The 63,205-nt window shown below is 40.3% G+C and overlaps 1 protein-coding gene across 1 annotated transcript; it reads left to right on the top strand.

Annotated features, from left to right (window-relative positions):
* The first annotated feature begins 2,587 nt into the window (after positions 1 to 2,587).
* On the top strand, positions 2,588 to 24,361 carry BLK (BLK proto-oncogene, Src family tyrosine kinase). Its single transcript, XM_053458655.1, has 13 exons — positions 2,588 to 2,827; positions 7,453 to 7,564; positions 8,171 to 8,225; positions 8,869 to 8,962; positions 10,467 to 10,568; positions 11,391 to 11,494; positions 12,427 to 12,576; positions 12,664 to 12,813; positions 14,125 to 14,304; positions 15,968 to 16,044; positions 19,106 to 19,256; positions 23,394 to 23,525; positions 24,159 to 24,361. Exons 2-13 carry the CDS (start codon positions 7,454 to 7,456, stop codon positions 24,359 to 24,361), a joined length of 1,509 nt encoding a protein of 502 aa, XP_053314630.1. The 5' UTR covers positions 2,588 to 2,827; position 7,453.
* The last annotated feature ends 38,844 nt before the right edge of the window (positions 24,362 to 63,205 follow it).

Below are 63,205 nucleotides of genomic sequence, written 5' to 3'. Positions count from 1 at the left end.
ACACACACTAACATACTTACACACAGTAACATACCTATACACACACTAACATACTTACACACACTTACATACCTATACACACACTAACATACCTATACACACACTAACATACCTATACACACACTAACATACCTATACACACAGTAACATACTTACACACACTAACATACCTATACACACACTAACATACCTATACACACAGTAACATACCTATACACACACTAACATACCTATACACACACTAACATACTTACACACACTAACATACCTATACACACACTAACATACCTATACACACAGTAACATACTTACACACAGTAACATACTTACACACACTAACATACCTATACACACACTAACATACTTACACACACTAACATACCTATACACACTAACATACTTACACACACTAACATACCTATACACACTAACATACCTATACACACACTAACATACTTACACACACTAACATACCTATACACACACTAACATACCTATACACACACTAACATACCTATACACACACTAACATACTTACACACACTAACATACCTATACACACAGTAACATACCTATACACACACTAACATACTTACACACAGTAACATACCTATACACATACTAACATACTTACACACACTAACATACCTATACACACACTAACATACCTATACATACTCTAACATACTTACACGCACTAACATACCTATACACACACTAACATACTTACACACACACACTAACATACCTATACACACAGTAACATACCTATACACACACTAACATACTTACACACAGTAACATACCTATACACACACTAACATACCTATACACACACTAACATACCTATACACACAGTAACATACCTATACACACACTAACATACCTATACACACACTAACATACCTATACACACACTAACATACTTACACACACTAACATACCTATACACACACTAACATACCTATACACACACTAACATACTTACACACACTAATATACCTATACACACACTAACATACCTATACACACAGTAACATACCTATACACACACTAACATACCTATACACACAGTAACATACTTACACACAGTAACATACCTATACACACACTAACATGCCTATACACACAGTAATATACCTATACACACACTAACATACCTATACACACACTAACATACCTATACACACAGTAACATACTTACACACACTAACATACCTATACACACAGTAACATACCTATACACACACTAACATACCTATACACACACTAACATACCTATACACACAGTAATATACCTATACACACACTAACATACCTATACACACACTAACATACCTATACACACACTAACATACTTACACACAGTAACATACCTATACACACACTAACATACTTACACACACTTACATACCTATACACACACTAACATACCTATACACACACTAACATACCTATACACACAGTAACATACTTACACACACTAACATACCTATACACACACTAACATACCTATACACACAGTAACATACCTATACACACACTAACATACCTATACACACAGTAACATACTTACACACACTAACATACCTATACACACACTAACATACCTATACACACAGTAACATACCTATACACACACTAACATACCTATACACACAGTAACATACTTACACACACTAACATACCTATACACACACTAACATACCTATACACACACTAACATACCTATACACACACTAACATACCTATACACACAGTAACATACCTATACACACACTAACATACCTATACACACAGTAACATACTTACACACACTAACATACCTATACACACACTAACATACCTATACACACACTAACATACCTATACACACAGTAACATACTTACACACACTAACATACCTATACACACACTAACATACCTATACACACACTAACATACCTATACACACACTAACATACCTATACACACAGTAACATATCAACAAACATGCACACTGATGTAATGTACATACTGAGAGGAACATACTTTAATACATACAACCTTTTTTGGCTCATAAGGGGGTTGTTCTGGGGGTGACAGCTCCACACCGCCTACATCTCAACGCCAGGAAATGAGGGGCCACAGGTGCTGCCGGGGCCGGTGCCATCATATGCATTAACGCGCATACGTCCCTTTAAGCAATGTTCCCATATTGTAATAACTCTACTGAATCAGCTGACACTAACTAAACTGCAGCAATAATAATAATAATAATAAATAAAATAATAATAATAATAATCAATAATAATGATAATATTAATAATAATAAATAATAATAATAAATAATAATAGAATAATAATAATAATAATAATATTAATAATAATAAATAATAATAAATAATAATAAAATAATAATAATAATAAATAATAATATTAATAATAATAATAATAATGTAGAAAAAATCTTAAAATTTGTTTACAAATCTGAATCTATAAAGTCTCTTCTCATGACTTCCTTTTCATGCAACCACATATTTGTAATGACCGTGTCACTTGATTACCAGCACCGGTGTCGTATGGGGAACCGGTAGATGAGCTCCGAACTAACGCCCCGCGTTCTATTTTCGTTGACATCATTATCAGCGTTGAAAACGTCCAAACAGATTTATCGTACAACTACTGGCAGGAAACCACAAGCAGCGCTGAATGCTAACTGACAGGTCAGAGAGAGCGCAGAGCAGTATGGACCCCGGCAGAGGAAGCCCCCCAAAATATTTATCATAAGACATTATTCTATGCACATGGCGGCGTTTCTGGACATGTTTTTAAATTAGAGAACCAGGTAACATTTTTTTTTTTATATTTTTTTTACATTTTTAACTTAATAGATTGAATTTCAAAAATAACCGGATTATTTCTAATGTGTGAATTGACTTTTTTTTTTTTTTTACTGAAAAATGTTACAGCAGATTGTTGGAGTGCTACAAATATTTTATTAATTTTTGTTTTAATTCTTAAAAATTATTTTTGAAGACCATGAGACATTTTTATTGGTTTAACAATAGAATAACCCAGTGGGCAAAAATTGCAATAATCGTCCAATCATGTGATAAATATTTAAACGCTAAAGTGATATTTTTGCATAGTATTTTTTTATTTTTTTTTATGAAGTGTACTATGTTTTTTTTTAATTAATTATTATTTTTATATTATTAATTTAAATTTTTTTAAATAAAATAGCTGAATTTCTTTAACATTTGAAGCACACTTTTATCTACTATTTGTTTTTACTTTTATCCTGAGAATAAGCTTTTTTTTTTGTACTTCAATAAATATATTATGTACATATTATGAAAATGTATTTTAAGTGTTTAAAGAAAACGTAAGGTTTTAGGGACACAAAATGATATTTATGAAAAACTTTTTGACATATATATCTATAGATCCATCAGCCACATGTACTAATAATACTAAATACATTTCATTTTAATCTTTTTGCATAATTTAAAATAAAAATGCATTGATTAACTAATAATCTACTAATTCTGAGAACTTTTTAATGTTATCTTCTGTTGATTTAACCCTTGGTAAACTTGGTGTTTTGGGGGGTTATTTTGTAATTCTAAATCTCTGAAGCATGCTTTAATATATATAATTAATGAAAATATTCTAATAATTACCTTTAATACTGGACCCCAATTTGACTAGTCATAGGTTACTTAAAGCTTTAAAGAGGGGGTGGTAGTTAAGTGGAACAGCCTCCCAGCAGAAGTGGTAGAGGGTAATACAGTGAGGGTATTAAACATGCATGGGATAGACATACGGCTCCTGAATCTAAGACGAGACAAACGACTGATTAAGGTTTGAGTCTTTACAGCAGGTATAAGGGGCCGAATGGGGCCGATCGGCCGGCTAATTTTAGGTTTATGTTGCTTGCTCTAAACCTTATTATATTAAGGGAATAAGTGAATAGGTGACACACAGGGAGACTGTTGGAGGTTAGCTTTACTTCCTAAATTTGCAAGTTTTTAGAGAAAATGAGAAATTTGGGGAAATGGCTTAAACCATGGGATTTTAACCTCGTCGGGGATGGAGATGAAGCCATTCCGAAAGCATAAAGTCACTCATTTCAGAGTATAAAGCATTTGACTGAAATGAGGAATCGGTTTATTTAGGGTTTATTTATGATACTGCGATATATAATGCGTATGGTACATTTGGTATGAGATTATATACGTTCCAATTCTATCGGCTCAGTTTTATAGCTTCTGTGTTTTATTTTTTATGTTGGTAGATTTGGGGAGTTAATGGGATTCATGTAACTCTGTGTTTCAGCAGCCACAATGTATGTTTTTGGTTCCATATTACTAGCTATGGAGTAATTAGCGTGTGTTTGAAGGTAATCCCTCTCATTGTGCCAGCAAATATATATATACTGTATATATGTACTGTATATATGTACTGTATATATGTACTGCATATATATATATATATATATAGTCACATATATTCAGCCGAGATTAAAATGTGTAAATTAGGGTGCATTGATCATTTTCAGACATAAAGCGCTCAAAAAGAAATTGTAGAGTTTACGCATAAAAAGGTATTCTAGAGTAAAGATGGAAAAGCGGTCGTATCACTATAGCAACCGACGGAATGGGAAAATCAAAAGGAAATTTCCATTGGTTGTTACAGAGAAAAGATCTATTTTCCAACTTTTCACTCTTGTTTTTTTCACACACGATTCCCAATGTACTTTGAGAAGCTTTCTCATACCTTAGCGATTTCCGCAGGGGTGTCTGTACGGGCCTAGAGTGGCCATTGGGCGGATAGTCCGATGTTGGCCTAGTACACGCTGTAATTACTTCTTACATTCCATTTTTTATAGCGCCTCGGCCAGGGCCGGCCCTACAATGGAGCCGACTGGGGCAATTGCCCCAGGCGGCACTTTAGAAGGGGCGGCACTTTGCCGCCCCAAGCGGGTTTTTTTTGTTTTTTTTTTGAATCGGAGGAGAGGGAGAGAGGGGCGCCGAGTGGTTTTCGCTTACCCGCTCGGCGCCCCTCTCTCTCTCTCTCCTCTGCAGCGAGTCTCCCTGTTCGGTCCCGGTGCCGGCTTGTAATGCAGAGCGCCGGAAGTGATGTGAATTTCCGGCGCTCAGCATTACAAGCCGGCACCGTGGCAGAGCAGGGAGACTCGCCGCAGGACTGTTTAAAGGTAAGTACCAGGGGGGGGGGGTAGATAATGGTGTCGGCGAAGTTTAAAATGCCGCCCCCCCGGCGTCGGCGGGGGGGGGGCGGCATTTTAAACTTCGCCCCAGGCGGCGTTAAGTCTTCGGCCAGCCCTGGCCTCAGCAGGTTCCAGTACAATAGGGACTAGGCCAGGGACTACCCATCTTTGCCTCTTGCTTTACCCCCCAACACCGGGGTCTCCATTTGAACTCCAGATATCGTGGGAGGCCAAGGCAAGATGTTGATGTGACCTCCATTTGCCTTCAAAACCGCATCAGTTCTTCTAGGTAGACTCGTGCAGGGTCAGGGGTTTTGTAGGCATGTAATTAGGTGTATGAATGAACAATTATACCAAACGGGTGCGAATGATCATCAATTTAATATGCAGGTGGAAACGCAATCATTAACTGATACAGAAACAATAAAACTGGGTGAGCAACCAATCTCACTAACAAGATTTAATGTAAAAAATCATGCAACACGGCAGGACTGAGCACAGCAACAACCCACAGGGTAGCTACACCGCTTTAGCAAGATCTCTCCCAAGCACAAATTTCAAGGCAGTCAGGGGTTTCCAGATGTTCTGTCCAAGTTCTTTAGAAGAAGCTCAAAGAAACAGGCGATGCTGAGGACCTTAGACCCAGAGGAAACTTAGTGCAGCAGATGAAGGACTCATCAAGCTTTCTTTCCTTTGTAAGATGTCCAGCAGCGCCATCAGCTCAGCGTTGGCAGAAAACAGTGGGCCCCAGTACATTCATCTACTGTCCAGAGAAATTTGGCCAGAAGTGGTCTTCATGGAAGGCCTGTAGCCAAAAAGCCAAACCTCCGATGTGGAAACAAAGCCAAGCGACTCAGCTATTCACAAAAACACAGGAACCGAAGGGCAGAAAAACGGCAGCAGGTGCTCTGGGCAGAAGGTTGTTTGTTCCCCGAAGAGCAGGAGAGCGGGGCAGGAACGAGTGTCTGCAGGCAGCAGTGAAGCGTAGCAGAGGTTCCTCGCAAGTTTGTGGCTGCATTTCTGCAAACAGAGTTGTGGATTTGGTCGGAATTAATGGCCTCCTCAATGCTGAGAAGCGCAGGCGGATAATTATCCATCACGCAATACCACGGGCGTCCAAATGTATTCTGCAGCATGACGGCGACCCCAAACATACAGCGAAAGCCACTAAGAGCCATCTTCATTTGTTAAAACTTTTTTCACAATACTGTATACACACACAAACACACACATATATATATATATATATATATGATACCCTACAGCGTATGTAATAGACAGCGAAGAGCACAAATGCTGCTACTCCTATATTAACCCTTAGTGGTCTGCTAATAAAAATGCAGGGAGAGTGTGAATTTTTTTTAAGTGTTGGGTTAATTTCTCTTTTTGGTTGACAGGAAGTTCACTTATTTTTGTGTTTTAGGGAAGGATTTCGATTTCTAACTAAATAAAATAAGCCATGGTTTAATAGGTGAGTGTCATGGAGATATTCTCCCCCCCGTGAGACTATGCGCTCAGCGGTGACGTTGATATTACGGAGTAGTGATGCGTGTATCACGTACATTTCTTAGCGTGTAGATTACGGTAGCGGCGTGACGTGTGGTCAGCTCACGCTATAAATAGCTCGCCGATTTCCTGTTCATATGAAACGCCAAGCAACAATATTTCAGAATAATTAACCAAACGCGTCAAACGATTCGTTTTAATGGTCTGCGGCCACGCGTGTTCATTCATTTATCAGAATTACGGTTTTTAGGGGCCGTTTTATTTTAACCGTTTGCGTGCCAGAAAGCCGTTTCACTTTACTGAGAGGGTAGTGGATAAGTGGAACAGACTCCCAGCAGAAGTGGTAGAGTCTTTGCAGCAAGGAAAATGGGCAGACTGGATGGGTGGAATTTTTTTTTTTATCTGCGGAATAATAATATTAATTTTTGTAACGTGCTTATTTGGTTATTTTCAAGCCTTATTAAAAATGTCTTCGCAATTAATAATGTACATTTCAATTAATTTAAGTACATTAAAAATTGTGGTTTTGTAAAATTAGATTTTTGTGATTTTGCGCTTCGGGGCTAATATTTCATTGGGGGGAAAAAAAATTGGATTTATTTCACTGAAAATGTTTTTTCCAATGTATTTTAAAAATTCCTCACTGTATTAACCTCTACTACCTCTGCCGGGAGGCAGAATTTTACTGAAAACGTTAAAAATGGTAAAATGTATATATATTTATTTCCTGAAAGGATGGGTGCGGCGATCAGTAAAAGGAACCCCTGGAGAAAGGATGAGCGCGTCCGCAGCACATTTCCCCCACCTACGCAGCATCGCCTTCGCGGATCTTCTCACCCGCCGTATGTAAGTGCCAGTGAGACAAACGGCCGCTGTCGGTGTAAAAGCCTAAAATAACCCAAAATTATTTATTTTTTTAGCACAGCAAAAAATCAAATAAATAAATGTTTTAGAAAAGGGGAAATAACTTTTATCAATTCGCTGCCAGAAAGTTCCAGAACCTAGAGCCAAATATAATTCGCACTGTAAATAAATGGTATTATTTCTTTTTTTATTTATTATTTATTGTTATACGAAGGCAAATAAGAGAAAACATTTGTTTTTACTGATTTTTCTTTTCTTGCCGAGCCCAGAGCAGTATTTAGTAGATATGCCTCTTCAAGAGAACAGTCAAACATTTCATATATAAATATATATAAAGAATATTGTACAGCGCTGCGGAATATGATGGCGCAACATAAAATACCTGCCGAATACTCTAATTATAATTCATACATCCCAACAGTCCTTGTTTTCACGTGACAGTCCCAATCTTTAGGTATTATTGCTTGGAGGAGCCAAAGAGCTTTTGGTGTGTATAATCTACATTTAATCATTTTCTTTTTATTTCCATCGTATACTTTTTTTTTTATGCAGAACACCCGTTTATGATGTGTTTATCTTTTACTTTAGATTGCGGCAAACTATCCTCAGTACATGGCCATTCAGAACACGGCATCATGTAAAGGTAAGCGTTATGGGTACATTAAAAAACACGGTGCCAGATCCAGCTCCACCAGTAAATAACGCATATTAAAAATACTTCTTACGCACTTTAATATGCATTCTTCAACCTGTATGTAAAAAAAATACATACAGTACTTATGTTTAGGAGAAGCTGCAGCTGCAGAGGTGCAGAGTAATGACCCCCATGGTGTGCAACTATTGGCCGGTTTAGGCAGCCAATAAGTGTCAGGGAAGAAATAGTTTTTGAGATAAAGGGGACTGCTTTCTGCACATGCGTGCTACTGGAAGTCTCTCTTAAGCCAGTTCCGGAGCTGGATGGGGGAGAGTATAACACGCGTGTTCTTTGGCGTGTGCTGGCGATGACGGGGCTGTCCCGGCTCTTTAAGGCCAGTGGCTTCCTGATGACATAAGTGCAGCTGACGGCTGGATATATATACGCCAGCGGCCCTCCATTGTCTTGGCCTGTTATATTGATTTAGGGGGATGTGATGAGCACCTGTTTAAATGGCCTACTAGAAAATGGGAGGGGCATTGGTGCATATGGGCGGAGCTGCAAATAAGCACCTCCCCAATTGCTTCTTGCCGAACATAGTTGGCCTTACTTATTACTGATGTTGATATTTACCTCGCCTTTCCTCCCACAGACGCGAGGCTTGCCGTTGCGCTGTATGATTATGTCCCGGCCAACAACGGAGATTTGCAGCTGCACAGGGGAGAAAAACTGGAACTCCTGTCTGAGTAAGAAGTCTCTGTTATCAGAGCTGTGTACACGGACCCCCCAACATGCCAAAGGCAGCCATCTTAGTCGGTGGTGCCGAGCAGGGCCTGGGGCAGGACATTCACTTACCACCCCATGACACAATGAGCATACCTGGGAACCATCCTGGCTTTACCTGGAGACTCCGGGTGAAGTTGGCGTGATTAGGATGCCGGCTGAGTGTTAGGAGGAGTGTAAGGTTGTATGTCTGATGGAACGGGGAAGGGAATGCCGGAGAAGGTGGTACAGCACGGGGTAAATCCTGAATATGGGAGTGGGAAGAGGTAATGATGGTAGAAGAGGGACGCCGATCGTTAGAGGAACGAAGAGCGCGGTTCGGGGGATATTTGGACAGGAGGGTAGATTTATAGGGGGTGCGGAATTGTTAAGGGCTCTGTAGGTCAGGGGTTTGAATTTGACTCTGGAGGGTATGGGGAGTCAGTGGGGAGATTGGCAAAGTGGAGCTGCAGATGGCGCGGTGACGGAGACAGTGTGGAGGACGTCGGTGAGAGGCGGGAGACCAGTTGGTAGGGAGTTGCAATAATCCAGACGGGATATAACAACGGAGTGGATTAGTATTTTGGTTGTTTCTTGTGTGAGGATTGGGCGAATTCAGGAGATGTTTTTGACTTGAAGGCGGCAGGATTTGTTGAGGGACTGGATGTGAGGGATAAAGGAGAGAAGAGAGTCAAGAGTGACGTTGAGGCAGAGAACTTGGTCTGTCGGTTGCATAGCGGAGTTGTCAACAGTGATAGAGATGTCAGGAATTGCGGACAGAGCGGATGGCGAGATCACCATAAGATCGTTCCTGGAGATGTTGAGCTTCAGGTATGGAGAGGCCATCCATGATGCAATTCCAGAAAGGCCAGTTAGAAAATATGGTGAAAGGTCGGGAGAGGAGATATAGATTAGGGCGTCATCTGCGTATGAGTGAAATTAGAAGCCAAAGGATGATATGAGATGAGTTCTCCAGATTGATGAGAATCAGGAAAGACCTGTGGTGCCATGGACATGGAGGGTTTGTAGAACTGGGTCTAAGTCTGCAGAGAGGTCCAAGAAAATAAGGAACGAGAAATGGTGTTTTTAGCAGCGAGGAGGTCAGTTTTAGTGAAATGATGTGAACGGAAACTATTAGAGGGAACGCCCGCCGACGTCAGTGCGCAGTCCTGGCCGCGTCCCGCACGGGAAGTAGCCGGAGCCCAGAAGTTCCCAGGTGTGCCTAAAAGCCCCGATAATGGCTATAGAAACAGCAGGAAATGACTGTATGAACTAAAACATGAACATAAAACACATGATTCTACTCCTAGAAGTGATGACGTAAAGAACTATCAAACAAAATCCCATTAAAAGTGTCCAAGCCGCATGTCCTCCCAACTCCTACAGGGCAGCTTCCAAAAGTAACGCTAAAGGGGGCGACAGGGTGGGCCGAGTGACTTTATTACTGATTGGAATATCACCTTCTCCTTTCCTGTATTTCATTTTTAGTTGGAAAGAAGGCTGGTGCATGGCCAAGTCCAGCGTCTCCGGGAAAGAAGGCTACGTCCATAAAGACTACGTCTCATCGCCCGTAAACACGGATGTGGATAAGTAAGAGATTTATCAACAACATAAATCATTTTTTCCTTTAAAATGCCTTTTCATTCCCAGAAAAGATTACATTTTTTTAACATTTTTTATAACATTTTGATTCCTTAATCAGTCGTTGGTCTCGTCTTAGATTCAGGAGCCGTATGCCGATCCCATGCATGTTTAATCCCCTCACTGTACCACCCTCTACCACTTCTGCCGGGAGGCTGTTCCATTTATCTACCACTTTCTCAGTCCTTATTATTATTATAGTGCATTGGAAATATATAAATTAATATAAATAAAATGAATTATCTTTAGACATTTCAATATTAGAATCCCTTTTATTATATTGTTTTGCTGTTTGTATTCTTCGGTGGCTTTTGGCGCTTTTTAGCCACCTATTTTATGTCCCCTACTTCTAAATCTTAAATAGATAAGGCTTTGATGTAATGTAAGGACATTTTACTTTACTGATATGGTTGTAGATGAAAGGAACAGCCTCCCAGAAAAAGTGGTAGAGGCTAATTGCATTTTTTTTTTGTATTTTAATTTTTACTTTACTGAGAGAGTGATTGGTAGGTGGAACAGCCTCCCAGCAGAAGTAGTAGAGGTTGATATAGTGAGGAATTTTAATTTAATGATATTAAAATCCATTCGAAGCATCCTTCATATATACACCAGGTTCTTAGAGTGTGTTTTCTAATTTTTATTATAAATTTTTTTTTTTATTTGTTATTTATATGTTTTATGTTTTTTTTTTAATTTTTTATGTTTAATTTATATGGAATTTTGTTTTATTTATATTTTTAGATATTTGATTTTTTTATATTTTATCACCAGGTTTTTCTTTAAATCTATAAGTCGGAAGGACGCAGAAAGGCAGCTGTTGGCGCCGGGAAACAAACCCGGGACGTTTTTAATTCGTGAAAGTGAAACCAGCCAAGGTATTGCATCCAATTATCATTAATAGAGAATTAATAATAAAAAAAATTTAAAAAAAAATGTAATTAAAGCTAAACGTGGAAAATCTTAAATATGTTTTTTGCCTTTACGTCGAGTTTTTTGTGTAAAGGACTCATTTAAATAGATAATAGAGGAACAATTGGGAACGGGAGGTGCAAGCGGGGAAATAATACTAATTATTAAAGTATTATTCGTATTTTAAGGCCTTCTTATTTAAACGAAGGTAAAAATAATTATTAAATTGATACAAATGGCAGAACATTGCAGAGGACTCAGAGGACAGCCTGGGAACTTGGCCTTCAGGAGCGCTCTCTCATCTGGGGAAGTGACATCATGAAGGGGTGGGTCTGGCTATGCATAGAGGTGGGGCTTGCCTCAGAGAGCATACAGTGGGCGGAGAATGGGAGGGAAGTGGGTGTGGAGTGGGCATGGCTAATCATCACTCCGCTGGTCAGAGAAAGAAGAATCTGACTGGGAGACCCAGGGCAAGCAAGGCTTCACTCGGAGACTCCTAGTTAAACCCAGAAGTCTCTTTTTCAGTTTTCCAGAGGCATCCGATTACTAAACACACAGAGCCTAATGTCGCTACGCTGGTGGGGTCGTGGCATTTGAGGACCGGGTTAAAGGGGGGGGGTCCAGTAGCCCATCTGTGGGAAGTTCCTTTTTTTTTAAGGAATACACTAAATTAAAAAAATCAGACTCCGATTAATAAAGCCAGGTATAAATTATGGAGAAAGTCCTGCTATGGGGGGAAAAACCCACCTTTCCGCTTCCCTGTTGCGGTAGGGAAGCCGTGGCTATTACTTCAGAGTCGAGGTTCCTCGCGGAGGATCATGGGAACTGTAGTTTAAAGACGGTGGGAAATTTGGACTGACTGCGTTTTAACGACGTTAAACGATGCGCTCGATTTTAGGAACATTTTCACTTTCTGTCCGAGACAATGAACCTAACCACGGAGACGTAATCAAACACTATAAGATAAGGACGATGGACAACGGCGGCTTTTATATCTCCCCGGCGCTCACGTTCCCTTCACTAAAAGAGCTTGTGAGACATTACTCACGTGAGTAACCAAACCGTCTTCACTCCAAACTCATTTTCTATAGGATTTTTTCTAATAGAATTCACTTTTTTTCCCCCTAAATTGTAGATAAAGCTGACGGGCTGTGCCATAAACTGGAGCAGCCCTGCAAGCTTCAAGGTCAGAGCCGGTGGCAGGAAGACGAGTGGGAGATCCCCCGAGACTCAGTCAAGCTGGTGAAGAGACTCGGAGCGGGGCAGTTTGGAGAAGTGTGGATGGGTGAGGAACGTTACTTAAAGTCTCATGGGAAATATTATCCTCCTTGAGCATAAACCCCAGCGCTGTATACAGTAATATAACCCCCCAGCGCTGTATACAGTAATATAACCCCCCAGCACTGTATACAGTAATATAACCCCCAGCGCTGTATACAGTAATATAACCTCCCCCAGCGCTGTATACAGTAATATAACCCCCAGCGCTGTATACAGTAATATAACCCCCCAGCGCTGTATACAGTAATAACCCCCCCAGCGCTGTATACAGCAATAACCCCCCCAGCGCTGTATACAGTAATAACCACCCAGCGCTGTATACAGTAATATAACCCCAGCGCTGTATACAGTAATATAACCCCCAGCGCTGTATACAGTAATAACCCCCCCAGCGCTGTATACAGTAATAACCCCCCCAGCGCTGTATACAGTAATAACCCCCCAGCACTGTATACAGTAATATACCCCCCCAGCGCTGTATACAGTAATAACCCCCCCAGCGCTGTATACAGTAATAACCCCCCAGCACTGTATACAGTAATATAACCCCCAGAGCTGTATACAGTAATATACCCCCCAGCGCTGTATACAGTAATATACCCCCCCAGCGCTGTATACAGTAATATAACCCCCAGCGCTGTATACAGTAACATTACCCCCCAGCGCTGTATACAGTAATAACCCCCAGCGCTGTATACAGTAATATAACCCCCGGCGCTGTATACAGTAATATAACCCCCAGCGCTGTATACAGTAATATAACCCCCAGCGCTGTATACAGTAATATAACCCCCCAGTGCTGTATACAGTAATATAACCCCCCCGGCGCTGTATACAGTAATATAACCCCCAGCGCTGTATACAGTAATATAACCCCCCAGCGCTGTATACAGTAATATAACCCCCAGCGCTGTATACAGTAATATAACCCCCAGCACTGTATACAGTAATATAACCCCCAGCGCTGTATACAGTAATATAACCCCCCAGTGCTGTATACCGTAATATAACCCCCCAGCACTGTATACAGTAATATAACCCCCCAGCGCTGTATACAGTAATATAACCCCCCAGTGCTGTATACAGTAATAACCTGGTTTTATCTCATTTGGCTCCAATAAACTCCCTTTATCTGCAGACCTGGAGCCGCCGTTGCTGTCAGTCATGTGATATTTTGGGTGACTTTCCCGGCTCAAACACCACACTGAGCTGACGCTTTATGGCGATGCTAATGAAGTCTCTTTCTCCCTTTTTTATCTCATACATCGCAGTTTCAAATGAAGTAGCTTTGATGTCTTTTGTTATATTCATGCAGGTTATTATAAAAACAACGCCAAAGTCGCTATTAAGACCTTGAAGGAGGGCAGCATGTCGCCGGTGGCATTTTTGGAAGAGGCTAATTTAATGAAGACCCTTCAGCACGATAAGCTGGTGCAGCTCCTGGCCGTGGTTACGAAAGAGCCAATATACATTGTGACGGAGTACATGGCCAAAGGTAACGGGTCATTTTTATCTTTATTATACAGGGGTATCTAAATTGGAATAAGCAGGATAAGCATGTGTGTGTGTGTGTGTGTGTGTGTGTGTGTGTGTGTGTGTATGTATGTATGTGTGTGTGTATGTGCGTGTGTGCAGAGCCGGCCTTAGGTGTTCTCGCGCCCTGTGCAGACTACTCCTCTGGCGCCCCCCCATCCCAAAAAAAGAAAGGAAAAAAATCTTGTCACAAAACTTTATCACTATCTACCACCTCTGCCCCTTTTCACTGCCTTCCCCCCTCTCCCCCTTCTCACTATCTACCACCTATGCACCCCCCGCCCCATCTCACTGCCCCCCCCACACTTCTCATTATCCTTACTTAGCTTGTTGAGTCATGCGGTGGGAGTAGGAGCGCCGGAATATGACATCATATTTCGGTGCTCAGCATGAAACGCCGGCACCGCGACGGAGTCACGGAGAGTGAGGGGCGCCGAGCGGTTGCTGAAAACTTCACGAGCGACCCTGCCCGGGACTTAAATTAAAACATTGTTTTTTTTGTTGTTTTAACGTTTAAAAAAATATTTAACAAGGAGGATGTTAAATGAAGTTTAAAAAAACAACAAAAAAACACCAATGTTTTAATTTAAGTCCCGGGCAGGCGCCCCCTGTTGCCATGGCGCCCTGTGCGGTTGCACACCCCTAAGGCCGGCCCTGCGTGTGTGTGCGTGTATTTATGCGTGTGTGTGTATGAATGTGTGTGCGTGCGTACGTGTGTGTGTGTGTGCGTGTGTGTGTGTGTGCGTGTGTGTATGTGTGTATGAATGTGTGTGTGTGCACGTGCGTGCGTGTATGTATGTGTGTATGTATGTGTGTGTAAGCGTGTGTGTAAGCGTGTGTGTAAGCGTGTGTGCCGCAAAGCGCTCAGAAAAAGAAGAGAGAATGGAGAGAAAACCTCAAAGGAACGGAGAAGTGCTCTGTGCATCATTTCCCTCCAACAACGAAAGTAGAGAACTTTTTGGCTTCACACCATAGAACGACATGACTACAGGCCACAACTCCAAGTTTAAAGGGTTAAAACAGTTAGGGTGTGGGGGGGTATAACCCATAATCAGTATAATACATAGAATCTGCCGGTAAGTAAGGCCCATTCGGCCCCATCGAGTCTGCCTGTGTTTTGCTGATGTAAAGCTTAATCAGTCCTTGGTCTTGTCTTCAGGAGCCATATGACTAAACCATGCATGTTTAATACCTTCACTGTATTAGCCTCTACCACTTCTGCTGGGAGGCTGTTCCACTTATCTACCGCCCTCTCAGTAAAGTAAAAAAGTAAAATACAAAGAAAATGCCATATTGCATTAGAAACTACAACTACAGCAGTGGATGCTTAGAATGGTATCTTGTCCAAAATGATATTAATTCTAAAAATATATTAATGTATTTTATTATTTATATTGTAATATTTGTAACATATATAACATAATATATATATATCTTTAATATTACCCACATGTATGCATTGTCGTGGTTTCACAACTATAGCATAAATTCATTTATTTTTTCATAATAATTATTAATTAAATTGACATCCACATTATTTCATTTTCAATATTTCCTTTTTTAAATCTTTAGTAATTATTACCGTTATCTCCAGATCCCAACTTATTTTTTTCTCTCTCTCCAAGGAAGTTTATTAGATTTTCTTCAGACAGACGAAGGGCGAAATCTCCGTTTTCATAAACTGGTTGACATGGCTGCGCAGGTTTGTAAAACGCCCCCAATTTGTATTTCATTGTCTGTTTCTTGTCGGTATTGCGTGGTAGGCGTCCCATGGAACCGTTTTATTAAATCAATTATTATTTATTCATCAGCTTCCTTCAGTTATGTTATTTAAACAATAATAATCGGTTTTATTTACACATTTTACTTCTAAAGCCATTCCCTGCTGTTTCTATACACATTATCGGGGCTTTTAGGGCCGTAGAACCCTGCGATACCCTCATACCCAGCAACCATTCTGACCTCCTAGAAAAGAGGGGCATCAGGGGAGGAAAGGGGGACAGCAGGGGAGGAAAGTGGGACAGCAGGGGAGGAAAGAGGGGGCATCAGGGGAGGAAAGAGCGGGAATCAGGGGAGGAAAGAGGGGCATCAGGGGAGGAAAGAGGTGCATCAGGGGAGGAAAGGGGAACAGCAGCGGAGGAAAGGGGGACAGCAAGGGAGGAAAGGGGGGCATCAGGGGAGGAAAGAGGGGGCATCAGGGGAGGAAAGGGGGACAGCAGGGGAGGAAAGAGGGGGCATCAGGGGAGGAAAGGGGGACAGCAGGGGAGGAAAGGTGGGACAGCAGGGGAGGAAAGGGGAACAGCAGGGGAGGAAAGGGGGACAGCAGCGGAGGAAAGGGGGACAGCAGGGGAGGAAAGGGGGGCATCAGGGGAGGAAAGAGGGGGCATCAGGGGAGGAAAGGGGGACAGCAGGGGAGGAAAGAGGGGGGCATCAGGGGAGGAAAGGGGGACAGCAGGGGAGGAAAGGGGGACAGCAGCGGAGGAAAGAGGGGGGACAGCAGGGGAGGAAAGGGGAACAGCAGGGGAGGAAAGGGGGACAGCAGCGGAGGAAAGGGGGACAGCAGGGGAGGAAAGGGGGGCATCAGAGCGGGGAAACAGGGGGCATCAGGGGAGGAAAGAGGGGGCATCAGGGGAGGAAAGGGGGGACAGCAGGGGAGGAAAGGGGGACAGCAGGTGAGGAAAGGGGGACAGCAGGTGAGGAAAGAAGGACAGCAGGGAGGGGAGGTAAGGGGGCAGGGGGATTTAGGTCCTAAATAGAGACTGTCCCTCCTAAAGAGAACACTGTTATACACGCTAACCCCAATACATTCACTGGCTCTTCTGAAAGCTGGAAATGAAAGAAATATAATTCATTTAAACGCAAAGATGCCTCTCTTTAGAAGAAATTTTAGGGACTTAAAGTTAAAATAAAACTTTAGCGAAACTTTTGCTTCTCTTTTCGCGTTTAAGTACAAGAAGCGGGTTTTTGTTGACTGCCACACGCGGACGGATGCCAGTTAGGGATAAAATTAGCCGGTCTCTGTACAAATTTAGCTTGCGGTGGCTGATTACCGATTAGCACTGTGGCAGGAAGCAGTTACTGGGGTTATTTCTTTTTTTTTTTTCCATCGTATCTCTAATGCTTGCGCATATCCTGCAAAAATAAAAAAAATAAATAAAAAAAGCTGCAGTTTCATCACATTGTTCTACTTTCTTCTTGCGAAATTAAAAGATAATTAAGAAAAATTATTTATAATTCAAATATCTGACATTTTATCAAATGATTAAAAAAAATGATGTGAATTAAATGGCGGGGAATTTAATAAATATTTAATAAATAAATAAATTTAATAAATGAGCAAATATTTCTTTAGTGAGGACACACATCTACCAAGTGTCCCTGTTCAGGAGGGCTAGTCCCTGTCCTGAAGTGCCTTCTCATCCACCGCCCTTGATCCCACACACTGATCAGCCGTGATAGGGGAGCGATAACTTAATGGGGAGGAATAATCACTCGGTTAAGACGGCAGCTCTTGACACTAAACGACATAAACCTCAACCAATTTTACAGCTCGCCGAGCAGGTCTACCAAACCGGCCGATGAACCCCACTGCCTGCGCAAGTGGGGCAACGTAGCCCCTCGGCAGGACAGTGCTCGAAAATCGGGACTGTCCCAGGGAAAGTGGGAGAGTTGGTCGGTATGATCATGGTATACCCATAAGGGGTGTTTCTGATACATATTTATTGCTTATTGCCGTCTGTAGCCTCCAGAGGTTTCTCACTCTTGCGCGTTACGCATGACGGGGATTTAACTCTATTATGTTACGGCAATCCATGGCAGATCCGCATCCCCACACAGATCTTGTTTTGACAATGTTTTTTCCTCCCCGTGCTCTAATGCACCGGTAAACCACAATGTCGCCGTTAAAAACATCAACAAATATCACTGTTGACAGCTGCAGCTTTCCAGCTCTCATGAAAACCTTGACTTAAAGATACACTTAATTGACTCACCTGCGTTCAAGCAGGGATATCAGCCATAATGCAACCATAATGTGCGCCGTCTCTGCCTCCCTTATCAAAAGCACAGCCGACAGCTGAAATTTATAAGAGATGTCCATTCTAGGATTGTTTAGGACTGTTGGCAGCTACAGAGTTAAGTTACATTTTGCTTTACTCCCTCCGCGCAGGCACTTGAACAATAATTTTGCCCAAAAAAAAGGGATGTGGAGATTTAGCTTTTTTTATTCTTTTTTTACAGTTCCCATAACAGCTTTCATTTCCAAGCAGCGTACGGCGTTATCTGTGATCCAAGTCTGCATGCGCAGGCGCCCAGCGCGTTAGGGCCAGGGATTCTTCAACAGTGGTCCGTTTATCAGCAAAACGACGTTATATGGAGGAAATCCATAAGCCCTGTTCACCAGCGCCCTCTCTGGCCACCCCGAGGATTGCGAGTTTGGCAGAAGCACCGCAGGGCCCTTTTTAACCCTAACAAGACCGGCTTCTAACGCTTTTTTGTAATAACTTTTTAACACCAGGAATATGACTTAATTTCCCTATTAATTTCTGCATAATAATTAAATAATGTGCCTTTTTTTTTATTTGGCAAGTAGTAAAACGGTTTATGGTTGAGTTTATTCAGATCTTTTTCATAGCGGTCAAATCGGAAAATATAGAAATGAATTGTTTAATATCTCTTTTTTTTTTTACTTTCAGATGAGAAATTAAATTCAATTAAACCCTTACATTATTTTGGCTGAATACATATTATTTTCGTTCTTTTAGGTCGCAGAAGGCATGGCGTACATCGAAAAAAAGAATTATATCCACAGAGACCTCAGAGCTGCCAACGTACTCGTCTCAGATATCATGTGCTGCAAAATTGGCGATTTTGGGCTTGCAAGAATCATTGAAACAGAGTACACAGCACAAGAGGGTACGTTTTAATTATAGCTATTATTATTATTATTATTATTATTATTATTATTTTTCAACTTTATTTATATAACACCAGCATATTCCGTTGTTCTGTTACGATTTAATTAAAATTAAAAATATACCCAATTAATAAAATGAACAAAAAACTAAACAATCTGTTAAAAGAAGAAATGTTAGAACAAGAGGTGATGTAATAAGAGAAGGTGGTAGATTGATGGCGTAGCCTCCCAGCAGAGGTGGTAGAGGGTAATACAGTGAGGGGATTTAAACATGCATGGGATAGACATACGGCTCCTGAATCTAAGACGAGACCAACGACTGATTAAGGTCTGAGTTTTTACAGGGAAAATGGACCACTAGATGTTTTGGAAAATGTAATGTTTCTTTATGATGTCATCATATTCCACGGCGTTTACCGACCATTCAATTAGCGGCTGTGCTGAGAACGTTACTGCATCAGATGACTCTCCAGTAACCCTTTCATGTGCCCGGGCATATTTAGCATTAGGAGGTTGATGTAATAAAGTATATACCGTGTTGTTAGGAGTATGAAAATGCACGCTTCCTCAAGGCTTTTTCCCATATGCCCCATCCACTCACTTCTCTTTTCTTAAACCTGACCAACCTCACCTTCAATTTGATTCACTTCCCCTTAAATATAAACCATCAAACGCATGCACGGTAAAGAGAACAAGAGCCATCACGAAAAGACAAAACAATCTGATATATATATATATACACACACACACATTTTCATAACCAAAATATATATATATAAAGCATTTAGCCTATTTAGTATTCCTGTTTTTCCTGATGCAAAACCTTAATCAGTCGTTGGACTCGTCTTAGATTCAGGAGCCGTATGTCTATCCCGCGCATGTTTAATACCCTCACTGTATTACCCTCTACCACCTCTGCTGGGAGGTCCAAAAGTCTTCACAAAGTGTCAGCCCAACCCGGATGTTACGTGACCTTGTGGTAAAAGTGAGGCCGCTTGCGCATTGGGTGAGAAGCCACAAAGAAAGCTGTGGCTGCAGGTGAGGGAAGGGGACGAGAGCGGATGAGAGAGGGAGTGAGTGTGTGTATACAGGTATACATGGGTTTTAGAGCGAGGGTGCATGTATAAGTGCGTGTTAACATAAATGTGTGTGTGTGTGTGAGCATTAATGTGCATGTGTAAGTGTGTGTTAGCATGAATGTGTGTGTTTGTGTGTGAGCATGAATGTGTGTTTGTTAGTGTGAATGTGTATGTGTTAGAGTGTGTGTTAGTGTGAGTGTGTGAGAGTGTGTGTATGTAAATATGTGTATCCGCTGGGGGGCTGTTACACTTATCTACCACCCTCTTGGTAAAAAAAAAGAAGGTTCCTTACATTATGTTTAGTTTTATGTTACAGTCATATAAACACCCCCCCCTGTACTTTTCCATCACATTCCCCCCTCTGCTTCCCTTTCGTATTGTCACTTCTCTAAGTTTGCTAGTTATGATTTGCATATACCACAAAAAGCAGATGATATCCCTACAGCCAGAGCTTCCAAAAACCAAAACTGGAATGTAAAAGGCTTACGGGAAGGGCGTGAGGAGAACATGCAGGATCATAGGGTGATTTCATACAAAAGAGACACAAACACATCTGAAATAGTGGACTTATAGGGAATGTTACTCAAGTAAAACGATTAAATCATAATTATTTGAAGCATTCCTAAAGAGACTGGGTACGTAGAAACCGGGTCGAGCTTTGTTTAACTCTCAGTCTCCACCTAGAAGTAACAGCAACACCCAACAGATCCAACGCTCAGGACTGGAATCCCCACCTTCTGGGAGAAACCAGGACTTTCCATATGGGGCAGTTTTTTTTGGATCGTTCCAGCGGGTGGCCAGCGCATTTCGCTACCTAACGAGTAGGTCACAGGAGTTCAGCATCCTTCTCTTGAAAGCACATTCTCTTTTGCACTTTGCACAGGATGGCTGGCCATTCCTTCAGGGCTTCCTACCTATTTATACAACATTCCAATATGGTTACTGTAGAACCCCAGGTCTCTGCCATACCTGGGAGCTTTCAACCTACGTCCGTCCTGCTCCTTGTTGGGCAAGTTGGATGGCAGGTGATGGGGTGAGCCAAGCTGGGAGTAGATGGAGCTAGACAACCCATCCCACCCAACCGAAGATCGAAGGCTAACCCTGAGGTCTTGTAATCAGCTGTGGTTCCAGAGCATCTAGAGCAAACCCAACGGGTTCTTGGATACATCTTAAGAAGCCCATTGGAACATCCGACTCAACGCACCCTATTCATTCTACACTTCATTCTATAAATCGGTTCTCACATCTGGCTACCCGTGTTCCTTGGCTGAGGTTGGTGCTTTTCACCTTGGCTTCTTCTCATCTAGCCTAACTATGAATATTCTCCTCCCATTTGGCTTCATATCACAATGATTTTCGATCCGGCGTCCGATACCGCGCAAGACCCCCCTTGATATTAAAGATCCTACGAAGTCAACCTCTAGGAGGCAGTAGCTGTAGGAATGTTGCGCAATGTGCTCTATATGCCCAACACCAATCAGTTATACTAGACTTGAGATAGACAAAGGTACCCAAGAGCCTAAGAGGAACATAAAATGTAGAAACACGGAAGTCGATGGTAGATAAGAACCCATCCAGTCTGCCCATTGGTCTCGTCTTAGATTCAGGAGCCGTATGTCTATCCCACGCATGTTTAATACCCTCACTGTATTACCCTCTACCACCTCTGCTGGGAGGCTGTTCTACATACTATCCTCTTAGTAAAGTCATATTTCAAATCATACTTTGATTCCAAGCAATGCTTTAAAATGGTTAATTTTGGTAATGGTTTTGGTTCTGAATCACGGCATTGAAAGCAGAACTGGGATGTGAACCTTTTCATAACGATACCAACACTTTGTAGTTCAGTTCCACTTTCAGAAGCGTGAAAGTTCGATGGACCTCTGTAGAAAATCAACTGACGCAGGTGACGGCAAACACGCGACCAGATAATTCCGCGATAAAGTCTGCGCTAGCCGCAGACGAGAAGTTTGACTCATTATGTACAGAAGCGTGCACCCTCTGACGTGTTGGGCGTCCAACTCAGGATCCTTTTTTTGGGGGGGGTGGCAAGTGGTGGCGAGGGGCGGCCAGCAGCCCCAGGAGTAGGTGGGATGAGGACACGGTCACCTACCTGCCGTACCCGAAGAGCCACATGGGGAGCTTCAATGCAGTGCAGCAATAGCAGATACCGCCATCGATCCATCGGCGATTCGTGGGAGAGCAGAGTATCAGGGGTTACAAAATAGTCAAATTCCAGCCAGCAGTTTGATCCCATTGGTTGAGAGACTCATAGATCCAACATGGCTTCTTGACAGCCTTTACGCGAAGGTCGGTAGTCCTAGAAGGACCCTGTTTCTTGGACTCCATTGTTTTGGCAAACTTCGTATGATTTTTTCATACTTTTTGCTATAGTTAGATTTAGGAGATAACCTTCTCATTGCCAGGATTTCTACCAGTTTCACTTAGAGTCCGGCAAGCCAGCTTTGATGCCCCATGAGCCGAGTCGGGTACATGCCAGCACCTATGGGCAAAAGGGGCATTTTTAGCTGGCTCATGTCTGGCACCCATGATGTCCCTTTACCACTAAAGTGTCCACCAAATCCCCAAATCCCGGATGCCCCTCTTTCCTCCCCTGCTGCCCCTCGTTTCTAGGAGGAATGTTTGCTGGGTATGAGGGTATCACGGGGTTCTACAGTCCTAAAAGCCCCGATAATGTGTATAGAAATGGGTTTATACATAAAACAGTGTAAATAAAATCCATTCTTCTTCTGAATGTCCTATCAAGAGGTTGCCCCATCCCCTCCTGCTTCGAACCAGACCCCCTAAAATAAAGTGTCCCTCTCTGACCGTGAGTAATGTTGGGAGGTGCGCTTCAAGCTCCACTAAATGCCTGTGGATTGTCGTAGAACATTAACGTCTGCTCGATGCCATCAGTCCTTGCAGGAGACGGAGCTGCCACCAGTGAGGCAAAGCCAATAACTGCCCCCCAAAAGATAATACTACATGGTTTGAAAGCACATAAATTCTCATTTAATAAAATATAACATTTAGAATTCTGCGTGTTTCTCGTCACAGGCACCAAATTCCCCATTAAGTGGACAGCTCCAGAAGCCATCAATTTTGGAGTTTTCACGATAAAGTCCGACGTTTGGTCATTTGGAATTCTTTTGACGGAAATAATAACGTACGGCCGCATTCCTTATCCAGGTAACATCCAGGTTCATTTTTGCTCTATTTAGAACATTTTTGGCTTCATTTGTGTTTCAAAGTAAACCATTCATATTTCCAACTCCTAGGGGGTCATCGTACGTTATTCTAATTAAACGTGTGTATTGGCGGATTTATGTAAAAAATATATATCTCTATATTTTTTAATTTTTGGGGAATGTGCCAAAAACCTGGTTTTATCTGACTTTGCTCCAATAAACTCCCTTTATCTGCAGCCCTGGAGCCGCCGTTATCAGTCATCTGATATTTTGGGTGACTTTCCTGGCTAAAACACCGCACTGAGCCGATGCTTTATGGCGATGCTAATGAAGTCCGTTCCTCCATAGCCTTTCATTAATCAGAGTGTCCGGCTGGGTGATTAAGACTGAGCCATTCTATTCTTCAGGCACTATGATAAGGAATCGGGGGGGGGGGGTTGTCTAGTAGATTGGGGCTCAGATAACGGAGCAAATGGCTAATATGCAGCTGTCTGAAAACATTATATTTTCCAAAGCCACTATTTTAAAAAGAAACCAGCATAATATTACTAAAATCTTTCATTTTTTACTCTGATATTTTTTAAAAAAATGCTAGGAAGACCTCAGAAAAATTAACTCGCATCGTTCTCTCTAGGTATGACCAACCCGGAGGTTATCCGTAACCTGGACCAGGGATACCGCATGCCGTGCCCTGAAAACTGTACCCCCGAACTCTATGAACTTATGCTGAAGTGCTGGAGACAGAGGTTCGAGGACAGGCCCACCTTTGAATATCTACAGTCGGTTTTAGAAGACTTTAGCACGGCAACAGAAAAACAGTACGAAGACGAACCCTGAGTGTGTAGACGGGACTCGATTCCACTCCTGACGTCTGTAGACATTCGGACATTTCCTTCAATCTTCTGGCATCAAGCCAACATCTACAAAAGAAGCAAATTGATTGGATTTACGGGGTGGGGGGGCTCAGTGGACCTGATGGAATGGGGGGGGTCGATATTTTTATTAGCTTGCTAAATATTTCTAATCATAGTTCTCGAAGGGGATTTGAAAAGATGTCTCATAACATGGACTCGCCAGCGTCTGAGGCTTCAATATCCGTGATCCGTGTCTCGGAACCCCGCATTTCCAATAAATTACAGAGTTTTGGAGAATAAAACCAGAGTCCACTGGTTAATGAAAGCAGCAGCGCTGAGGTTTTTTTTTTTGACGTTTTTTTTTCATTGGGGAAACCATCCTTAGATGCCATCAGCTGGGTTTCTCGACCTGAGAAAGCGTTAATCCAGAGGATTTCTTGGCATAACCCCTCTTGACAACTTGTCAGAGTCGTGATATTAGTTCCAGGACCAATCACATCTCATGTGAGGTCCCTTTAAATTTCTGTTATTTTACAGAATCCCCTGATATATTTGCCCCTTTCCATGCCTTTCAGCTATTTGCCATGCAGGGGGTAGGTATGACCAAGCGCTGGCTTGGTGAAGGCTGTGTAGGGTGTGGGAGAACTTTCCTGCAACTGATTGACTGCTTCGAGCAGCCAATCAGTGGTGAGAATCGTCAGACCCCGGAGTTGGTGTCGAGCTGGAGCGGCAGCTTCTCCTTAAGGTAGGTTCTTTTACTATTTTTTTTTTAACGTTTTTTAAACATTCATCTTTGGTGAGGCTGCCAGGGACATTAAACTGTCCCTTTTAAAATTAAAATGTTTCTGTGAATACCCTTAAAATAATGCAATCCAGTCCACACGAGTGAAGACACTACTTCCACTTCACTTCAGATGTCCAAACTATGACAGCTATATTGGTTGGTGTGACAAGAGGCAGGTTGGCGGTGCTGAGGATGGCGCTGATGACGGGGGTTGTCCACCCATCTACCTTAACCAAAAGACCCACCTCGTGGCCCTCAGCCCTGGGTTAGGTTCTTATAAGATCTACTGAGTATCCCGCTAGTTATATCTGGGTAAAGAGCAGCTGCTGAGGCAGTTCATTAACCTAATATACCTAGGTTTTAACCCTGTAACAGCCTCTTAACAGTCACAACTGGTATCGTAAATGCATTTTTCTTTGCAAATTCTAATAAAAATCTCTAAATTCCTAAACAGTGTGGCATTATTTTATAAACACTGTTAAGTTTAAGTTATACTGCTATTTATGTTCTACTACTGGCTATAGAATTACAGAATATACCACAAAAGTCTAAAGTACGAAAGAATGCGAAAAGTGAAATAGTAATACTAATGATTCTACAGGTGTAATAAACATATTCTCCACTAGAGGGCGCTCTAATGTCAAGCGTTACATAGAGAAAATAGAAACACATGTTTCAAAATCTTGCAGTTAAGTAAATATACTTTTTTTTTTTTTGCTTAAATTTTGCTGGTTTCTGTGTCTTGGAGGACAGAAGAAGATGTGATAGAAACATTAAAATAGATAAAGGAATTTCACAAAGTACAGGAGGGAAGTTTATTTCAAAGAAGGAGAAATGTTACAACAAGAGACCAGAATCTAAAATTAGAGGATCAGAGGCTTTAGATGTAATTTAAGGAAGTTTTACTTTCATGAGAGGGTGGTAGGTAAATGGAACAGCTTCCAATCAAAGGTGGCAGAGGCTAATGTAGTGAGGGAATGAATGTCCAATACCCTCAGCCAGCCACTGAATTACCAACTCATGAGGACACCCTTAGTGCCTTGTCTTAATACATTCTGTTTAAAATCAATCCTTTAGTGAATAGACCATCGTGTATATATAAGGTTTTCTTTAAATATATTATACTATGTATACGAGTGCATTTTATCTCTCCACCTTTATGTTATGCAAATTAACATCCAGGATGCTGCTGAGTTTCCGATGAGTTTTTAAAATCTGAACTTTAAAAACTTCACATCCGGTATATTTGATTTTAATATTTATGTATTGTATATGGCAGCCCTCAAACACTTCCAAACAACAATTTTGTCCCAATAAACTCCCTGTATCTGCAGATCTGGAGCCGCCGTTGCTGTCAGTCATGTGATATTTTGGGTGACTTTCCCGGCTCAAACACCACACTGAGCTGCTGCTTTATGGCGATGCTAATGAAGTCTTCTCTTCCATGGTCTTCCTCTTTAAGGTTTATCAGCATTTTTAGTCGCAGTTGCATTAATGTATAGTGGAAGCCTTGCTCCCTGACACCATGTGTGGCACAGGGTTCACCTCTAACTATGGATGACTTTAGTGTAACCAGGGTCGGACTGGTGATCACATAGTGGCCCTTGCAGTTTACGGCCAGTGGCCGTCTGATGACGTAATAGCTGAATATGCTACTTCTTTGTGCGGTCGGGCGGATCCGTAGCTTGCCTGGTGCACCAGATGGCCAGTCCAGGCCTCACCATAGCGGTAATATTGATTTTGATAAAACAATATTGAGTGAAACACTTCATGTTTTGAGAGTAAAGTTGTGATTTCCTATGTTTATTCTTATATACCGATATACAAAAGGGTTAAAAAGTCTGCTACCACAATCGACTTTCTGAAAAACAATTTCTCAAACCAAAAAATACATTATTTTCACCAATAAATGTAAACATTATGTGAGTACGTACTGAAAATAAAACATTCTCAATAGCTGCATGACAGCTACCCAGAGCCTACCCGTGCGGGACGCGGCCAGGACTGCCCATTGACGTCAGTGTGCGGTCCCGCTGACGTTGTGGTCATTCCGCTGATGTTGTTGTTGTGTGTGTGTGTGGTCCGTGTGTGACATCCTGGGTAACACCCCATTGAAAGGGGAAATGGGCAGGGAGTGGGCGACCCCACTCCCGCGACCTGGAAGATTCGAGTGTCGACCCGGAGAACCAGTGCTTCTGGAGTTCCCAGGTATGGCGGTGTCCCAGATGACCAGCGTGGTCCTGAGGATCGTGGTCATGCTGGAGAATGAATGAATGAGTGAATGAATGGCATGTCTCTTCTAAGTGCTACTTTTCTCTTGGTTAAAGTGTTGAACTTTACTCCAGAAGATAAAAAGGTAAAAAATAAATAATAATAAGGTATTTCAATGGATGTCCTTGGTCAAAGGTCCTAACAGGAGCAATTGGTGGAGCGCAAGGAGGACAATACCAACAGAATTATTATCCTTTGAATGAAGTGTATAATGTTTATATTTAATTTGTTTCAGTGTTCAGTCATGTGAAATAACTGATCAACTGATTACATTTTACTACTTTTTAATATTTGATCAAATAAAACCCAATTGGTGATGGCGGCCTCAGACTTTAGGACCCTATTGTATGTTCAGTAAAAGTTGAGTCATTGTTTCCAAATCATGGAAAGAACACGGCCGTCTCCGGCTACGCACACAACGTCCGCGTCGAGCTTCGCTGGGAAATTTAAAGATCATTTCTGTTTTAATAAATCATCTTGAAGCAGTCAAACATTTCGGTTTATGACGGTTATGACACGGACTTCACACCGCCGGCGCGAGCGTGACAAATTCCAGCTAAAGAAAAGATTCTCCTGAGAAGTGTAATCCATGAGAATATTTAATTTTAGCCATGCATAAATTGCAGTAACAAAGTTTCAAGCCCGTACACCAGAGAATTTTCTAGAAACTGACGGAGGAAAGCTAAGCCATTAATCACTGTCTCCGCTGGACACTTTATATACAGAATCTCATGACTTCAAAATTCTGTAAGGAATGTATAAGAACAATATATATATTTTATATATATATATATATATATATATATATATATATATATATATATATATATATATATATATATATATTTATATATATATATATATATATATATATATATAAATATATCAAAAAAATAATAATAAAAATATATATATAAATATATATATATTAAAAAAATATATATATATAAATATATATAAAAAATAATAATAATAATAATAAAAATATATATATAAATATATATATATTAAAAAAATATATATATATAAATATATATAAAAAATAATAATAATAATAATAAAAATATATATATATATATAAATATATATATATAAAAAATAATAATAATAATAATAATAATAATAATAAAAATATATATATATATATTATAATATATATATTATACGCTCTGGAGAGCATTATTGTGTATGTATCCTGGTGTTTAACCAAAAAGCAGGTCTTTTCACAAAGGTTTTTTCATTGAGTATCCGGTCCCAATAATAATAATAGAAATAATAATAACAATTATAATAATTAATTAATAATATTAATAATAATGATAATAATTAGTGAATAATAAAACAAAATTCTGCAGCTCATTGGGCACCATGCCCAACAGAAAATGTTATAAAACTTGGTTCACTGATGCCGTATTTCAACTCAACCAGAACTTGCATGGGATCTTTGGGTTGCTGAGACTAAATATCATAGCAAAGTAGTAGCTACAGGTTCCTACATTCAGAAGAAGGTCTCTATAGGCTCAGCGGGCTCACAGAACGTGGGTTTGGGTTTTTGGACCGGAAAGTTGAATACGAAGTTGCGGTTACTCTCCATATCCTTGCCATTCTCTTAATTCCTCCCGGAGTCCCTGAGATAGGATTGCGAACCCTGAGACTTTGCAGGCTTGTGACCGGCCGCGCACACGCCGTACACGTGTTCTGTTTATGTATAGTATCATGTATGTTTTGAATGCTATCTTCTATCTTGTTTATTTTCCTTGATGTATCTTTCATTAGGGTTTCCAGCCTGGATTTGGTCGCCGACTATCACCGGTTAGTGTGATTGTGTGAGCACGAGGAGCGATCATTGATACATCAGAGTTTATTTATTAAACTCAGAGTCGGCCCAGGTGTGCATCCAAACCCTGTGCAATGTAGAAGAAATAACCAGCCTCCTGGCTTCCGTTACAGAAGAAAGGGCCATCATTTAAAACTAGAGGTTCAGAGACAAAGCGAGGCTAAGATGGAATGTAATGAAAATAGACCATATGCCTATCCCATGCATGTTTAAATTCCCTCACTGTATTACCCTCTACCACTTCTGCTGGAAGGCTGTTCCTTGAATCTACCACCCTCTCAATAAAGTAAAACTTCCTTACATCCCAGAGCGCTGGGTAACTGCGAATCCTTTTAAGGTTATACCATAAAGGAAAAAAAGGAGCTACTAAGGAGATTTTACAACGTGTCGGATTCACTAAACTTCATTAAACAAACAGAAATCTGGTTTTAGGACTGCCTCTGCAAGTCCAGGACTGTTGGCAGTTAATGTTACTATAATACATACATAATATATAAGAATACTGGTAAAAAAAAAAAAAAAAAAAACCTTGTTCTCGTGACCCGCGGAGCATAAACACGCTTTATTTATTTTTCCACCTAAGTTTCTGGTGTCGGTCGTTATCGGGGAAGGAAATAAATAAATAATTGCTGTGGCGTTCCGTGACCTTTTTCGTTACTTTCAAATGTACACAAAACGAGCGGACCTGGACGTATTCCAATGCCACAGAGTTTTCCAAAACTCCCTTTTTTTCTTTTGCCTTGCAAAGTGAAGGTCGTGGGATGAAAGCATCTGGAGCCGGTATCTCAAAGACCTCCTGTCCTCCATCCGAAGCCACCTCTCCCCATCCCCCACCCCCCTGTTACAGTAGCCTGAGCTCAAATGTCATGTATCGCCTCTACCCCCGCTCTCATTTTTCTTCATTTCTTTAATAATTTCATCATTTCTTTAATAAAAACTCACAGCTCGGAAGAGTCTGTCCGAAGGAACCGGGCAACGTTTCACCTCCTCCTTCTTCAGAAGGCCAAGTCCCCATCCCGCAGGAATGTTACGACGGAGGCGACCTGCGTCAGCCGCTACCAGCTCAGGGTCCTTGACTTCCCTGTGAAAGAGAACACTAAGGACAACAAGAAGTTATTGAGAAAAAGAAGACAAAATGTTCAAAATACGGCGACGACGGGATAACGACTGCGAAACGATTGGCTCACATTAATATTTTTTTTATTAGTGTTAATATTCTAATTAATAACAAGATTTAAAAAACTGGTAATTGTCCGATTGTAAGCTCCTTTGAGCAGGTCCTCCGTACCGCCCCCCCCCCAAAAAAAAAGAATGTTGGCCAGAATATTTATATCTGTATGTCAAAAAAAAAAATCTGGAAAAATAAATTAACTCATAAAGAAATTAAATAAGTTTAAATAAATAATATTTACTGAACAGATATGGTACAGCATAACTCCTGTCACTATATACTGAGCCAGACATTGACGGTGGTGCAGAATAACCCCTATCACTATATACTAAGCCAGACAATGACATAGTAGGCCTCTGCCCCTGAAGCAGCCTGCCTGTGCCATTTCTGCCCCTAAACACTAACTCACTACTGACTTAATAACTTCATTCATTCATTCATTCACCCACTCACCCATTCACTCTCCCGCACCCCCTTACCTCCCTTGCAGATTTCACTGGTCCGGGGGCCGGCCGTGCAGACATCTATGCAGTCAGACGCAAATTAGGTAATTTGACATTTTCTTTTAAAAATATTTAGAACTGGTTAAAAAAATGGATATTTGTGCTAATAAGTATTCCCAGTGCGTATTAAACATTTTGGAATATTCTGCGCGGGAAATATGTTTTTTTTTTGTGCCTCTGTATAAATGGACAATTTCAGATATTTTTTATGGCTTTCACCCAAGATTGCCCGAAACATTCCACACTAAAAAATACACGAAATAGCGAAAAACACATAGTTATTACTTTATTACCAATTTTAATAAATTGTCAGATTACGCCATAGCAATTATTTGCCCGCATACAATGGCGCAGTCCTCTGACCCCACAATTGGCCAGAAGTAATTCCCGGTACTTGTCAGGACTTTGATTAATTGTTTGCTGCTGATGTTTTGTCTTTCATGACAAACTAATGCACTGGATTTGTCTGCAACCCTTCGCTGGAACGAAACTCTCACGTCCGTTAAAAAGCTTTTCCCCGAGTCCGTCTTATCATATCGCGCAGCCGGCCCCTGATCAAGGGAAGGTGAGTGATGGAGTCATGGCTTGGAGACACTGAGTGATGGCAGAGATCATAATATAAACAAATAATACATTAAACTTAACCCTTCTAGGTGTTGGTAGACCAAAGTCTGTCTCTCAGCCGGGGTAGATATACCAAAGGGGGTCATACAATGGGGCAGGAAGGCCATTTGGGTGCCTGGACCAATCCCACGCTGGCTGACCCAAAGGTCTCCTTTTGGGATCCAAATAAGTACAGAAGCCCAAAAAATATTTCTGAAATCAATAATTATTTCAGCGTTTTCTTATCCCGCGTCGACAAATTTCATGGGCAACTTTCCCGCCAGCGTTGGCAGCTATAGTAGGGCAGTTAAAGCCTTTTCTATGCTTCTACTTCCTATGTCGGGTGAAGCAGGGGGTTCTGGGTGGACTTCATTCATTCGCAATAAAGGAGATCTTGACCAAATATCTCAGCGTTTTGAATATAACGTTATCACGGAGAGGAAGCGGGAGACTTCCAGATCGCCATGTTACAGGAAGTAGAAGCACAAAAAAGGCTTTATCTGCTAAACTGCAAAGCTGGAACAAGCCGTTTGTTTAATGAAGCAAGTAGAAAACCAACTGAAAGTATATTTCTGGAGAAAAATAAGATTTTATGTATTTTTGGGATCCTTCGGCCACCGAATCCAGAAAGCTGAACAAAATATTAGGCAAGTCCGTCGATGTAAGACGTCCTGGACATACCTCTGTTAGAGACTAATATCATCCCAAATATATTCGCCATTTTTAACCCCTTAAAGACAACGGCCGGTCCCTAAACCCATTGAAAACAATGCATTTTGAGCCCGTACATGTACGGGCTTTGTCATTAAGGGGTTAAAATCCCGGGTGTATTATTTCAAGGTAAAAGGAAGCGATTTCTCCGATGCCAAGGAAAAGGAGAAGCGATTACCAGGCAGACATCTGGAAAATTCAGTACGTGTTTTGTTGATTAAGGGTACGAGGAGCTGAAGTTATCTCCGACAGGAGCCTGATAACATCTTTTTCAACCGTCCGTCCCGAAAATGCCATCGGAAATCTTCTCTCCCCCTGCCAGGCGACTTGATCCCTTTAAGGATGGAGGATAAAAACGGAGGCTGACATAGCCGCAAAGCGTCAGATTTATGGCGGGGGACAGGTATTCAAACCTGGAGCGTGGAACGCGTCGGCCTGCCAAGGTCGAAGGAGTTTGTAGATAATATATAAGGATTTTGCTATTATTAGTCGGAATACTACATGCGGATAAACATAATAATCTGGCACAATGTCCGTTTAAATGTCCTACCGCTGGACAGAAAGTTAGGAAAAAAGGCAATTTATGCAGTGATGGTTAATTCCATAAATTTGATAGGATTAGGAGAATAATCTAAACTGTTCCTAACCCCAAACCCCTTCTTTTTGTTACTTTTGTTGACCTTCCTCTGCCGTGCTTCTTTAATGAAGTGAAATTTTCTCTGATTCATTATTTGTGCCGGGAACAGCTAATGGTCATGTGACACAAAATCAGGCACCGGTAAATTGTTGTCATAGAAACTATAAAAAGCTAAAAAGGTGTTTTTCTGTGTTTAGACCCTCAAAGGAAAAAAAATATATAATAATAATGGTTTATTTCCTTAAGTACAGTTAATGGTTTGTGTAAGTGGAACAGCACCTTTAAAACAGAATATACCGGGTTTTTTTACGATCGCTATGACAATTTTTCAATACTTTTAACAAACACCGACACACCTTCAACACGCTATTGGCAAAACGGTTAATTTCATGCACAAAATCACACAATAATAAAGTAATACAATACACCATATCTACCAAAACACCGCAAATCTCACAATCAAATAATTATTCCAAAACGTTAACACGTGTTCTCTTCCATCAGGAACATCAGAGCAGAATGTCATAAAAAAACACTAAAATCAGACGAAAGTGCAGAAACTGCATTATTCTATATGTCAGGTCTGCCCTTTTATTATAAATGGACGACGATCAAAAACCTTCCAAAATAAAAGGAAATAAAAACAAAAAAAAACATTTTTCTCAATTATTAAATCTGCAAAAATAGTTTACATATTTACTAGTAAAAAAAAATTCCTATAGGGTCGTCTTATATTCAGGTTTTTTCCCCCCTAAATTAATTTGGGGGGGGGTCGTCTTATAATCAGGATCGTCTTATAATCGAGCAAATACGGTAATTTCTAATGTCTTCTCCACGGAGACTTTAATCATTTAGGCTACAGCCCAAAATAATGTCTTCATCCTGGTTTTATGGGAATGGATACATTGGTTACTATACAACAGAGGAGCAGAACTCCAGTCCTCGAGGGTTGCAAACACGCTTCGGTTTTTGTGTATCCTAACTTGAGAACATTTAAAAAAACATATTAACTTGCTTTTAGGCAATGATTCCTGGCCTGCTTGTGGCCCTCGAGGACTGGAGTCATGCACATCTGTTCCACGGGAACCTGACAGATCCTTCATGATGAAGGCATCTGCCTAAACTTCCTCTAAGAGCAACAGTACAAGACTCATTGTTGTTAATATTAAAAGCCATATTAGTGTCTATTTTATTCGGGGTCATGGAGTTTTTAGTTGAAGTTGAGAAATTTTTTGGGGGCAACATAGAAAAAGATGTAAAGTTGCATAATCTTTTAGCACCTCAGGGGTCTCTTCTTAAGGCGGAATGAGAGTAATATATATATATATATATATATATATATAAAATTACTATAAGCAAGGATTAGTAGGACTGGGAACAGAAGGCAATCAATTCCACATTCATTCATTCATTCATTCAGAAAGAAAGAATGAATGAAAACGAGAGAAAGAAAGTGAGTGAATGAAAAAGACAGTGAGAAAGAGTGATAGAAAGAAAGAAAGACAAGGAAGGAAAGAAAAAAAGAAAGTGAGAGAAAGAAAGTGAGTGAATGATAAAGAAAAGAAAGAAGACAGTGCAAAAGAGTGAATGAAAAAGACAGTGAGAAAGAGTGATAGAAAGAAAGAGAAGGAAAGAAAAAAAGAAAGTGAGAGAAAGAAAGTGAGTGAATGATAAAGAAAAGAAAGAAAAAGACTGTGCGAAAGAGTGAAAGAAAGAAAGAAAAAAATGAAAACAAGAGAGAAAGTGAGTGAATGATAAAGAAAAAGACAGTGAGAAAGTGATAGAAAGAAAGAAAGAAAGAAAGAAAGAAAGGGAGAAAAGAGAAGGAAAGTGAATGAGAAAGAAAGTTAGAAAAGAATCAAAATGCTCAGAGGACTCAGTTTCGGGCGAGCTGATTTTAGTAATTAAGGGACCCTTCATCAGAGGTTGTGTTTGTGTTATCAGGACGCTGGGTTAGCAAATTGCTTTCAGTCCCAAAAGAGGAAGCTTTAGTGACATAAGCCAGGCCTAAAAGCACAATCTCCTACTGTTCAATGATTTCCATATTCCCCCAGATGGGATTCTGGACAAATTTAACACCCAAAATGAAGACGTGTCGAGGATTCGCATTAAGCTGTAATCCTGCTAAGCATGGGAAATGTTACTGACAGAGTAACCGGACTCCCTCATTCTCACCGGCAGACTCGGGATCGTTATTCCATACAATACTCATTCTCTCCGTGCTTTTAACCCTGTTGTAGAAGGTTTTTGGAATATGTTGACCCATTAGATATGTACAGACAGCGGCATATAATGGCCTAAGCATGCAAGGGCCAGGCTGGCCAATTGAGTCAGACTGGGTGATTAAGACTGAGCCATTCCATTGTTTCCCAAAGGCAGTATGATAAGGAGTCGGGGTGTTTGTTTAGTAGATCGGGGCTCAGATAACAGAGCGATATGCAGCTGCCTAAACACATTATGTACTGTGAAAACTAGAACTATGTTTAAAAAAGAAAACAGAGCAGTAACATCTTTAATTTGATACTAAGAAAAAAAAAAATATTGTTGGAGTCTCCCTTTAAATAAATCTGCTATTTGGGATAAATTGGTCAAAAAAGGTTAGCATTTATTAAAAAAAAAAAAAAACCATTGGAGACGTACGGAAAAATGTATGATTTTCAGTTTTAGTTAAAAGATCACAGAACATTTATTTTAAACCAAATTTCTAACTGGATTAACCAATCAAGTAAGTATTTTATTTTTTTTGACGTTCAAAGTTAGATATCTGAAGATTATCATGTTCCCGGACCATTTTGGCAGGTGAACGAGACAGATAATATTTGGAGACGTTGTATGTTTTTGGTTTTCACCAATTCACGTCTTAAAAGAACTATATGTTTTAATAAAATTATTAATATATAGAAAGAAATGCATATAAAAAAATTACTAACCATATAATTTTAAGTCAAAAGCATTTTTTTTTCGTAGTTTCGATTTTAATAAATTGGTGTAAACAGTTTGTTAAAGGGGCAATTTAATTCAGTTCTGTGTGGCTGTCTTCTCCCTGTGTCTTCTTTCTTCATCCTCTTCTCCTCGTGGCTTCTTTCTTCGCCCACTTATCCGTGGACCAGGAGTCCTGCCGCACTTTCGCAGAAGAGCAGAGTGACGGGGACAGCCTCTCCCTTGTTTCTCCGTCACGCTGCTCTCTCTGGGGAGAGGGTATAGCTGGAGGCAGGGCCGGCCCTACCATGGAGCAGAGTGGGGCAATTGCTCCTGGCGGCACTTTTGAAGGGGCGGCCCAAGCCCTTTTTTTTTTTTTGAGGAAGAGAGAGAGGGTGCCGAGTGGTTTTCGCTTACCAAGTTGTCACTACCCGCTCGGCGCCCCTCTCTTCTCTGCGAGCCCTCTAGCTCGGTCTCGGTGCCGGCTTGTAATGCTGAGCGCCGGAAGATGACATCATTTCCGGCGCTCAGCATTACAAGCCGGCACAGAGACCGTTTAAAGGTGAGTACAAAAGGGGGGTTGGGTAGATAATAGGGAGGGAGAGGAAGGGTAGATAATAGGGAGGGAGGCTGAAGAAGGGTAGATAATGGGGGGGGCGGCATTTTAAACTTCGCCACAAGCGGCATTATGCCTTGGGCCGGCCATGGCTGGAGGTTCCACCTTTTGTTGCAGAGCTGCGGGAAAGGAGACTGGGACTCAAAAGCGGTTGGCGCAGAAGGTAGGAAAACATTGAGAGAGAGCATGAGTGAGTCAGAACAAGTGAGTGAGAGTGTAAGAGTGAGTGAGTGAAAGTGTGGGTATTTTCTCATCAACATTGGATCTTTGGGGTTTAATGAAGTGTCTGCTGGTTCAATCAGTAAACCTTTACAGACTTCTTTTACTGTCTCTGCGAAAAAAGATTGTTCCAAACAAACATGGGACAGCAGGCAGAAAAGATGACATAAAATTCAACATAAATAAATGTAAGATGGGGCATTTTGGAAATAAAAACCACGTAAACTCAGTTTAAGGTGAGAATCTCTGATAGCTTATCAACTACAATTGAGTAACTCACCCTAACCTACTACCTCCCCATTATAATAAACACGCGTGTGTATGTATATAGTCTAACACAACTATGTCGGAAATAAACAAAGAACATTTAAGGAATAAAAGGTTTAAACTATTCCATAAGAAGTGAAAATACAAATTGGCTTTAGCTGCCACTCTATTAGCCTCTACCTTCTCTGCTGGGAGTCTGTTTTACATATATATTATATACTATATATATACATATATATATATATATATATATATATATGTGTGTGTGTGTGTGTGTATATGCTCTTAAACAAGATTCCAATTCAAGATCTTCTCTCCAGGTTGATAGTTTGGCAATCTGTAGAAAAATAAACTTATCCTGACACTTTTCCCACACTTTTACGTTTTAAATCGTAACCACATTAACCACAAATCTTCTCATCTCCATCATTTAAATAACGCGCGTCTCTGATCTGCGCTGTGCTTAGCGCAGAATAACAAAGAAATCACCCCAAAGCGTAATATGAGAATAAACAGCCCGGTGACAGTGTTATGACACGCAGAGCCGCTGCCAAGTATGCGGCCCGTCCCCTACGGCACAACGAACGGAAAAATACAAATATTGAGTCAATCCGCGGCAATCAAATCCCGTAACGAGCCGGCGATTAGAGCCTTCTGCTTAGTTTCAGCGGTTATACATTATTTATCACGAATACGGACGAGACGCGGGTCCGGTCTAAATACTACATCTATTACTTCGCTAACCAAGTATTCCTATCGGCTCTTCATCCTTAAACCACAACTTACATCGGTTGGGATGGTTTTTAGCGCCTCTCTGCATTGGTGTGCCTAGATATGCTGGTGGCAGATAAATGGAACAGCCTCCCAGCAGAGGTGGTAGAGGGTAATACAGTGAGGGCATTAAACATGCATGGGATAGACATACGACTCCTGAATCTAAGACGAGACCAACGACTGATTAAGGTTTGAGTCTTTACAGCAGGGTATACGTTCAGACTAGACGGGGGCCGGATGTTTCTAGATACTTATGAAGGTCGTCATCACCGAGAAAAAAACAGACAGGCCATTCGCTGTCGTATTTTTCTTGTACAGATTGAGATCATTACATTTTTCCCCTACATTAAAAAAAACAAGCAACATTATGCTATACCCTCACTGTATGAGCCTCTACCACCTCCGTTGGAGGGCTGTTTCATTTATCTACCACCTTCTCCGTGCAGTAAAAAACTTTCTTACGTTACGTCTAAGCTTCTGATCCTCTAATTTTCGATTGTGACCCTTCATCTACAGAGTGATCAGTGTGATAATAATAATAAAAATAATAATAAGAATTAATAATAATTATTATTATTATTATTTTTATTATTATATATTTCATATTTCAAATTTCTCAAGGTTTGTAGAATTAAAATAATATTCCACAGTTCAGTCTTTTCATTTTTGGCAATCACTGGTATGTTTAAGCGGTTGAGCAGGTTCTGTTCTTCTGAGGCTTCTGGGTTTTCTTTATCCATACGAGGTTTGGACCTCTACGCGATATATTGGATAGTCAGGGTAATAATCAAGACTGGGCTCCGGGGTGAAGTATTTATTCTAAGTAACATTCTTAGTAACAACGAACTCATCCGCTGGCCATGTTAGAGAAGCTGGCGGTCAGTAAGATCATCCATCCAAACGATGAGAAGAAGTTCCCTTAGGGGTCCACTCCCTATAAGCCCCCCTTGGTATACGGGCAGGCGGAATCTTCATTTTGAAAGGCAGTGTCAGTGTTCTTCATCAAAATACACAAAAAAGGGGAATTTTAAACCATTTTAAAGAAAATGATGTAACAAATTGCAACTTTGCCACATAGGGTGGCCAAACCTTTTAATGAGCCTGGACTACCTTTGAAGGGCTTCTGCCAGGGGTGTGGTCTGGGTGTGGTTAGGGGGTGTGGCTTTATGAGTGACAACAAACATACCGTATTGGCTCGGATATAGGCCGCCCCCGTATATAGGCCGCACCCTAAAAGTTTGGTGCTTTTTTAAAGAAAAAGTTTTTTTTCTTTAAAAAAGCACCAAAAAAAACATGTTGCCACTCTGTCTCCCCCCCTAGATATGCTGCCACTGTCCTCCCCCCCGAGATACGCTGCCGCTGTCCTCCCTCCCCGCGATCCGCTGCCGCTGTCCTCCCTCACCGCGATCCGCTGCCGCTGTCCTCCCTCCCCGCGATCCGCTGCCGCTGTCCTCCCTCCCCGCGATCCGCTGCCGCTGTCCTCCCTCCCCGCGATCCGCTGCCGCTGTCCTCCCTCCCCGCGATACGCTGCCGCTGTCCTCCCTCCCCGCGATCCGCTGCCGCTGTCCTCCCTCCCCGCGATCCGCTGCCGCTGTCCTCCCTCCCCGCGATACGCTGCCGCTGTCCTCCCTCCCCGCGATACGCTGCCGCTGTCCTCCCTCCCCGCGATCCGCTGCCGCTGTCCTCCCTCCCCGCGATCCGCTGCCGCTGTCCTCCTCTGCCCCCCCCTCCTCGACTTACCGGAGCAGACTCCCGGTGTCTTGCGGGGCCGGCGAGGGACATCTACGCAATACGCGTATGCAACTTCCGGTACCGGTACCGGAAGTTGCATGCGCGTATTGCGTAAATGTCTCCCGCCGGCCCCGCAAGACACCCGGGAGTCTGCTCCGGTAAGTCGGGGGTGGGCAGAGGTAAAGCGCTTAGATAACCTCCCGTGCCGGCACCCCCCCCCCCGTGGGAAGTGCTGGCAGGGGAGGCTGTCTGAGCGTATCGGGGAGAAGGATGCAGGTCCCCTGCACCGCTGCGGGGGATCTGTATCTTAACCCCGCTGCCTGCCCAGCGCCCGGGACTGCATGTCCCGGGCGTCGGGCGCTAGAGCCCGAATATAGGCCGCACCCCCACTTTAAAAACTTAAAGTGGGGGAAAAAAGTGCGGCCTATATTCGAGCCAATACGGTATTTCCACACTTTGTTCATTAGAGAGAAAGGAGATATAAGACAAAGAAAACACGAGCAAACATAAAAATGCAGCGTTTGAATGATCATTTAATTTATTGAAGGTAAAGGGTTAATCAAAACCTATATTACCTACAGTAGGTGAAAATGTAATTGCCCCCTAAACCTAATGACCTAAAATGTTAGCTTTATGCAGTTTAGATCCTTATATTTTGATCAAAACTGTAAACATATAACTATATAATATGTATGCGCTGATTTCCATAATTGTTATAAAAAAATGCTGCTTTTTTGTCATTTTGGGGGCTTGTGTAATTTTCCACTGTTTTCTAACTAACAGAAGAAGATTTGACCAGAGTTATAAACCTGTAGCTTTACACAGTTCAGATTTGATGTATTGATGAAGAGCAATGTGTTTTTGGGGTGCAGCTCCAATTAAACCCAATAATTACAGTGTTGTAACGCGCATGGGTGAGGTGCAGTACATAGTGCTCACCAGCAGGTGTCGCAGTGTTAAAAGGGACAAGTTCCCCTTAACTCCATTAAATCATATTTTATTGTATTGAAAAGATTCATTTTCCGACCAAAAGGGCCCCGAAAAATGGTAGAATGTAGCACCTCCCAACATCACCGTGGCCCGTTCCCCAGGATCGCTGCATGGTGGATCCGCTCTTATCCTTTGGTTGACCTGCGCCCTGGCATGGGATGTCTGTATGCTATTGTCCTTTCTGGTTTCAGATGTTTTAGTATTATTGTTAAAAAAAATGTAAAGCTTTGTGGTATATAAAATGATTCAGATACACATACAAACATATACAACCAAAGCGAGAAGTAAAATGTAATTAAGTATGTGTACTTATATTATAACAAGTAATTAGTTAATAAAGGACTAAAATAAATTGGATATATGCATATTTTTTGTTTCTGTAGATATTTTCAAGCAATTTACAAATCTCTGTTAGTTCAATTTAAGGGCCAATAGTATAGGTTCCATTTTGTCATATAGTACATTGGCTAGTGGAGCTACTACCACCGCTACTAGCACCGCACATAAAGACCACACAAACAATGCCTGCCTAGTGCCTATATCACTTACTATAGACATCTTCAAATTATATATTCTACCGTCCACGCGACTAGTCGCTAGGTGCAAAAAAGAAGGTAGTTGTGAGGAAAAGGTATGTATGTGGCAATAGCCAGGGGGCAACTATTCTGCTACTGACAAGCTAGGTGGCAAAAATACAAAGTTTACATGCAGATCATTCAGCCGATGTTATAAATGTCCCTACAGGTACACTTTTGCCAGAGTTTCTGCAAAAAGGGGCCAACATTGTCCATTATTTGTGGTAACTCCCATGGGAACCATAAGTCACTTTTCACCAACTTCTACCAACACACCTCTCCTGCAATTCTGTGTCACTCCTCAGGAGGGCGCTCTTGTTCCAATATAATGCACATGAATAAAGAAGTCTAAAGAAACATATTTTGCGATGTGTCTTGGTAGAAACGTAGAACCTGGAGTCATTGGGACCAGGGCAGGCCTTAGTGGTGTGCGACCTGTGCGGCGGCACAGGGCGCCAACGCAACAGGGGCGCCGTCCGGGACTTAAATTAAAACATCATTTGGTTTTTTTTGTAACTTTATTTAACATCCTCCATGTTAAATAAAGTATTTTTTGAACTTTATTTAACATGGAGGATGTTAAATAAAGTTAAACAAAAAAAAACCCGGTGTTTTCATTTAAGTCCCGGGCAGGGCCGCTCGTGAAGTTTTCAGCAACCGCTCGGCGCCCCTCACTCCCGTGACTCTGTCGCGGTGCCGGCGTTTCGTGCTGAGCACCGGAATTATTCTGTCTCCCAGCTGTGAAGCGCGCACCGCGGCAGAGCCTCCCGCTCCCACAGCAGGACTCCGGCAACAAGGTAAGTAAGGTTAGGGAGAGGGGGTAGATAGTGATAAGGGGCAGGGGGGGTAGATAGTGATAATGGGCAGGGGGGGTTAGGCAGTGAGAAGGGGCAGGGTTAGGCAGTGAGAAGGGGCAGAGGGGAGAAGACAGCGAGAAGGGGCAGAGGTGGTAGATAGTGAGAAGGGGCAGAGGGGAAAGATTTTTTTCCTTTCTTTTTTTGGGATGGGGGGGGCGCCAGAGGAGTAGTCCGCACAGGGCTCCAGAACACTTAAGGCCGGCTCTGATTGGGTCCATCTGGTCTGCTCATTGCTCCTTGACTTAGATTCAGGGGCCATATGCCTATCCCATGCATCTTTAAACTCCCTCGTAGTAGCATTGTATTAGGGGTCTGCTGTTGGCTAATGACCATGATGGGCTTCTGCCCCAGGTAGCCCGCTCTCTCCCATCTGCTTACAGATTTGGTTGGACGCGCTCTAGAAATGAATGGCAACGTCCACTGAGGAAACGTGACTGTTTTCTAATAAAGAGTTCACTTCAGATGAGAAGGACCTTCAGTGAACACCACCTGCACTGAACATTGCCTGTGACCTTCACTGGATTTGGGCTCTGCCTGCCATGGTTTTGCTTACGACCTTCATTCAGGTCTCTCCTGCCTGGAGGATTAATTACATTCGCACACAGTTATTGCAACAGATGTTCGATTTTGTGGTCCTTTCATAGAGATCTAGCACAATTCGCTTCACGTTTCCATAACCCATGGTAGTCACCGGCGGATTGTTTCCACAAATGAAATTGCGCACAGTATGAAATATGACAGCAACATCTAAATACATTTAAAATACACGTTCAATAATATTGTTCAATTTAAAATAATTCTGTTTTTTCACATAATATAATGTTTTTAGGCAGCGGCATATCAGCCGTTTGTATTTAGTTCTCACTCTGTTATCTGATCCCCGATCTACTAGACAAACACCCCGTCACCTTATCATACTGCCTGTGGGGAAGAATAGAATGGCTCAGTCTTAATCACCCAGCTGGACACTCTGACTAATGAAAGTCTATGGAGGGACGGACTTCATTAGCATCGCCGTAAAGCATCAGCTCAGTGTGGTGTTCGAGCCGGGAAATTCACCCAAAATATCACATGACAGCCAGTGGCGTAACTACAGGGATCAAAATGGTCGCAGTTAGGATGGGGCCTGTGCCTCTAGGGGGCCTGGCGTGACCCCTGCGACCCCTTGTTCCTGTCTCTTGTACCAGTTCAAATTTGCGATGGGGCGGTGGTATTACTGTATACAGCACTGGGGGCGGGGGTTATTACTGTATACATGTTGGCTTGCCCTTATAAGAAAAAATTTATATATCATTTATATCTAAAAATGCCCCAAAATAAATCTGCGGATCTGAATTAACAAAATCTTTTTTCAAGCCAGCAAAAAAAAAAAAAAAAATTATTCAAGAATTTCAAAGAAAAATGTAATAATTCTATCGCTTACTGTTCTTTTGTGCGTGAGAACTAACAACCCCGACCAATGAGAGCACAGATGCCCACCGCCGGACTGGGAAAAATAGGGGAAGAAAAAAACCACAATATTATTACACCCTGTATTTTTTTTAAAGGATTTTGTTTATATCCAGAAGAGGCGGACGGGGAGAGATCCGTCACTCCTGGCACCGTTATACCTCCCCGGAGATTAAAAGGAACTGTGGTTGACATTTGCCAAGTTTGCGTGGACTATAGCATCGAGGGTTCGCATGGTTATTGTCAAAAAAGCCGAGCCAGAGACAGGAATGAAGGGGAGGGTATTTATAGAACCCCTGTAATAATTTGCTGTATTAGCGGTTTAGGATGATATGGGTCAGCTACAGTTTAGGACTCGCGTTACATCACGTGAGTTTAACGGTTGGCTGTTATCTGTTAATAAATAATTCATACTGCTTACGCTCGTAACTTCAAGGCCAGAGATCTGGAGTACCCTCTTCTGTATATACAAAAAATCCTTATTTATTATTTTTTTAATGAATTTATATATATATATATCTATGTGAGACACTATAATATATATATATAATTTTTTTAATATATTTTTAATATATATATTTATTTAGGGCGCACCATAAAATATAACTTTATATATATGTATATATATATATATATATGTATAAAATATAATTTTATATATTTTATATATTTATATATGAGACACTATAAAATCCCTCAACGAAAAGTTGTAAAAATAAATGAGGAGCACTATGATTGGTCCATGTCCCGCTCAGTGTTTCGGGTGCCCTGGTGAGATGCGGTTTTTACCTACATAGTGGTATTTGCTTGAGACGGGAGACTGGGCGGGGAGAGCAGGGAGAAGTGCTTGGAGGGGGAACGAAGAGCGGGGGAGGGAGGGAATTTTTAAAAGTAAATGAATGAAATGTAACCGTACAGAATTAGTTTATTGTTATAGGTCATCTGGTAGCCTCGGTAATGTAAATTAGTAATCGATCATATAGTGATCATTGCAGACTAATAACAAGAAAACAATCATAACCTACCTTTGTACCCTAGAAATTGAGTAAACGTTAAATTAGGGAGATTAAGGATAAATTAAGGCGTCAGGATCATAACTAGAACTACAGGGCCCTGGTGCACAAATTGCCCCTGGGCACCCCAACTTCACCAAGAAACATGTCCCACAGTGCCACCTTTGTCCTGAATAGCCTGTGAGCACCACCTTTGCCCCAAACAGCTTGTGAGTGCCTTCGCCCCCCAGCACCTTATGAGTACCATCCTAACCCCCAAACAGCCTGTCTGTGCCATCTTTGCCCCAGCTTGTCAGTGTCCCAAACAGCTAGTCTGTGCCATCGTTGCCCTTAAATAGCTGGCCTTTGCCTTCATTGACCCCAAACAACTTGTCTGTGCCTTCTTTGCCCCTTGTCCCCCCCTTCCAACACACACTCTGGCCCACATATGTAAATACACTTACACACTTACACATACTCACTCACACACATGGGCACATTCATTCTAACACACACATTCCCTCTCGCACCACTTATGCTAACACACACTCCATCTCACCCCACTGCTGTTGGCTGGTTGGATATAGTATGAGCTTTGGGTGATAAAGGTTATGGCACAGCATGTAGAAGAGAAATGGACAGCAGAACTCTTGGGTACTCAAAGAATTGGTTGAGAAAAATGTTGCATTGTACGAAGACAGAATAAACGCACATAGCACTTAGACTAGGCCCAAACCAGAGATCCAGTAGCAAAGCCGGTAACAGTTTAACAGAACAGTTTTCATATAGACTTATCTCAATTTTTCTTGAAAACCACATTAGGCTCCTTCATAAATGGCTTCATGATCACATCAGCTCACACACTGTACCTCTTATGGATTTTTTTTCTCCAGGGGTTACATATCTGATGTCTTTTTTTCCACCGTGTGGGAAGGTTGCCAACGTTTTACCAAGGAAAAGAAAATAGTCTTTGCCTCTTTGTGCAGCAATTAAAAAAGACAAATTAACTGCGTTATCTCAACCCCCCCCCAACCTACTCATGGTGGGAGGAGAATCTACAAGAATGTTTCTTCTCCGCAGCCTGCGCGATTTCAGCTTTTCAAGGTCTTAACTTGGAAGAATCTTTTTATATTTGAAAAATAAAAGATAAAATAAAGAAGTGTTTTTACCCATGGTGGGGGAGGGGGTTTGTGATTTGAGGTTAAAACGTGGCAACTGAAAAGAACGTTCGATGAGTTGGGTTTAACCCATCGATTCCCACTTGATACATCCCATCCATTACAAAATAGTTAAAATAGTGACAAAATAAATAAGATCGGGTGATGGAAAAACAAAGGTTCTCAAGACATATTTTTTAAAAATCTGTAGATTTAGATACATTCACTTTTTAACCCCTTAATGACAAAGCCCATACATGTACGGGCTCAAATGCATTGTTTTCAATGGGTTTAGGGACCGCCCATTGTCCTTAAGGGGTTAACTTTTTATTACTAAATAAATATATAGATATACTGTATATATATATATATATATATACACATATATATATATATATATATATAAATATATATATATGTAATAAACACAATTTTTTGTTAAATCATCAGAGCAGCCATATTTACTGATTTTTCCCTAAATTGTAGTTATACTTTCCGATTTACTCCGTTGGTTGGTTCAGACAGACTTCTTCTTATATTAAGTTAAGAAGTACTATGTGGAATCATAGCGGTGGGACTCAGGACTATCATACATAAGTAGCATGAGCCTTCGGAACCATCTTCTTCCAACGTCTTCCATCGTCACCATCAAAGCTGTTTCGCAAAAGAACCAACCGAGTAATCTTTCATTATCCTTTTGCCCCTTGCGACCAGACATCAATAAAATCAGCATTCTAGAATCCCCCCCACCCCAAACATAATGCAACTTTTTCATGGTTGAGACCCAATTCCATGATTTCGTGGGTTTTGGTGAGACCTGTTGGAACGTTGGGCTTTGCTCTTCTTTTGTTGTTATTATTATTATTATTATTATCGGGTTATTTTGTTTGATTTGTAACACCCAAAAGTAAATCTGTCACGCTATGATAAAGCGATGTGACAAAAAAAAAAATAAAATTGGCAACAACAAAGAAAAAAAAAAAGAAAAATATGATGTCATTGCAGAGGGATTCGAACAAATGGCTGAGCAAATAATAAAATGTAAGGTTACGCATCTGGGCAAGAAGAGAAAATGAACAGAATATGAACAGAATATTTATTACCAGTAGTAAGAAAGGAAATGATTGGCTGACTTTAATATTAACTAGTTTGCCAGTTAGGTTACAATAAAATAGTTTTTTTTTTTTTACTTTAACACCAAATCTCCCCCCAAAACAATTATAGGTAAAAATAAGAAGAAATAAGAAGAAATTGCTAGAAATCAGCGAAAGTGCATCGCGAAGACAGACTCAGACCCTAACCGTTCCTGTAGAAAAACATTACGTCGTTGTTATTTGGGCCAAGGAAGAAGGAGACTTTTGTGAATAGGGTATGAAATTAACCCCTTAAGGACAATGGGCGGTCCCTAAACCCATAGACAACAATGCATTTTAAGCCCGTACATGTAAGGGGTTAAGAAAGAAAGACTTAAGACGTTGAATGGGCAGACAAGCTGGACCAATTGGTTCTTATCTGGTTCCAAATTCTATTGAGCACCTTATCTGACATCTTAAGTAAGGGCATCATTAATATTGATGAATTACTTGAAGTTGATATAGTGCAGAAAAATATAGCAATTGACAGCCCCCCCCCCGTAAAGAAGGGATTCAGAAGGATTACAGGCATGTTTTTGACCAAAATCTAAAGTCTAATAATAATGATGAGGATGTTTTTTCCTCCATTTGAAGCTTTTTTTTTTTTTCCAGTCCCGAGAAGTCTGAAGCCCTTGAAAAATATTGTGTTTCAGTAAAGTTTAGTCTGAATTCTTCTCTTGCCAACCGGCGCATGGCCTTGCGTGGGGGGGGGGCGTGTTGCGTTTCTTTGGCCAAAACAAGAAAGTATCAGGAGGAACGAGGAGGGAAAAAGGAGAAAGAAATCCAAATCTCTGAATGAAGAGATAAACAAGTGTGAAGGTCAAGAACTTTTTTTTTTTTTTTTTTGGGTTAGCCGGAGAGAAACTGACCTTCGGAAAATGGATACAACTACGGCGTTGATTCATAACATGGCAAGAAACGATACGGCAACAGTCAAGATGCGCTTCATTAAAAGGGACACGATGACCTTGGGTACTCATTGCAAATCTGGAGTACAGGCTACCATGATATCTTGCATATTGTGTGGTCTTACTTCACTGATAGGGTGGTTGATCAGTGGAACAGCCTCCCAGTAGAAGTGGTAGAGGTTAATACAGTGAGGGCATATGATTATTTATGACCGCCTTCCCGGGTCAACCGATATATCAAGGTCCGTGCTGGGAAATACTTATGTATTTAATGAGAAAAATGATATATTTTTTTTTCTCCTCGTTCTCTGGAAAAAGGACAGTCTGTCTCCTCAAGGTTTTGTTAACTTCCGATTCCGCAAATTTCTGTTTGTGCGTTTCCCCCGTTACATCGTTTATTTTCTTTGAAAGAGAGACGAAACAATAACGTTAAGAGAATAAATAACAGTAAGCGCAGACGGGAAATACTCACTCGCTAACCTCATTGAGAATGAACCAGGTCAAACGTATTTCATCACGTTCATGGAATGAAAATCCGATGGCGGATATAAATATCGCTGTAAAAAAATTCACTTTTTAACTTTTTTAAAAGTGGAGAAATCATAACTATAACAATCACCCGCGCATTACGTTTAACCCCTTAAGGACAATGGGCGGTCCCTAAACCCAGGGAAAACAATGCATTTTGTCATTAATGGGTTAAGCAGATTCCTGAGCGCTGTTACAATGAGGGACAGAGACAGCAGACTGACAATTAAAAGTAACAATAACCAGCTACCCGGAGCCCTCCATCTTTGAGATGTGGGTGGGCGGGTCTACTGACATCGTTGGGCGGTCCTGTTGCTCTCAGTGGGCAGGTCTGGCCCCAAACGCAAAAAACATTGAACGTGGTGGGAGGGGAAGTGGGCGGGGAGTGGGAGGACCTTAACAGCGCTCCGGCGACCCAGAGGTTCTCCTCGGTTACCTGGAGTCCCAGAGGTGCGGAGAAGTTCCCAGGTATAACAGTAACATTAACACACCTTAAAATACACCGGGGGGCAGAAGGAGAAGAGGTCCCTGCTCTAGATATAATCTGGATTATATATACCGAGCACATGGGCTCAGTCCCATGACCTAATAAAATCATGACATCATATCTCAGCGTTCTGCTTCACTACATCATGAGGCGGCTGCAAACAGAAGGTAGGTTGATGGTCCTGCGTCAGCCCCTCTAAACATGTCCCCCAATGATGATGTCCCACTTTGGGCACCTGAAATGTTGGGGGTATGGGGCAGTCAGCAGAAACATTGCTTTGGAAGCTATGCAGTGGCGTATTCTCCTTTAGGCTGTCTAGGCTTAGAGCAGCAGGTCCAGGGGTAGTTGTCCCCCTCCTGCAAAGCCAAGGGGCAGCTCGTACTCTTGGGTGATGAAGGCCTCTGATTGCTGCTGCTCAATGGGCCATTTAAAAGGGAGATCTCTGGCATCATATACCAGCACCCTCCAAAGAATATGGCAGGCGTAGAGGGGGTGTCAGGCCGCTGCCCTCGGCTTGACCCAAGATAAATACGCCTCTGATGTCACGGGTTTTACTGCTTTGCAACAAACATGAAATTCATATTTAACCCCTTTTTTCTAAAAAAAAATTCCAAGAATATATGTCCTGAAGCTTCTATGAGACATGTATGTAATGTGTATGCCTGTGTAATTTTTGCCTATGGGTAACAGAGTTTGGACCTGGAACCTATTTGATGTGCAGACAGCTGATCAATAATGTCCCACTTTGTTTCAAATGAGAACAAATTTTAAAGGATTTATTTTCAAAATCATAAACAAATCTCACACCAAAAAGGCCTATCACTTGTGTCATTAATTTTATTAACCCCTTAAGGACAATGGGCAGTCCCTTATCCCATTGAAAACAATGCATTTTGAGCCCGTACATGTACGGGCTTTGTCATTAAGGGGTTAAATATTTCTTTGTTTTTAAGTTATTTTGATTCAAATTTCACGAAAATGTCCCTCCATTTCCCAATGATCCATCCATGAAGATCAACTGCGACGGAATCCTACAGGATCCTTAGCAGGAAGTTCTATTCCACTTCCTGTATTTACTGCGCACGAGTCTCTACCGCTAAGAATTGATACAAATACCTAGAGGTAGCCATTTAAATGTCATGTGACAGCCAAAAAAAGGGATTTTTACTTTAATTATTAACCCCTTAAGGACAACAAAATGCAATGAAAACAATGCATTTTGAGCCCGTACATGTACGGGCTTTGTCATTAAGGGGTTAAATTAGAATTGAAAAACAAAAAATGATTACTATGTTGTATTTAATTCTGAGAATTAGAAAAATGAAAATTCTGGTACCGGTCCAGGCTCCGCTCCAAATATATAAAAATAAAAATTAACACTTCGCACAACGTTCTCCCGTGGCACGTGAAGGGTTACCGGCTTAGCTAATGGTTAATGATCATTGCTTGAAATCGTGGACCTGCATCTGCATACCCTCCCCGTTTATTTCTTGTGAGAGTGCAGATAAGGAGGTCTCCCACCATTCCACCCCCCCCCTTCAGCCCCTAAATGTAAGTGAAATGTGCAATATTAGCGGGATACACAAGCACTTGGAAGCCAGGCTTTACATCAACATTTTGCTGATAAGAGGATGCACAATGGAGTGTTAGACTAATAGAAAAACATAGTTTGGATAAGGCAGGCTCCTGATAGCAGGACTAGATGTAAAATCCCATTGTCTCTGATTCTTTCATTCCAGCCACGGGGTGATAGGGAATTCCTGCAGCGACAGGCAAGCCAAGGGTCAACCATTACGTCTCCCCCAAACGTCATTTGTTTAAAGAATAAATTAAACCTCAGAAGGAGCTGATATCTCGGGAGCAAAATCATTCTTTGTTAAAAATTCAGTCTGCAGCGTGTCTATAAAATATGTCGACCAACTGCCCCTGATAACCGGGCCGGCCAGCTTTAGGATCCATGGTGTTGCCGGTCTTCCATATGAGCAGCATGGTAGATGTTGTGATTTAACAACAGTTAGACAACACATGCGGGATAACGAATGTTCTCCTTTGGTTTACAGATCACTTGGCAGACCTTTGTTGTAGGTTCATGTTCTCCTGCATTCATCTTCTAAATGGGATAAAAATCATACTGAGCTTTATTGTCCTCCGTTGCCCGGCCATATTCTGTATCCAATATAGTAAATCTTTAGGTTCAACTTGAATAAATATACAAATTCTTAACTTATTAAGTGCTATATGAGAACATAGTTGCATAATTCGTGCATTTCCAAATTATGTCCTGGTCTAACACAAGGGTTACTTACACCAAGGGTACTGTCTACAATGATGTCTATTCACAAATGCACGACCTTGCAGTTGTATATGTTGAACAGTGTTTGTAAAGATTGCCGCTTATTATCCTAAACATGGAAACCATTTTACCCATAAAGTCTAATGTAAAGACTCAAAGTTTAATCAGTCCTTGGCCTTGTCTTCGATTCGGGAGCTATGCTTCTTGCTCTTGGGTAGACAGTTGGTGATGGATGGATGCTATTATTTCAAAGCCTCTAAAAGGTGGGGTTTTACTATGTAATATCATCCCAGAGTTGCCCTGAGATGTGATTCCAGAAACTTGGTTACCTCAACTGTCATAGCCTGCAGATGGTTCACCTTGAAGTACTGGAAACGCCATCAAACTTGTCAATACCGGCCTTCGCAATTGTGGGATCCTCCACCGATCCGTCAGATCCAACGGGAAAAAAAATGTTTTTTTAGCTCTGTTATCTGAGCCCTGACTCCTTCTCATGCTGCCTGTGGGAAACAGAATGGCTCGATCTTAAATAATTAGTCAGACTCTCTGACTAATGAAAGTCTATGGAGGAACGGACTTCATTAGCATTGCCGTAAAGCATCAGCTCAGTGTGGTGTTTGAGCCGGGAAAGTCGCCCGTCAACCGTCAACAACGGCGGCCTCCAGGTCTGAAGATAAAGGGAGTTTACTGGGGCAAATGATAAAACCAGGTTTTTGTCAATGCCACGACCTACACTGAACAACTCAGAAGTCAACATTAAAGCGAATGGGAAATCCGGTTTTATTGGGTTTTTGACAGGAATACAATCAGGAATATAAGTGATTCAGATACAGAAGTGCATATGAGTAAGACAAACAGACTTTGTGTAAATATATCCGGGACACCAAGGAGGCCGCCTCGCCGGCTTTGCTGAGTCCTCGCCCAACGTTGACCTCCAACGAGAGGGGATGAGGAGTTGAGGTGCATTCAATAGATGTTTAATGACCAATTGTTTTTAACCCCTTGATGACAAAGCCTGTACATGTACGGGCTCAAAATGCATTGTTTTCAATGGGTTTTGGGACCGCCCATTGTCCTTAAGGGGTTAATGGAAGACAGATCTCCTATTCTCCCATTTAGATCCATTGTAGCAAAAATGGCCAGCGTGCGTTTCGCTAACTAACCGTTGACCCGTAATCAGTGGTTGGTCTCGTCTTAGATTCAGCAGCCATATGTCTATCCCATTCCTCACTGTGTTAACTGTTACCAGCTTCTGCTGGAAGGCTGTTCCACCTATCTACCAAAAGACCCTTTAGTCCTTTCTGATCATTTTTAGGACCTAGGGCCAACCCTGCCTTTAGGTTAAAAAATTATTATCTAGATATTTAACTAAGTAACCATGGGATACATTTGTTGAAAAACTTTTCAAAGTAGAACTGGAGAATCAATATAGAAATATTTGACACATTTAAAGCAATAGGATTCTTATGGGCTTTTTCTCATGATAAATTTAGAATTTGTACCATATTTTTTAGATATTTTGGTGTCCCAGAGCCCGTCGGTCCTTTGAGTGTATTGATCCCCGTGTGAATATTCGACCGACCGACACGTTGCCAAGAGAGCGCCGCGGCGCTCCGAGCAGAAATGAATGGCTGTTGCATTAGGATTATGTTTGTTCTTCTTACCCAGAAGGGAAAGGGACTTTGAGCGGCGCTTATCAAGAACCGAATGTGGAAAAAGACTCAAGAATGTTGCCGGCAAATGCGTTCGCTCTCATGACACAACGTGCTCCCATATGCAGAATCCCAGGGCATCTGGATGTTTAATCACATAGATCCCAGACCTGCCTTAAACTTTACACAGGTATACGGCTTCTGAACCTATGACGAGACCAACGAATGATGAAGGTCTGAGTCTTTACAGGAGAAGACGGGGGCCGAATGGGGCCGATCTTCTGGCAAATTCTACGTTTATAATGTTACTTGCTTTAAATCTCGTTATAGTTATAGGGTAAAAAGCTTACATATATATATAGATCGTGTCATATTATTATAGTAACGCTACTCGTATTTAAGCTTTGGCTCCTTGTAGGGCCATTTGGGACCTTAAGGCGCATGAATGCCCACTGGAGCGCTTGGGCCATGTTTATGCAAAAGTAGAAAATACAAAAAGAATGTGCTTAATCTATACATTTACTTGTTGACTTAACATGTAGTAGAAATTAAACATATAGCTTATGTTAAAAAAATATTGATTTGAGGTTTTAGAAATTAGGATAAGCAGTAAAAAGCCACATTTATGTATTTATAGAGATACTGTATATTAAACACAAACAAGATACCTTTTAACAAATTATAAAAAAATATTTCAAGTGCCCCTGTGAGACAGATCATCTTAACTATATTACAGTATCATCTTTCTTTCATTCCCTCGTTTCTTTCTTCCTTCATTCCTTGCTTTTGTGTTTCTTTCTCTCTCTTTCTTTTGTTTTCTATCCTTCCGTCTCACTTTCTTTATCTCTTCCTTTCTCCCTTCCCTCATTTCTTTCTTTCATCCTTCCTTTCTTTCCTTTGTGTTCCTTCCCTTTCTTTCATTCTCTCCCTTCCATCATTTCATCCTTCCTTCCTTTCTCTTTTTTTTCCCTCTAGTTCTTTCTCTCTTTATTTCTCCATTCCCTCATTTCTGTTTCATCCTTTTCTCTCTCTTTCTTTCTTTCTTTCTCTCTTTCTTTGTTTCTTTCTTTCTATCCTCGCTTCCTTTCTTTCCTCTTTCTTTTCTTTCTTTCCTCTTCTTTACTTTCCTTCTTTCTTCCTTTCATTTATGAATAATTCAATCTATAGAGAGGGTTTACCTGAGGCTAGTGTCATTCGAAAATATTATCAATCATCACAGAAGCATTATTACACTGCAGACGAGGGCAGTAAATCTAACTTCCATCCAATCAAACGCTGCAGGATGTTTGAGAAACTGAACTGGCCTTTGTGATCACCCAACGTGTTATTAGAGAGCTTAGCGCGTCACATCGTACAGAGGGCACGCCTTGAAAACAAACAGCGTGGGCCACGAATCAATATAACAGGGCTTTTACAATACTCATTGCCGAGGGCAGGTAACCAAACGCGTGGATGTGCAATTCCCAAAAAGAGGCCAGAAGGGATCCAGTCTGGGTGTAAATGCTGCTTACATCCGTAAATAAATAAATTAGACAATCAATTGGCTGGATGTGTAAAGGAAACTAAAATGCAGAAAAAAAAGGTTTTCTAGTAATAGGCCAAAAATGTAAAAAAATAAATAAAAATATTTTTTTTTCTAGTGAAATATGAAGGGCTAAGCTCCAAAAAATGTTGAGAGAAGAAAAAACATAAAGTGTGTGAAATGGAGTCAAGAAATCCCTTATAATCCAGGGCAAACGCTTCATCTCTTATGCATATAAAAAGAATCCGCGGGAATATTCCATTGATTGCTATGGTAACCACTTCACTTTTACCTTTAAGGATACAGAAAGTAATGACTTGAATACTTAATAATTGAAATCCAAACTTTTTTTGTAAAATAAGAATAAGAGAATTCCACTGATATTTGCAGGTATGTTTAATAGATATAATTACCCAATTTTTTTTTTTCATGTACCAAAAGTTTAACCAATCATGGCTAGTAAAAAAAGAACATGTGCGTTTACAGATTACTGAGTGCTCCAGGCAATTGGTCATTGGCCGTTGCTGCTCATGTGACATCCATGGGAAACCAATCAGTGAGGGGACCTTAAGCCTATTTGGTTATATGGTATATTTATTTATATAGCGCCATCAAATCCCATACAATAGGCAAACAGGACATGACATCATAAGTAGTGCATCAAATACTTACAGAAGTCAAAAGAAAAGGAGGGCCCTGCTCAAAGGAGCTTACAATCTAGAATGTCTGCGCAATAACACCACGCTAAAGTGAAACATACATAAAATGTATTTTTTCCCCCGGAAATTATATAATGTTTTAATCAATATCGATTGCCCATATTTGTAAGGTTTAGGAGGGGGTGTCACACTCACACTCAAAAACTAGACCACTTACACATAACATTATTTGCACATTCTAGTAGGTTAAACCTTTTAAGACACGTATTCAGTTTCTATGGCAACTACCTATTAGTGCTTCATTTTGCGTCACATGACAATTAAGTGTTCCTGGCAAAAAAAAAAAAAGAGTAATTAAAGAATTCTTCTTTTGGGAAAGCTTTGGGTCTTTTATCGGTATTAGGAATGATTTTTCTAAGGCTGTATTTAGTTACAAAAGCGTTGAGTAGTTGGAACAGCTGAACATTAATACATCTCCTTGTTTTTTTTTCCTGGGAGTTTGGCTAATTATTTTGATAACCGATCCCAATGTGGCCAAGCACCATGATCGAGACCATGTCGGGACCACCTTGGAAGCCATATAACCATCACCCATGGTGGCACCAGCTTTGAGGGTAGGAAAGATCTCCATAATGACCCGAGCGTCCACCATCTTTACGTTGTACTATAGGGTTCTAGAGGCACAGAAACCACAAGGAACATTAGTACTGATAATATTCCAATATGATAGTACTAGTATTACACTCAACCAAGCAAGTGGTAAATTCTTGCCCTTTCATAGGTCGTCTGGTTACATTAACCCTTGGCTCACCTCTTTATGGCACTTAAAGCTTTAAACCTGTCATGTATCCACCATTGTTTCACCACGCAACCTCATTTTCCCACCAGACCTTGTTCTATGTACTAATGAACCACCTGGTCAAATTAGAACGCCCCACATCAAACGTATCTAGATATACCTACATTCACAAACTGACACCGACGGAACCAACACTAAAAAAAAGAAAAAAAAAAACAGTTTATACTAACACTAGTAAAAAAAGTATTAATCACAAAGCCGTAGATAACGCTGTCTTTCCAGCGCTGATAAAAGGACTACCGACGCTGAGTTGGTTTATTAGCAGAGATGACATCGTTGAGAAAAAGTTAATGGCATACCGTGCCTTTAATTAGCCAGAAATAATGGGATGTGATTGGGGTAACAGGGAGGCAAAATTGATTTTTCCTTTTGTTTTTTTTTTGTTTGGTTTTTTGGTTTAGAGTTTTATTTGAATAACTGGTCGCCAAAGTCTAACCTGGCTTAATTCCTGGTTACTTACTACTAAAAAAGGTTAACCGAGCAGAAGTCCTTCTAGAGGGACAATCTATATTTGAATTACTTAAACAAAAAAAAAACAACCAAGTTAAATGTGTCTTATCACACAATCCACCTCTTAAGTGCTATCTGAAACCTGGATATTAACTTCTGGCCACTCCAAAGCGGTGCTCAGGGGAAAGCAAGATCTGGAAGGGGGGGGGGGGTAAACAAACACGAATAGTCAGAAGGTTTTACCGAGCCATGGGTAGAAAGGCCAGAATTCTCTCTCTATTTAAATAAGGCAGATAAGAATCCACATATTAACATGTGTTTGCCCACAAGTGGTGGTGACCGGGGCAGAGGGTCAGGAAAGTGTCAAGGTTGCTCCTCATACTAAGGAGATCTCCTTTTTTTGTTGTTGCTGTACGATTAAAGCGGACACGTCTCCCAAAATATGTAGTTATATGTATTATTATCATTTTGAATGTTTATTATCCATTATAAATCATTTCTATGGTGTGCGAAGAAATGAATGAACCTGTGACATCAGGGTGCTCCGAGCCTCCTCCGCTAAGGGGTGACATCATAATGTACAAATGTAATCAATGACCATCTAAGGACCCTTGTAGAACGAATATTAACCCCAGAGACGTAGCAGATAACAAAAGACCACTTATTACAGTTAGATAAGCCTTGGCTCCACCATCGTCAGAAGAAGACATTCTTTACAGTAAGGGCTGTAAAGCTCTGGGACGCTCTACCCATAGAGGTTCTGTAGATCTTTTAAGAATCGACCGGATTCCCTTTTGGCAAGAAGGGATATTTAGGGGTAACTTAAAAGGTATTGACCCAGGGATTATTCTGACATCATAAAGGGGATTTTCCCTCCTTGGGTGCAAAATTGGCCCATGTTTATAAGGGACCTCTTCTTTACCTTCATATGAATTAACCCCTTAATGACAAAGCCTGTACATGTACGGGCTCAGAATGCATTGTTTTCAATGGGTTTTCGGACCGCCCATTGTCCTTAAGGGGTTAATAGAATAAGGTATATAGTGAGCGGGTTAACTTGTATCTCTTTTTATATTTTTACTACATAGTTACACAACTCTGGCTTTTGGATTGTATTACAAGGTTTGGTCGCTCTCTGGCACTCAAACTGTTAAATGCAAAAAATAAAAAGCCTAGCTTCAAGCTCAAATGCAAATGAAGGGTTAAAAGGGCTTTTTTTTGACAGATCCTTGGGATTTGGAAGCTGTGTTTTCTCAGGTTGTTATATATTGCCTCATTTGTTAATTTGGGACCGTGAAACAATAGTCTTTATAGGTTACATTTGGGAGTTAATCAGGTCTTTCTCTAAACACTCTGTGCTACAGATCAATTCCAACTTTTACAGCCAAAAACACCAAAAATTACTTTTTTTGGCGGGGGGGGGTTTACACTATATGTGTTCTTTGTCATGTTGCTTAATTCCTTTTTTTAATTACATATACATATTAATAAATAAGGAATTGCTGATCAGGCATTTGGTTCTTAAATGAAATTGTAAAATAATAAAAACTCTACTTAATAAATTATAATACTTTGAGTATAAATTATATTCTGGGGAAATGCAATAGAAGAAATGGGCTGAATCTACTAAGAGGTGAGTTGTAATAATATTAATAATAATTATAGCAATACAACTAATAATAATATTAATAAGAAATAAATGGCATGAATCTCCTGTAAATGCGTTCTGCGTAGATCAGGGCATTATTTAAAGAAAATACTACAGAAATCAAATGATCTTTCCTGCTACTGCGGTAAACCTTATGGTATTGACAAGCAAAAAAGGCATGATGATGTCATGGCATGATTGCACCATGTCTATAGTTTTTTTGGGGGGGGGTTCTCTTGGGTCTGAAAGTTACCCTCTCTGGTACAACCGTTGGGTATTCGTTTTTTTAACTAACATCACAAAATGCATAAAAATTCCATATTTAATCCGAGCCTTTGAGCTTCCTGATTGGTTGGTTTCCGTTTTGAGCTCATGGGCTCCCTTATGACATCATAAGTCACAAGAAAACAAAAAATTCTACCTTATTCACCAAAGCCAAAATGTATGCTACATACAACATACCAGATAATGAATTTGTCTGCAAAAACACAAGAGAAGAAATAATCCGCATCATCATTCAATACCATCGCAAACCCAATCTCAACGCTCGTACGCATCCGCCTTCCGCCGATAAATCCCTTTCCCTTGTTTCAACTCATCGTTAATATCCATTTTGTTAGCATTTTGTCAAATGCATCCCTGATAAGGAAAATTCCTTTTTTTTTTGTTCTTCGAAATCTAATAACTCAATTCAAGAGGTTTCCTTTGTAAAAAGTTGCAGGGGGGGGCACATTCGTTTAACACAAGAAACATTTAATGAACAAAAGATGGTTTGTCGCTCTTAAGTGTTGTGCGGGGATTGCGGCTTTACATAGGGTCATTAACCAAACATAGGATATTGGAAAATATATATAGGAATATTGACTTTTTGTAATCTATTGTTCCCGGGTTTTTCTTTTCGTATTTGTTCAGCTCGCGTCTTATCAGTATGACTTGCTTGTAATGTGTATGGCGTACAGTCCGTTCCCCTTAATAGATGGCACTGGGAAAGTAATTTCAGCGAGCAGACGGAGTTATTACTCGGGTTTATTATAAGAGACCTTTGTTTTTCGCATTTTCTCTATATTATTTGTCTATATTCGATGAACGCCCTTGACGGGTTTTAGAAAGCGAAGTGTATTCTATCAACTGCCATCTGATTGTTTCCTGCCATTACCGGACTCCTGGACGTTCTACAGAAAATTAAAGGGGATCAATAAAAAATAATATTAAAGTGTTATCTACGGGTACACAAAGTGGTGTTGTATTGATTTTTAACTCCGGCAAACTTTGCTTTATATATGATTTTTTTTAACTACATATCTCCCAACTGACAGTGTATAGGGATGCCAGGGGGCGGAGCTCGGGAGGTAGAGTGTCAATCAAACTGGCATCGCACAATTTTGTGCTTTGCGTTTTCCGGAGTCCCAGACATCGGGACTGCAGGTTTATGGTATATATATATTTATATATCATTTTTATATATTTATATATATATATATATATATATATATATATATATATATATTTATTTATATTTTTTTATATATTTTTTATATATTTATTTATATATATATATATATATATATATTTATTTATATTTTTTTATATATTTATATATATATTTATATATATATATTTATTTATATATTTTTTATATATTTATATGTATATTTATATATTTTTATATATTTATATATATATATATATTTATTTATATATTTTTTATATATATATATTTATATATTTTTATATATATTTATATATTTTTTTATATTTATATATTTAGATTAGTTAGTGTCCCTACCGAGGTCAGGCTCTGGAACCGCTAGGCCTCAAAAAATATTTTTATCCCTGTAAAAGAATGGGGGGGGGTACAAGAGAATATCCTTGCCTAGGGTGCCACTTTGTCTAGGACTGACCCTACCAAGAGCTTGTAGTAAAGATCACCTGCTGAGTTTGGAGACCAAGTTCCCGACACGTGTTCCGTGCATGGAATGCTATTTATAAAGCTTCTAATCTACCTCTCCAGCAGGAGAAGGTCTGGCAGCTCCAAAGCCTCCACTGATAACCAACTCTGCTTCAATGTAACAAGCGCTTGACAGATTTATTCCACTGCCCTGGGAACTACTAACGCAGCAAACCGGGTCATATTTTCCACAACAGCCACAGGGTCAACATTAAGGCAAAAGGGAATTTTCTTCTGGGAAAAAAAATATGTATCCTCTAGATGCAGGGCCCTCTTTATCTAATGTGTGCGGAAATTGTTGGTGCTATATAAATAAAAGATAAATAAATATAATAGATATAAATAATAATAATAATAATAAAAGATAATAATAATAATAAAAGATAATAATAATAATTATTATTATTATTATTTATATCTATTATATTTATGTATCTTTTATTTATAATAATAATAATAATAATAATAATAATAATAATAATAAAAGATAATAATAATAATAATTATTATTATTATTATTATTAATTATTATTATTATTTAAAACTAACAAAAAAAATAATTTTAATTGACTTGTAGCATAACTAACCTATATATCGTTTGTTTTTATTTTTTAACCATTAAGGGTTTTTATTGTTTGAGATATGTGTAATAAATCCACATGGGGTTATATTTCCTAAGGAAGATGAGCTCAGTTTTCCTAATTTGGGACAATGAATATTAAAATACATTTTTTAAAAAAAAACAAAACATGTTTGCGTGTTACCAGAGGATCTTTACTTTGCTCACCTGGCTGGCATGCAGGGGAAAAAACTACTACTCCCAGCACTCTCAACCAGATTGATGATGATTAATGGCGTTCAACCCTGAAAAAAAAACTATCCATGTGGGGTGTGAATATATTGCTTAATATTAAGGTTAAACTTGGCAGAAATGGGCAAGTATTTAAAAAATCAGGACACTTAAATGAATGGATTTTGGGGTATTTTATCAACTCAATTAGTTTAGGGAAAATTATCATCATTGCAAAATCATAATCATTTTTTAAAAAACAACAAAATTTTTAGTATGTGTATACTAAATGTTGTACTATACGTGTGAAAGGAAGCCCTATCTGCCCTTGGAAACATAGGATAATATATATATAATTTGTGTGGATACGCTAAAACCAAAAGAATTAAGGTAAAAAAATATATGATAATGCAAAAAAAAAAAAACGCATTGAAACGCATTTTTATATTTCTGAAGGTTCCAAAAACGTTATTTTTTATGATGTTTTTTTCCTTAAACGTACGGCTCCACGTTCAGAATCTTGATGATTGATAAATGTGTTAATTATGTTGTAATGGACACATCCCTACTGCACCCCTTTGCACCTAAGGCCCTTGGTGATGGATAATCACCCAAAGACTTTTGATGGCTGATCCATTAATAATGTCCTGGGTTCCAGAACAGCAGCCGGCGCGCTCGTATCAGCTGCTAATATCCCAGGGACGGTATCTGCTTTCCATCTCTTTAACAATGGCAAGGTTAAAAAAAGTTTACGACAAATCCAATAAGGAGGAACTCGCTGTTATTGCGCACGGATTCCGCTTTACAAATTGGAATATCCAGAACTAGACCAACGTTCCGAATTTGATTGGACAGCTGATTGTTAAGAAGTCCCTTGGTGGAGGGAGAGGAAGACTTAGCGACCGATAAGAGATTAGACCCCACATCCTTAATGTATTTTCAGAGCCGACTGGTTTGCTTCACTTTAGAACCCCAGAAGACCACGAAGGACTGAATATGAAGAAGTACAGGATTAGATAAAGGAAGGATTAACAACGCAGGATACTCCATATCTGCAGCTCTGAACCCAAGGTGAACGCGATAAGGGTGTCCAGGGAGACCCAAGGGATAGCGGAAACAGAACACACACATACAACAAGAAAACAAAGCAAAGACAATGCTTTGATTCCATAGGACGCCTTTATACGACATTGTGCCAATAATTATTTTATTATTATTATTATTAATATTATTATACATTTTTTAAATTATTTTATATTATTATTTTATTATTATTAATATTATTATTATACATTTTTTAAATTATTTTATATTATTATTTTATTATTATTCATATTATTATTATACATTTTTTAAATTATTTTATATTATTATTTTATTATTATTAATATTATTATTATACATTTTTAAATTATTTTATATTATTATTTTATTATTATTCATATTATTATTATACATTTTTTAAATTATTTTATATTATTATTTTATATTATTATTAGTTGTAGTATTTGTATTTTACAACAAATGTTACCAAAATATAAAAATGGATTAGGTCACATTGGTTGGCTTGATTCTCCTTCCAACCCAAAAATGGCAAAAAATACATTTATTTAAATTATTTTATATTATTATTTTATATTATTATTAGTTGTAGTATTTGTATTTAAAAACAAATGTTACCAAAATTTAAAAAAAGATTAGGTCACATTGGTTGGCTTGATGGTGCTTGTTGGTCCTTCCAACCCCAAAATGGCAGCCATTTTGAAGATTTTTTTTTTATACCCTCGCTGTTAATTTTTCTAGCAGATTCTACATATTACCTGCTCATTGGGTGTGAAGTCATTTTTCTCTTTCTTAGTCTAGATGATATAATATATATTCTATACATTATACATTATATTTTTTGCTTGTATTGTAAAACCTACACTAACCTACCCCCTTACACTGAGCCCTTCCCTCTGTCAATCAGACGCTATTGGGCGCAAAGGTTTTTACATTAACTCTCGAAACAGAAAATTAAAGTTTGTGATGAACTTAATGACGACGACGATTTACTAACAGCAGAAAAAAGTGTAAAACTGATTTTCTCATATTTTCAATTTTTTTTCAGAAAATTTACGATAAATGGAATATTTACCCTGCTGCAGCATTGTTTCTGCGTTGGAATCTTTATGAAGAAAAAGGAGGGGCAATTATGACCTACTGTACGATATCACTCCACAAATCCCATCATCCTTCTTGATGGATAATGGGGCTTGGAGTGCGGCTGAGATATGGTGAACCACAGTGTGTTTCTTTATGGTCGTACTTGGTACTTTTAGTGAGCCAGAATTCAGTAGGATGTACAGAACGGTGAAATATGATGGCACTATATAAATATAATACATATAATAATAATAATAATAATAATAATAATAATAATATACAGAATTCCATTCCATTTAGGTGTTCATTCTTAGCATGTGACATACAGTGAGGGAATGTAAACATGCGTAGGATAGGCATATGGCTCCTGATTTTAGGAGCTGATTCTTGACATCAGGAAAGTCGGGCAGACGAGATGGAAGGTCCGATCACCCGGCAGGTTCTATGCTTCTATGTCGACACTGGATCACTAAACGGTATCGCCAACTTCTTTATACTCAAAACTTATTTTGTTCTTCAGGGTCAACTTATTCCTAGAAACTTATGTAACCAAAAAAAGCTAAGACCTCAGAGGTCCTTTCTTCATATTTACTTCTGGCCCAAAGACAAGGACCTCCTTTTTTTATTGTTCCATAACCAGGAGCCAGATAAGGAGAACATGTATTTCATTTGGCTACCTCTGCCCTCTGATTAGAAGTCAAAATGAAACGGCATCAATCAGGGACTTTGTGGGACTTGGTTA

Source organism: Spea bombifrons, chromosome 3 (genome assembly GCF_027358695.1).
Source record: "Spea bombifrons isolate aSpeBom1 chromosome 3, aSpeBom1.2.pri, whole genome shotgun sequence".
Taxonomy (NCBI): domain Eukaryota; kingdom Metazoa; phylum Chordata; class Amphibia; order Anura; family Pelobatidae; genus Spea; species Spea bombifrons.
This window is presented reverse-complemented; position numbering and strand designations above follow the sequence as displayed.

Bases quoted from the DNA above. Each gene is read 5' to 3' on its own strand.
- BLK (XM_053458655.1), top strand. From the start codon at position 7,454: ATGGGTGCGGCGATCAGTAAAAGGAACCCCTGGAGAAAGGATGAGCGC. The intron at 12,577-12,663 runs GTGAGTAACCAA...CCTAAATTGTAG, and splicing joins GCTTGTGAGACATTACTCAC to ATAAAGCTGACGGGCTGTGC. The intron at 14,305-15,967 runs GTAACGGGTCAT...TCTCTCTCCAAG, and splicing joins GACGGAGTACATGGCCAAAG to GAAGTTTATTAGATTTTCTT.